Here is a 72,089-nt window from a genome sequence, read left to right as displayed (position 1 = left end):
TCCAGCATCAACACTTTTTGTTTTTAAGCTCTTTTTCATGTTTTTTTTGGGTTTTTTGGCTAGAGTTCTCATTTCAGTTTACAGTTCCTATTTGATAGTTTACATTATTTTAAGTGAACAAACTCAAACATTTGTAGCTATGACAAAGAAGAAAGGAATGTCTCGAAAAAGAGTTCAAAAGAAGATTGACATGTCACAAATTCAATGCTATTGATGTAATGAATATGGACACTTCAAGAGGAATTTTCCTAAACTCAAGAAGGACAAAAAAAATAGAAAGGAAAGGAATGAAGCCCATGTCACCAAAGAAGTAGAAGAACCCGAAAAGAATAAGACAAAGAAGAAGGAAGTAAAAGACCTCCACTATGACTAATATAACATCATATACTTAGTACTTTTTAGTTTAGATAAGGTAACAATCATGATGGAAAGCATCACAAGCATGATAAGATTCATTATAGATGGCATCATCATAGAGGCATGGTAGTAGAAGTAGTTGTCTATATGGTTGAAGCAGTCATAGCACATGATAGAAATTAAGTAGCTTATGACATCATCATTAGAAGCATAGGAGAAAAACCGAAGTGGTAGCCTACATGGTTGGAGAAAGTCATCTACCAAGATAGAAATATCATCAAACATCATTATCATAAAGGAGAATTGGCAGAATAAGGATCATCAAGATCATTCATTAGAATCCTTGTTGGAAAGGGTTCATCATTCTTTGAAGAAGAAAGTATCTTGAAGATAGCCTACATTCCACCTTGTGTGGATCCACAATTTAGAAGGATGACGATGTGATGACAAAGGAGTGCAGCATGTCAAGTTGGTTGAAGTATTTTCATCTTCAAGCATGAAAAATGAAGCTTCCCAAAGGAAGTATAGATGACCGCATGAAGGAATCACCATGCCATCATATGATTGTAGATAGAATGGATATACAATGCTATCTCATGAGCATGATGAAGAAAACTCTTCCTCTGAGAAAGATACATGAAGGCATGTAGATAATATGCCTTGAAGTTTTCTACATATTCACAAAGATGAAACCAATGTAATATGACCTCATTGAATAATATGAGGAAGTTGGAAACTGTGGTTCCTATGACAAATGAAATATATGTAGAATATCCCGAGGATATATGTGAAGAAGGTGAAGGAAGAGTTTGTGAAATATGTATCTATAGTCACGTAAGATAAAGATATGTGATCAACATATGATAACTAGAAGGATTAACTGTGACATCTCCATGAAGAAGGTATGAGGAACCTGATATGCATATTAGAAAAGGAGAAAATTGGTGATGAATGTCTTGGAGATGGATTGATACATGTGCAGGACATTGATGGTGCCAGAAGCCAAGCATCATAACGAGATAATGTTGATTTGATGTTCATTTTGATTTTTGAGAAATCATATGGTTGGGTTGAAACATGGCTACTGAGAAATAGTTGTAGAAGTTACCTACATCTATTACCCATGAGATTGGATGAAAGATCCTGAAAGAAACATGATTTGGAAGAGGTAGCTATATGAAGGATAGACAAATGTGGACTAGAAGGCTGCTTCACAATGAAGGAAAAGATTACAAGACTATTGGTTCAACATTATGGTTTGGGAAGTGATGGCGAATATGACTGATGCCCTAAAAATAAGTTCTAGAAGAAGAAGGCTCCATGATAAAGAAGTTGAAGTTCATGACATGATTCCAAAAAAAGGATCCCTACTAACAGATAATAGGATGATGATCTCCATCAAAGAAGAAGATAACTGCTGTTGATAACAAGTCCCTAGTTAAGAGGGTGCTTGGGCAAATCCCTAGGTAAGAGGGAACTTGGGCATATTCCTTTTATAGGAATGAGTAGATCCTCTCTAGTTAAGAGGGAGAGACATACACAACATTATTGTCTTCTTAATGAAGAAATAATGGAGGATTTGGTAAGCATATGGTTTTTTATACTCTTTGAGGATGTGGTAGGGCATATAATAGGCAAGAGTAGTCAAAGAGGAATTTTGTTAAGGATGTGTTAATCCAAGACAAGAATGGTCCTAGAAGGACATACGTTGTGAACATCTAGATGGGATTTGTGCATTAAGAGACAATGATGACAATGTCTATAAGTCATTGTCTCACCAACATTGTGCCCTTATCTTGCAGAGAGATAGAGCTATTAGTCAAGGCCTTGCTATGTGACAATGCTGGTTGATATGATGAGGTGCACTGATATAAGATAAATAAATAGATTATGAGATGGCTTACCAATCTGATTCTTCTTATGATAATTATTCAGTATGAGAATGTCCAAGCACCTTTTATGTATTATGAATACTTCCCTAGTTGAGGGGAGTGTTGAAATGTGTAACTAGGTCCGGTCTTCATAAATATGAAATGTATTCTTGATTCTTGTATTGTAAAAAGAAAAGAAAAATTATTATTGTTATTTTGTAGCACGAGTTTCATGCTCAAGATCATTTTATTTATGGATCAAGCACCCATTGAGTCAAAGAAATCATTGTCATATATATATACCTTATTGGGCATGTTGTATCATGTAAAATAATTTTTGTAAGTCTTAAAAGTGTCATAAGACTTCCTCCAAGACCAAGTCAAAAAGCATAAGAGAAGTCGATCTACAAGCAGTGAATTCAGCTTCAATGAAGAATGATTCCACCATCATGAAAAATAATATGTATAAGAGCTCGACCTCATGTGAAAAGGGCGTCCAATCAAGTTCGATTACCAAGAAGAATAAGCCTAATAGCCAGTGAGAAAGAGGAGAAACCAAGGAAGGAAAATAAAAGTGATAAGGGACTGTTTTAGGGATGAATCTTCACACACATGTGAGAAAATTAGGGCATACTACTGTTGTAGAAATATTGAATTAAAGCCACACCAAGGAGCTGAATCAAGTGTAAAAAATTGATCAATTTGCAAGCCGAGTTTCCAAGAGAATAGAATCAAGCCAAACAAAGAAGTGAAAGATCATAATTCTGCCCTAAAATCCTCACATGTGCGAAATTGCAGTTATTACAGGAAGGCCGAAAGGTGTAGCACTAAAGCAGTGACCGAAATCTGAAGTAAGGGCCAAAATCTAAAGTGAGGAGAAAATTAACTAGCATTGAATTTGTGAGAAGCAGGTTCATCAAAAGAAGGTTTGACTTGGTCTTGGAGGAGTCTTGGTATTGGGTCTTAGGTCTTGGAATTCGTCATTTGAATATTATATATGAAGAGAATAATTTTTGTGGGTTTTCCTCTCAAGAGGAGGGGTTTTGGCCTTGGCTAGCAACCTACATTTTGTGTCCTTTTATCTCATTGATATTCATTATTTTGATAGTCATTTGATGATTAAAGAACACAATAATAATCAAGTGAAAGAAGAAGCTAATAACAATTACATCAAGTTAAAGAACATCACAAGCAATTATCAAAGTAAGAGAAATCACCTAATCTAGTTGCCTCTAGATTTCTCAACACATGCTTCTAGGGTTTGTTAGGTATTAGGATTTATTGTCATGAGTTAAAGAATTCAACATCATGTTTATTAGACACTTTCGGGCAAAATGTAATTGGAAAAAGAATTATTTTTGAGTTTAGAAAGTCCTGGAAACTCCAAAAGTACAAGTCAACCTAAAGGAGGGAATTCGACCCATTGGAAAGGCTATATAAAGGAGCAGTTCAACCTCATTTATCACTCGCCAAGAAGTTCAATTTCAAAAGAAAAATTTGATATGTAGTTGGGAGAAGAAGAAAATAAAGAGTGAAGGTCTAGAAGGCAAGAGAAATACAAGAAGGAAGCAAAATCTATGGTTTTGGGCTCTATCTCTCTCACATGTGCAAAATCTAGGGTTGTTGCAACTTCTTAGAAGGACCAAAATTGCAGATTTGAGTTGCAGGTGAAACATCAGGTTACATGAAGAGTGAGTATTTTGTTTGAACTCATTGACCTTGGGAAGGCTTGTTTTTCTCAAGAAGGGATTATCAGAAGAACTGTCTTAGGGTTTATGAGCAATTACTATAGGGTTGAAGTTGCTGAAGAGTTGCAGTATTGAGGCTTGTAGGTCGAAGTTGTAGTGTGAAGATGGTTAGAGCAAGATCAAGAGAAGGACTTGATGGGAGGGCTGAATTAGTACTTAGAGGAGGACTTGGTCTAGGACTTGGGTCTTTGTGCCTCATTTGAAGTAGATTCTATAAGAAGAAAAGAGTTTTCCAGGTTTCCCCCTTGGAGAGGTTTCACCCTGACTAAGAGCCTAATTTTTGTGTCCTATATTGTTACTATTTCAGTTCTTGATATTTGTTTTATGAAAAGATCTAAATAAACAACACAAGAAGACTAAGTTTAGAAGCAAATATATATTTTTTTTCTCGGCAATACTAACTACTAATATATTGATATGTACAGAAAAGACTTTACATCCAAGGAAGCTGGCTGCCCAGGGCCATAAGTGGCTCCATGGGTGGCATAGACCGACTCATGAAATTGCCTCGCAGGGCGATTTTAGCAAAAAGAGCAAAATGCATGACACTGAGAGTTTTCCGAGTAACATCGTGATAACCCACGCAGGGGCACCTCAAAACAGACTTGTGACATAAACCATCTGAATGGCCTGAAGACATAGCCATGAGTAGACAAAAAACGAACAGCGACATAAACCAAGTACCAAACACACAACTTCGCGCCCACTGCGACTGTGATGTCCGCGAGCAGGACTTAGCTACATGAAGAACACCTCCCATAATAAAAAACAAGAAATTGACATTAACCAGACCCCAGAACCCGACATGAGAGGACCCAACCTGGAAAACGGAAGCAAAAGCGCGAGAGCGTCGATGGGAGCTAGTCCTCTGACTCTTCCTCCATAATTCTGCTCCCGCCCTCTCCTTCTGGAGCGCCTTCCCACGTAGCCAATGGACTCTGCGTAGGGGATGGCTGATTAGGGCCTCGAAATTGGGGGGGAGGCTGAAGACGTTCTCCTCCGGAAGTGCCCGCAACAGTAGACGGCTCCCCCATATGGAGCTTACCCTTGCCTCTCTCGGAGCTGGCCACTGAATTCGACGGCTCCCCCATTGGGAGCTTTCCCTTGCCATGCTCTGTGCTGTCCTCCGCCAGAACCAGTGACGACCCCTCATCATCCTCCGCTGGAATTTTGGTGAAAAGCACAGAGATATGTGCATTAATTCCTTCATTGTCCCCGGAGCTGCCCAGTGAGAAGATAACCGAGCCAAATGCTGGAAGCCTGGGCTCCCCCTCAACAGAACTGCCAACTTCCATGACTTGGCTTGCTGGAATTGGGTTAGCTCCCGTTCTTCTGTAACAATAAACACAACAACAGTGGTGATGAATTTCCGCTGCAGGGGGGCGGGAGGATTCGCCACGCCCAGGACCTCTCCTGCAAGGCATTCTTTCGCACACCATGATAACCACCCGTTCCTCGAACTGTACACCGGAGCACCTGTAGAGTATGCGAATCCCTCCCTCAGCTTGCTTCCTCCTAAATGAAACCAGACGGAGCTCCAAAGAGTATAGACACAAGCCAAGAGGCACATGAATGAAGCTAACCTCACCCCAGCTCTCCACCATCCAGTCGAGACATAGACAATTAACAATCCCTGAATTTCCCTCACCGCATTGTGCTTCCATCGCCAGCCAACGCTCGTTCTTATGCTCATTACCAATTCTTGTGAAGTGACCCGCATTGAATGCGTAACGCAGGCTTGCTATCATCTCCAGCGGCTCCATTAAGGATGCCCTGAAGCCTCCTCTATTCCTGCGTTTCGACGGCCTGGGGCATTAAAAGCCCATTCCTCTTCACGTGGCAGCCCGTGCTTGTCATGTGGCACTGCCTTGTCCACTCCGCAAACACCCGCATCCGGGACCATTGCCTCTGCTAGGATTAGGCTATGACACTCCTGGAGTTGCTGCCTGTTAACAATGATATTTGTGTCTCCTGATAAGAGTGAATGATCAATATCTGTTCCTATGTTAGCAAGGAGATCCGCAACTTTGTTGCCCTCCCGTTTTGTATGTGTGAAGGAGATGGCTCTAAAATTGTTGATCTTCTGTGCTACGTCATTCAACCTTGCCTCGAGTCTCCAACTGGGTGCTACTTTCCTTGCGTTCGAGCCATTTTGAAGTCGGGTGGCCATATTGATAAGAATCTGTGAGTCCCCTTCTACAATTAGGGGTTGTAGGTTGAGAGTCCCTGCTTGCACCAGGCCTTGCCATAGACCTTCCAACTCTGCTGAGTTGTTAGTGTCCCACCCTAAGTTTCCATAATACATCCGTGCGGATTTGCCTTCAGAGTCCCTAATTATTCCTCCGTAGCCTGCTGCCCCCGGGTTTCCTTTGGAGGCCCCATCAAAATTTAGCTTGAATGAATTTTTGGGAGGAGCTTCCCATTGACAGTCATTCTTGTTATTTATGATAGGAGTGTTGCTGTTGAGAGAATCAGGGGAGAGCTGCAGCTGCCAGTTGTCTAATATGTTGCGCTCGTTATCAGTGGAAGGGAGGTCTTCCTTAGTCCAACCCTGAAGCGCCATGGTCTCTTGAATGTTCTTATGTATCCTGCTCCAGATTTCCTCTGATGGTGAATGCTTGTCTTTGAAGATTCGCTGGTTACGTTCCTTCCAGATGTTCCAGAGGACGATTCCCGGAACAATGTTCCATAGATGGTTAAGGATTTTGCAGTTGAAGGGCTGCATTGGCCAGAGTCTTAAGGAATTGACGATGTCGCCCTCTCCCCTGCAGCTTTTTTGACATCGGAAACTGACCTTGTCCCATAGTAGCTTGGCCAAGGGGCAAGTGTCCAGGAGATGATTGAGAGTTTCTTCATTTTGAGAGCAATTCATACAGATCGAGGGGCCATAAAAGTTCCGCTTCCTTAGATGGTCCCAGGTGAGTATTCTTTTGTGACTTACCAGCCAAAGAAAGCAGGCGATTTTTGGCCAAGGTCCCAGCTTCCAAATCTTGCTCCACACAGGGTCAGGGGGAGAGGGAAAGTTACATAACAACCTGTAGGCTTCTGAAGTGGTATAAGCCCCTTAGGTAGGTATCCCCACCTGAGAATATCCCTGCCATTATCCTGCCTTATCCTTCTTTTTTTAAGTTCGATCATGAGCTCTTCTTGCTGCTGCGTACCTGCATGGTGGAGGATTAGGTCGCTCCTTTTCCATTTCCTAAAATTGTGCTCCATCTCTGAGGCCCAGAATTGATGAACTGTTTCTTGCTGTTGGTTTGGCTCATCAGGTATTAGCTCCGGGTGAAGAATATCTTGGAGTTTGGGCTGTTGGTTCCAGGCATCAGTCCAAAATCTCGCAGTGCGCCCGTTTCTTATTTCCCAGAAGCTGTGCTTTTGAATTAGCTGGTGGTGTTGCTTGGCCGCATTCCATATTGTGGAACCGTTTTCAGTGGGAATGAAACGGATGAGCTCCTCTTGAGGACGACCTCCGGCATACTTGGCTGTCCATATTTTCCCCCATGGCTTATCTAGACTAGTGATCCATTGCCACCAGATCTTGGCGTTCATGATGGAGTTGCTGTGTTCCGGATCCCTTAATCCAATACCACCCTTTTCTTTGGGCATGCAAACATTGGACCATTTCACCAAGGCCCATTTGCGATTTGTGGCTGCGCTACTCCATAGAAAGTTGCGCTGTAGGTTGCTTATGCATTTTAAAACCCATTTAGGCACAGCTAAAATAGAGAACAAGTATAGAGGCATAGCCTGCAAGACCGATTTGATGAGGACGATTCGGCTTGCTAAATTAAGGGATCTGTACGTCCAGTGATTGAGACGATTTTCCAATTTCTCGAGAAGGGATCGCCAAGCAGGTTGCTTGAGGGCTGAAGCCGAGAGGGGAGCACCCAGGTATTTAGAGGGTAGAGAGGCCACTGGGAACCCCAAGATGCGAGAAACGACAGTTTTGACTGTGGGCGGCGTATGGAAGAAAAAAATATGAGATTTAGCACAATTGATGTGCATGCCAGAGGCCTCCGAGAAATCTTGAAGGAGGGATTTTAGACGGTGGGCTTCTTGGGCAGAGGGATACCCAAAAAGCATCGTGTTGTCGACAAACTGATGGTGGGAGGTGGCTGGGGAGTTATGCACAGAGATGCCTTTGATCTGATGTGAGAGGAGGGCTTGCTTGATGTGCCGCCCTAACCCTTCTGCCATAAGGACGAAGAGAAAGGGGGAGAGGGGATCTCCTTGGCGAATACCTCTAGAGGGATTAAAGGGGCGGGAGGGGATGCCATTGACGAGAATAGAGAAATGAGTGGAGGTAATCATGTTCAGAATCCAACGGATCCAAGGAGAGCAGAAACCATAAGCTTTTAGCATCTCATGAATGTAATTCCAGCTTAATTTGTCGAATGCCTTGGAGAGGTCGAGTTTGAGAAGCATACCTGATTTCTTTGAATGCTTGAGGGAGTGAATAATTTCGTGAGAGAGCAGGATGCCGTCCATTATGTGCCTTCCTTCCACGTACCCTGACTGTTCCGGGGAGATGAGCCCAAGAAGAAGAGGTTTCAGATGGTTTGCTATGACTTTTGAAATTACTTTGTATATAACATTGCAAAGCGCAATGGGCCTGAATTTGTCCGGGGTAATGGAGTCCTCCTCCTTGGGGATGAGAGTTATAAAGGTAGCATTGAGAGAGGGCAAGAGCCAGCGCGTAGCCCTAGATTCTTCAACTATCTGCCAGACCTCCTCCTTTAACATGTCCCAGAAAGAGTGGAAGAAGTTGGTTGAAAAACCGTCTGGCCCCGGGGCTTTACCCTCCTTAAGCTGCTTCATTGCATCATCCACTTCCTGAGGCAGAATGGGGCGCATTAGGAGTTCGTTTTGTTCCTCCGTGATGATTTTTGGAATGTTACTCGTGATTTTTCGAATGGCCTGTCGCCGATCTTCTCTTCCATCCTGATGAATCTGCTTGAAGTGGTTTAGGAGTTCCTCTTCAATCCCCTCATGGGTTTCCACTCTTTCCCCTGACTGTTTTTGGATGAAGGGGATGTTGTTGTGGATTCTTCTTTGCACCATAGTTCTGTGGAAGAATTTTGTGTTACGCTCACCCTCCTTCAGCCATCTGAACCTTGACTTTTGTTTCCAATAAATCTCTTCCTGCTTTCTTCTGTTGTCCAGCTGGCTATGGATGAGGCGTTCTTGCTCTAAGGTGGTTTCTGAGTGCCCTTCCATAATAACCCTTTGGTGAAGAATCTCCAGGTCCTGAGTGAGCTTTTGCTGCGCTTGGAAGATGTTGCCGAAGGTTTCCTTGTTCCACCGTTTCAGGTGATTTTTAAGAAAACGAAGCTTTTGCTGGAATTGGAACATCTTAGATCCTTCAGGGGGGGTGAAGGCGGCCCAAGTGGTTCTCACAAAATTCTTGAAAGTGGAATGCGTGAGCCAAAAACCTTCAAAACGAAAGGGGCGTTTGGTTATGTTACCTGGCCGTTGCCATTGAAGTGCTATTGGCCAGTGGTCCGATCCAGAGTGAGCAAGGATGGCTGTTGAAATGTCCCCTCCTAGGTGGACTGCATTGTCTGAGAGGAGGAAGCGGTCCAACTTTGAGGCAATTTGATATTTGCCTGACCTTCGATTACTCCACGTAAAGGTGCCGTTACAGAACGGCATGTCTATGAGGGAGGTTGCCTGAATGAAGTCCCGGAAGTGACAGTCTTCATGCTCCAATCTGCGCCTGCCTCCCAGCTTCTCGTCAGTATGCGTTATCATGTTGAAGTCCCCTGCAACCATCCAAAGCGGGTATCTTCTGCTATTAGTGAGGGCTTCAATTGTATCAAGAAGTGCTGTCTTGCTTCCCGAATCTTGTGGGAAGTAGACATTTGACAAATTACCATAAACATTGGTACCCAAGATGTGAAAGGTCACCTGAATAAGGTGATGCGTTGCGTGAAAGTCGGAGAGGGATACCGCCTGTGTATTCCAAGCAATTTCCAGACCCCCAGAGGCTCCTGAGGCATCTACAGCTACCGATCTACAACCAAGCCAAGCTTTCGAAAGAATGCTACCTAGCGTTGTACTGTTACACTTTGTTTCTTGGAGAAAGCACATTTGTGGTTTTTCCTTTCTGATCATATGTTTTAACATCCTAAGTTTTCCGGGGCTGTTGAGCCCTCTTATGTTCCATGAAACCAGCTTCATCATTAACCGTTGATGGAGGGTTTGTAGTACTGTTTAGAAGCAAATATTAAGGTTAAGGAAAATTGGAATTAATAGCTGCCACATTGAATTTTCCAACATGGTATCAAAGCTAAGGTGAACAAGAAGGAAACATAAATGATTATCTTTTGGACATAAAGAAGGGTTTTCTTTTCAAGGGGAATCATTTACGAAAGAATGAAAGCAGAAGACCCATTGATCTAGAAGTAGGGTTTCTACATTGAATAAAATCAAGTATACATCAAGCTCTTATCAAATGAAGACTTGAGAGGAATATTACAAGAAGGTTGTTGATATCTATAGTAAATATATCCATTTTGAAGGTATATTTAAGCATAAAGGGATCTTGGTATCATTCATCATTCTGGAAGTTGTTGTTGGAGGAATCATAGGAACATATTTCAAGGACATTATTGAAGTTCCTTCAAAGGTCTTGAGGGAATCAATAAAGGTTGAAGACATCATTAAGGACTAGGAGAATCTTGATTATCAAGTAAATATCATATTATTATTTTATGTACGAATCCACAGGTGATATGGGTTTTTTTTCTTCTGCAAGGAGAGCAATAAAATCATTGTAGCATCAAATTAGTTAGCATGGAAGAAGAGGATTGACTTGGCACTTACAAAACATGAGGCAATGCAGTATGTTATTGGTGAAATCATTTAACCTAGCAAAGAAAAGACTCAAGATCTAGAAAAATACAAGAAAGGGGAAGTAAGGGCACAAAGGATCATCGTTAAATCTATTAAATATCCTCTTGTTCCATTTGTTGCAAATTTGAACTTCTAAGGTCCTGTATGACAATCTAGTAAACTTGTACTCTGTTAGCACCTCAAGGAAAAATATGTCTTTGTGGAATAAACTATATAAGATGAAGAAGTCAAAGTATGAGGACATGGAATCCATTTTGATGAAGATATCTCAATAGCGAGATCACTTGTAGGGACTTAGAGATACTATTTCTGATTATGAAATGACCATCTATGTAGTAAATGCATTGCCGTCATAATGGAGCATCTTTGTAACAATCATCTACTCTAAGAAATATTTAATTCCTCTTGATGAGTTGTGGGCTCAATGCATTTTGGAAGAATCAAGGATCAAGGTAGAAGTTGACATTGGATTATATGAATAGTCTCAAGCATTTCTAGCTCGAGTCAAGAAATCGAAGAAGGGAAAGTTTAGGAAGTCCAAGAAGAAAGATATGCCCAAGGTTCAATGCTTTAATTGTAATGAATATGGAAAATTTAGGAGGGATTATGCAAGCCAAAAAACAAAAAGAGAAAGGAAAGAAGCAAGGCTCACATAGCTGATGAAACAAGAGAACCTGAGAAGAAGACAAAGAAAGAAGAAATAAAGTATCTTTACTATTGAAGAAGGCATCTTGTTTGTTAGGTTCTCTTTGAAGATTGATCTTTCCTTTAAAATAATATGCATTGTGTTGGGTTGTGTTATATTCTTTCCACGACTAACCTACATAGTGAACCGGGGGGTTAGAGGGGGGGGGGGGGGGGGGGGGGGGAAGAGCCCCCCCTTCGTTGCACCGATTGCGCAGCAGGGGGCGGGTAGCCCCCCTTTATGGGGTCCGGGGCAGAGCCCTGGGAAATTTTTTTTTGGACCCTATATTAGGTTGGGTGAACCTACCTATGGTTTTCGGTCCATGGTATTGGATGCTTCGGCATGTATAAATACGTATTGTAACATTGAAAGGATATAATGAAAAATCAAGCTGGTAGTCTCGGTTTTGGGATCCAGGGGAAAATCTTTGTGTATATGTGTTTTATGTGTTATGCTCTCACATTGTTTATTTTTTTTGATTTAGAATTCATATGCAGGTAATTTTTGTACGGGGTTAAAACCTACATTTGGTATCAAAGCTGTTTTGGCTTCAAGGGGACGCCTTTGTTACTGAGGGGTTTCGCTCAGGCCTGTGGTAGACCCTGTTCAATGGGAGATCTGTGAGATTGATTTTGGTGGTGAAAGAAGATGGCGAGTAGTAGAAAGATAGAGATCGAGAAGTTCAATGGTTAGAGTTTTGAGTTGTGGAAACTCAAGATGGAGGATCTGTTGGTGGATAAAGATCAGTGGATCGCAGTAGATCCAGGTACTAAACCAACAAGAGTGACCAATGAAGAATGTAAGAAGTTGGATCAGAAGGCAAAGAGCACAATATGATTATGTGTCTCAGATTCAGTATTGCTGAATGTATCAGGGGAAGCTACGACGAAGGCTTTGTGGGGCAAGTTAGGGACTTTGTACCGATCTAAGTCTCTGGTGAATAAACTGTTCCTGCGGAAAAAGCTGTATAACCTGAGGATGAAAGATGGAGACTTGGTGACAGAGCATCTGAACGCATTTAATACTGTGGTAAGTCAGTTAGCGTTTGTTGATATTAAAATTTAAGATGAAGATAAGTACATCAGTTTGTTGTGTTCTCTACCAGATTCGTGGGATAGTTTGGTTATTGCAATAGGTAGCAATGCAACTGCTTTGCAGTTTGATGAAATAGTCTCAGCCTTGCTGACGAAGGAGATGAGATGGAAAAATATGGAGAGCCAAAATGGTGATGCCTTGTCTGTACGAGGATGGTCCCAGAATAGAAACAAAAATAAGTCATCGAGTGGGAGATCTAAATCTAGAGGGAGATCTAAATCTCCAGGAAAACTTGTAAAGGTGGTGTGCTGGAAATGTGGAAAGGAAGGGCACTTCAAAAGGGATTGTAAATCTAAAGCTCCTGATAAAGGAAAGGGATCTGATGATGCTCCTTCTACAGAGGCGAAAATCACCTCAGATGAAGGTGGGGATGTGTACTTGGCTTCTTCAAGTACACATGTAGATCATGAGGCATGGTTGATTGACTCAGGTGCATCCTTTCACTTCACTCCCCATAGAGAGTGGTTTTGCGAGTATGAGAAATACGATGGTGGTTGTAGAAATTTTGAATAATTTAACACATATTCACAGAGATTATCCTGATCATACAATTATAAGCGGAACATGTATAATACATAATCTCCTCTACGTTGATCAAGAATATAGCAGCATCAATAACAATAAAACATCAAGAGCATTCACACATTAACACAGTATGTATCACGGGGAAAGCATCTCGCTAAAAACCCCACACTATCTGTATATTAATGATTGAGTCATGTAACATTACACAGCATAATACTTCTCACAAGTATCTCCACCTCTGTTACACACAATACAGCTCAGATCTGATCTCCAAATCTCTTCCGCTGCTTGCCTGCCTCCACTGCTCAATACCTGCTCAAGAACTGATGAGAATGGCTTCCCAAACTCGATTTTCACCTGCAAAATAGTCACTCACTCTTTGTTGGACGTGAGAAAAGGCTAAAATGCGGGCCAAATACGTGAGCAAACTCATTGGCATACTCAATCCTTTGATTGTGCAAGATCTGGTGCACAACTATAGTCACAACTGATAGCAATCTGATTCTCTACCACCTGTCCCTGTTGAACTGAACATGCACTGACATGCAACTGAGTTAACTGATGTATTCTTTAGTTGTATTATGAGTTAATAATTAGTTTAACAACTCATCATTAGTCTATCTGTAGTTAGACTAACTACAACCAGTTTAACTAAGTTAAACTGAACACAACTCCATCAACTGTACCTCCAGTCCACTAAACTCAACTCACTTGAGTTCTAACTGAAGTCATGCATGCAACAACTCAACTGACTCATAAGAAAAACGAATTTCCTTCTGACAGCTGCATGTGCCACTTCCGTAGCTCAAACTGAAGTGCTCCAAGAGAATAAGATTAAGTTTATAGTCCAAATATTATTGTGAGATAATAATATTTGACTTTTCTATTTTTGACAGCCAGTCTAAAAATAGACTTGATCACTCACACTGTGATCACTCACAATTTCATCAAAAATAGAAGTCCATCTATTTTTCCCAACTTGATCAATCATCCATAAACATAGACATGATCCATATGTCTAAAAATAGACATAGTCTAAAAATAGACTTGCGCCAAAAATAGCCTGCGGGCCCACTTAGTGAAGGCGACTCTTTTCACTAAGCTCCATCATCTTGTTGCAATCTCAACACTCCCTCTCGACAAGATATGGATTATCAGCAACCCTTATCCTGCCTCGGTGGTACTCGAATTTGCTCCTGGTGAGAGCCTTCGTCAAAATATCAGCATCCTGATCCTCCGTTGGAATGTACGAAAGTAACATGATCCTCCGCTGCACACAATCTCTGATATGATGGTACCTGATGTGCTTGGACCCAAAAAACCCGACCAGGATCATCCTCATCCACACAGATCTCTGCTTCCTGCTGTACCAAGAAACTACTGTCGATCCAATACTGAAGACCCCTCCTGATGTGCTCTTTCTGTCCGTTGGGCTCCCTGCCCAATCTGCATCCGTGAAGCCACATAGCTTCACCTCATCCTCCTGTCTGTACCAAGATCCATATCCCGATGTGCCTCTCAAGTAGCGCAATACATGCTTGCCCGCCTTCCAGAAGAGCTTGTTAGGCTTAACCATAGCTTGTGAAAGCTGGTTAACTGCATAGCATATATCAGGTCGTGTATTGACCAAATACATCAGCGACCCCACCAACTGTCGATAAACAGTGGCATCCACTTCTTCTCCCGAAGTGGCATCCTCCTTCCTCCAACCTCCAGGAAGAGGAGTATCAACAGGCTTGCAGCCATGCATGTTGAACTTCTCCAGTATCTCCCGAGCATACTTGCCCTGAGAAACAAACAGTCCACCACTGCGCTGCCATATTTCCAATCCTAGGAAATAGTGAAGGAGGCCCAAGTCCTTCATCTCAAACTCTGTAGCAAGATCCTTCTTGCATGACAGTATCAACAGCTCATCACCCGTTAGAATCAAATCATCAACATACAGTACAATGATAAGCAACTTACCCTCCACCACAATCTGGTATAGGTTCGGATCCGCCTCGCTCTTGGAGAATCCAAGTCCTGTGAAATAGCTGTCTATCCGTGTGTACCAAGCACGTGGTGCTTGCTTCAACCCATACAGCGCTCTCTTGAGCCTGCACACATGCGACTCGCTGCTGAAGACTTCAAAGCCTTCGGGTTGCTCAATGTACACCTCCTCCTCAATGACTCCGTTGAGGAACGCAGTCTTCACATCCATCTGATGAATGTGCCATCCCATCTGCGCTGAGAGAGCAAGAATCGTCCGTATGGAAGAATACCTTGCGACAGGTGCAAAGGTCTCCTCATAATCGATCCCCTCAATCTGTGAAAAGCCTCGGGCAACAAATCTTGCCTTGTACTTCTCCACACTCCCGTCAACTGCCTGCTTAACTTTGTAGATCCATCTCGAACCCACCACTGATTTCCCTTCCGGTCTAGGAACAATCTCCCATGCACTGTTTCTGACAATAGAATCATACTCTTCCACCATGGCGTCTACCCATGCGGGATCCTCCACAGCTTCCTCGAAAGAGGATGGCTCAGTCACAACACACTTGCTCATAAGAGCCATGTATCCAGTGTACCGATCAGGTGACTGTCTCTGCCTGCGTTGGGCTGTAGGTGGTCCTACAACTTTCTCTGCATCTTGAGCCAGTCGCTCAGCTTCTGTCAAGCGCTTTCGCCCTCTGATGGTTGGCGCTGCATGAGTGGTCTCTTCCACTCCATGAACCTCGTCCTGTGGCTGATCCACGTCCTGAAGCTCATCCTTAGGAACTAATAGCTCCTCATCTGCATGCAAGTGTAGCTCCCTCTCAAGCGAACACTTCATGGCTTTCTCCTCCTGAAATTTTATATCCCGTCGCACAACAGTTTTACCACTGTCTGGCAAATACACACGATAGTTGTGAGGCGTATCAGTGTACCCCACAAATATCCCAACCTCTGCAGTCGGCTCCAACTTCTTTCTGGCATCCTTCATCACATGCATGTAAACGTTAGCACCAAAAATCCTCAAATGAGAAAGATCAGGCTTCTTACCAGAATAAGCCTCCTCGGGTGTACTCATGCCAAGTATCCTATGAGGACAACGGTTCTGCACATAAACTGCTGTATTGCATGCTTCCGCCCACAAGTGAAGGGGTAGGCCCTGATCATGCAACATTGCCCGTGCAGCACCCACAATCGTTCTGTTCTTCCGCTCAGCTACCCCGTTCTGCTGTGGGTTATGGGGAGCTATGAGCTCTCTACGAATCCCTTCTGCCTTGCAGAAATCCTTGAACTCGTCCGAGATGTATTCACCACCATTATCGCTCCTAAGAGCCTTCACCTTCTTCCCCGACTCCTTCTCGACCAGTGCTTTGAATTCACAGAACTTTGAATATGTCTCGCTCTTCTTCTGCATGAAGAAGATCCAGCACTTACGAGAGAAATCATCAACAAAAATCACATAATACCTGTGTTTTGCTGTCGAAGCAACTGAGAAAGGTCCACACACGTCTGTGTGAATTCTCTCAAGGATCGTCGTGGCGCGACTATCCTTCTCGTGAAAGGTGGCTTTCACAAACTTCCCCAAAGTACACCCCTTGCACTGATCTGACTGCGCAAGTGTGCCTTTAGGAAGCCCTGTAGTGATCTGCTGCAGTATCTTCAAGGCTCCATGGTGAAGGTGACCCAATCTCCTGTGCCACAACTCGCCATCATCCCGGCTCACCAATCCTTCTGCCTTGCCTGCCATTGCTGCGCATCCATCTACATGCAACTGATAAAGGTTCCTCACTCGAACCCCTATCTTCCGGGTCTCACCAGTTGTCTTGCTGCGCAGGAAGGCCTTTCCCTCGCTGAAAACAACATCATACCCCTTGTCTTCTAACATCGCCACTGAGATGAGATTCTTCTTCAATCCTGGAACATGCATGACTTCCTTCAATACAAAGGGTTTACCAGACTCCCTCTCAAAGGAAATGGTACCGATACCGGTCGCACTGTATCTACCATCATCGCCCATCTCGATGTGCACTCCAAGATCTTTGTCCTCCAGATCAGAGAACAAATCTCTATCTCCCGTCATGTGAAAAGACGCACCACTGTCCAGGAACCACACTGATCCCATCACACTTGAAACCAAGCATGCGATCAATGAAAAATCAAGCTCAAACTGAGAAGCTAAAGCCTCTCCCCCTGCAGATCCAGCAGCTTGCTTGTTCTTCTTCTTCTGCGGACAATTTGTGGCATAGTGTCCATGCTGGTGACAGTGAAAACACTTCACCTTGGACATATCCTGCTTCTTGCCTTTCGCACCAGACTGAGAAGCTTTCTTGCTCTTCCCTTTCTTTGCTTTGGCAGCCAAAGCACAATTCTCTTCATCAGCTCCCTTTGACGAAGATCCGTCCCTGGTACTCCGCCTGATCTCCTCCTGCACAAGATCTGACCATAGTCTTTCCCATCCTGGCAACTTCTCCCGACGATTGACAGAGTCCTGATAGGAATGCCAACTCTTCGGAAGACCAAGGAGAGCCAAGCTCACCAAGTCCTCATCATCGACAGTAACCCCCACACTTCCCAGCTCATCTCGACACTGAGTGAACTTCGTGAGATACTTGGGAATACTGTCTCCCTTCTCGCATTTGATGTTTCTGAGTTTATCTTTGAGCGCCAGCTTCCTCTGATCGCTCTTGCTTTGGAATAATTCTGTTAATGATTTCCACATCAAATATGGAGTAGCCTTTCCATGGAGGCTGGACACAATGTGATCCTTCACGCCCTCCAACAGAATTCTTCGACATTTTGCGATCTTCTTTTGCCAAGCATCAGCTTGAGTAGCATCAGTAGGCTTTGGGATATCCGTATCTATAAATTCCTTCAGCCCGTTATCATCCAATACTGCCTCCATCCTGTCCTTCCATGCAATATAGTTTGAGCTGCCCTCAAGAGCATACTCCAATCGCAATCCGTTGAAAGACATTGCTGCGTTGTCACCAAGAAAACACTGCTGCAAATTCGAATTCCACCAGCAACCAACTCAACTGCTTCCGATCAACCCTCGCTTGATATCCTGTAAAAATCTCTTCTACAAATCAAGCTGCTCTGATACCATGTAGAAACTTTTTCTACAAATCATCTAGCTCCGATACCATGTAGAAACTTTTTCTACAATTATCTAGCTCCGATACCATGTAGAAACTTTTTCTACAATTATCTAGCTCTGATACCATGTAGAAATTTTGAATAATTTAACACATATTCACAGAGATTATCCTGATCATACAATTATAAGCGGAACATGTATAATACATAATCTCCTCTACGTTGATCAAGAATATAGCAGCATCAATAACAATAAAACATCAAGAGCATTCACACATTAACACAGTATGTATCACGGGGAAAGCATCTCGCTAAAAACCCCACACTATCTGTATATTAATGATTGAGTCATGTAACATTACACAGCATAATACTTCTCACAAGTATCTCCACCTCTGTTACACACAATACATCTCAGATCTGATCTCCAAATCTCTTCCGCTGCTTGCCTGCCTCCACTGCTCAATACCTGCTCAAGAACTGATGAGAATGGCTTCCCAAACTCGATTTTCACCTGCAAAATAGTCACTCACTCTTTGTTGGACGTGAGAAAAGGCTAAAATGCGGGCCAAATACGTGAGCAAACTCATTGGCATACTCAATCCTTTGATTGTGCAAGATCTGGTGCACAACTATAGTCACAACTGATAGCAATCTGATTCTCTACCACCTGTCCCTGTTGAACTGAACATGCACTGACATGCAACTGAGTTAACTGATGTATTCTTTAGTTGTATTATGAGTTAATAATTAGTTTAACAACTCATCATTAGTCTATCTGCAGTTAGACTAACTACAACCAGTTTAACTAAGTTAAACTGAACACAACTCCATCAACTGTACCTCCAGTCCACTAAACTCAACTCACTTGAGTTCTAACTGAAGTCATGCATGCAACAACTCAACTGACTCATAAGAAAAACGAATTTCCTTCTGACAGCTGCATGTGCCACTTTCGTAGCTCAAACTGAAGTGCTCCAAGAGAATAAGATTAAGTTTATAGTCCAAATATTATTGTGAGATAATAATATTTGACTTTTCTATTTTTGACAGCCAGTCTAAAAATAGACTTGATCACTCACACTGTGATCACTCACACTTTCATCAAAAATAGAAGTCCATCTATTTTTCCCAACTTGATCAATCATCCATAAACATAGACATGATCCATATGTCTAAAAATAGACATAGTCTAAAAATAGACTTGCGCCAAAAATAGCCTGCGGGCCCACTTAGTGAAGGCGACTCTTTTCACTAAGCTCCATCATCTTGTTGCAATCTCAACAGTGGTGATGTATTCTTAGGAGATGATAGGAAGGCTAGAATCATTGGTCGCGGAAAAGTAAAGTTGAAGTTGTAAGGTGGAAGGGTTAGAACACTTCCGGGTGTTCTACATATTCCTGCATTGGCCAGAAATCTGATTTCTGTAAGCAAGTTGGATGATGCAGGTGTAAAAACAGTGTTCGAGAAGGATACCTACAAGATGGTTCTGGGAGCACTGGTATTGATGTGGGGAGTTCGGACTGGAACTCTGTACACGTTGCAAAGTAGCATTGTTGTTGATGGGTGCAATAGTTTTGTGGTTCCTGAAAGTGGAGCTGAAAATCTAGTGGTCTCTGGAGAGAAGACCATGTTGTGGCATCAAAGGCTTGGACATATTGGAGAGAAGGGCCTTCGAGTACTTCATGGTAAAGGTATGGTAGAAGGTATGAGTAATAGCTCTCTGGATTTTGATTTCTGTGAAAATTGTGTATATGGGAAGCAGAATCGGGTGAGTTTCCCCTCTGGTGCTAAGAGGGTGAAACAAATATTAGAGCTTGTGCACATTGATGTGTTTGGACCTGTGAAGGTTCCATCACTGGGTAAGTCTATGTACTATGTATCATTTATAGATGACTTCTCAAGAAATACATGGATATATTTCCTTAAGAAGAAATCTGAAGTCTTTGACAGGTTTAAAGAATTTAAGGCTCTGGTGGAAAATCAGACAAAGAAGAAGATAAAGGCGTTGAGGACAGATAATGGTGGAGAGTTTTACAGTAAGGAATTTGAAGAATTCTGTAAGAAGTGTGGTATAGCACGACAGAAGACTACTCCATATACACCTCAACAAAATAGAGTCACAGAAAGAACGAATAAGACGTTGATGGAAAGGGCAAGAAGCATGCTTAGTGGTGCGAGGTTAGGACAAGAATTCCGGGCAGAGGCGGTGGATACTGCATGTTACTTGGTCAACATGTCACCTTCATCAGCGTTGGAGGATAAGACTCCACAAGAAGTATGGACTGGTAAGAAACCCTCTCTTTCACATCTGAGGGTATTTGTATGTGATGCATATGTACATGTTCCAAAGGAGAAACGAACCATGTTGGATAGTAAATATGAAAAGTGCATCTTTATTGGGTATAAGGATGGTTTAAAGGGTTATAAGCTTTGGAACCCAGTCACACGGAAGGTTGTGTACAACCGAGATGTGGTGTTCAGAGAGGTAAAAGATGTTATTAAACATGAAGTCCAACCAAAGGAACCTGAGAAGTTAGAGTTTGAGCTAAAGGAGGAAGAATCAGACTCTGCAGCAGAGGAGGAATCAGAAGATGAAGAGCCACAAACTCTGGCTGTGAGAAGATCAGTTCGAGAAAGAAGGCAGCTAGAAAGGCATAGTCCTTCTACTTTCTATTCAAATTTTGCTTTGTATATTACTGATGATGATCCCAGAACTGTGAAGGAAGCAGTAGATTCAGAGGATGGAAAACTCTGGAAAGAGGCCATGGTTGATGAAATGGCATCTTTGCAAAAAAATGAGGCTTGGGAGCTGGTGGAGTTGCCAGCTAGAAGGAATCCCATTGGCAACAAATGGGTGTTCAAAAAGAAGACAAATGCAGAAAGGAAGGTGGAGAAATACAAAGCTCGGTTGGTAGCAAAAGGTTATTCCCAGGTGCTGGGAATTGATTTTGGTGATATTTTTTCTCCTGTTGCCAAGGTAACTTCTATTAGGTTACTTTTATCTGTTGTTGCTGCTTTTGATTTTGAGGTAGAACGGATGGATGTGAAGACAACATTTCTTCACGGGGATTTGGAAGAGGAAATCTACATGAAGCAAATTGAAGGCTTTGCGGTGAAGGGTAAGAAAGAAATGGTATGCAAGTTAAAGAAGTCTCTGTATGGGTTAAAACAGTGACCAAGGATGTGGTATCAGAAATTTGATGCATTTATACGGGGACTTATCTTCACCAGAAGCAAAGCAGATCACTGTGTGTATTTTAAATTAATTGGTGACCGTGTTATTTATCTGGTCTTGTATGTGGATGATATGTTGCTGGTTGGAAATGACAAAGAAATTATCCTGGATTTGAAGACCCAATTGTCCTCCAAATTCGACATGAAAGATCTTGGTGCTGCAAACTATATTTTGGGCATGGAAATTAAAAGAGATCGGGCAAGAGGAAGCTCTGGTTAAACCAGAGGAAGTATGTCGAGATAATACTGCAGAGGTTTAATATGTAGGATAGTAAACCGGTGAAGGTTCCTATTCCTGTAGGTGTGAGGTTATCTGCTGAACAGTGTCCCAAGACACAAGAAGAGAAAGAGGACATGTCCCGTGTTCCATATGTGAGTGTAGTCGGTAGCCTGATGTATGCAATGGTCTGTATTAGACCAGACATTGCACATGCAGTGGGAGTATTGAGCAGGTTTATGTCAAAACCAGGGAAGGAGCACTGGACAGAAGTGAAGCGGGTTTTCAGGTATTTGCGTTGCACTAGTGATTATGGTTTGTGCTACCAAGGAAGACCAGGATTGGACAGAGTGTTGGATATTCGTGGCTTTGTTGATGCAGACTGGGCTGGAGATTTGGATCAGAGAAGATCTACAAGTGGGTATGTGTTTAACCTATTTGGAGGTGCAGTCAGTTGGATGAGTAAGAAACAATCTGTAGTGGCACTATCAACTACAGAGGCAGAATACATGGTAGCCACTCATGCAAGCAAGGAAGCAGTTTGGTTGTAGAGATTGTGTTCAAGTATGGGGTTAGTACATGGAGCTATAAGAATAGATTGTGATAGCCAAAGTGCAATTTTCTTAGCAAAGAACCATGCTTATCATTCAAAGACAAAGCACATTGATGTTCAGTATCACTTTGTGAGGGATATGATAGAAGAGAAAAAGGTGTTACTGGTAAAGGTAGAAACTTTGAAGAATACTGCAGATGCATTGACAAAATCTATGAGCTCTGAGAAGTTCTCTTGGTGTAGAGAAACAATGGGCATTTCAGGGCTGGAAAAATGATTAAGCTCCCCTGTGGCCCCTTGTGGAAAGAAAACAACAAGTGGGAGATTGTTGGGTTGTGTTATATTCTTTCCACGACTAACCTACATAGTGAACCGGGGGGTTAGAGGGGGGGTGGAGCCCCCCTTTTTTGCGCCGATTTCGCAGTGGGGGGTGGGTAGGCCCCCTCTACGGGGTCCGGGGCAGTGCCCCGGGAATTTTTTTTTTGGACCCTATATTAGGTTGGGCGAACCTAACTATGGTTTTCGGTCCATGTTTTTGGACGTGATGGTTTTCGGTGCATGGTATTGGATGCTTCGACATGTATAAATATGTATTGTAACATTGAAAGGAATATAATGAAAAATCAAACTGGTAGTCCCGGTTTTGGGATCCAGGGGAAAATCTCTGTGTATATGTGTTTTATCTATTATGCTCTCACATTGTTTATTTTTCTGTGATTTAGAATTCGTATGCAGGTAATTTCTGTACGGGGTTAAACCCTACACATTGTTGTTTACTTAATTTTGTAAAGAGAAGCATGTGGTAGTAGCATATGTAGAGTATACTTGGTTAAATTTCTTTGTAGAAATCAACTAGTCTTTAGTAGATAGAGAGACCATTTTGCATATTGCTGATCTCTGCATTATATAACATTATGTTATTGGTATTCATCTTGCTTAGGTGGATCATCATGATCCTGGAAGAACCATCATTTTGGAAGGTTTTTGGGAGAATCACTATGACAATGTTAGTATACATTCCATGTAGTGTGGAAACAATACTGGTAAAGGTATGAAGAAATGTAATGGGTTGGGATGAAGGTTCATTATAAGACATAGCTAGATGATGGAATAAGAGGCACAAGGATGCACATTGGAAGTGACTCTTAGTTAAGATTCATGTGTGTATAATCTTGTAGCATGCTTGGTATGATTGTATGATGTTTAAAAGGAATAATTTGACTTACTTAAGTATGTATAAAATATTATGAATTCCTTTGAAATATGTAAATAATGGTTAACATTCAGTATAATCTCTGGAAGAAAAATTTCTAACTTGGTAATCAAGTTTGATCCTTGGGAACTTTGATGCATGAAGGAAGCTTCATATGGAGATGGACCATGAAGATGTAGATGGAATGAGAAGGTCATCATGTTGAGGTAAGTGATTTTGATTATTATTATTAGTTATCTGGTTCACATATTATGTTTCTACCTGTAAGAATGTTCCAAGAGTACATGATGAAAATTGAGGCAAGTTCAATTGTGTGAATGAAAATGTATGAACAATGTTGAGAGAAGCTCAACATTTGGTACATGACAACCATGAATTCAAGATGTGCCCATCTTGGGATTAAAAGGTAGCAATGCGAGAAGATAACCTAAAGGTCAAAGGATACCACTTTCATGACGAAGCTATGATTAACTGGAATTTTAGAAAGGCTCAATGCAATGCCTTCATGTCAAAGATGAAAGTGATGAGCAAGAGAGATGACTTGGATCCTGCCACATGAATTCAGAGTGGAGATGGTTCCATGTTACCTCGAAATAAATCAATCTCGATGCAATAGTTGTGAATGAAAGGGGGAGCCATATTTCTATGAAGAACAAGTAGCTGATACTCTTATAAAGACAAGCTCTAAGGATTGTGGTGTTGACATCCCATTCTAAAAGGAAGTCTGGAATCTCCTTTGGCTTTGAAGGAGTAAAGGAGTCTCCATGATAAGAGCAAGGATATATTACACAACAGAAAGGGAATATGGATATCCTCTCTAATTGAGACAATGATGTGGGACATCACATGTGCATTCTCTTATTTAGGTGATGAAGAGGGAATGGTGAAGGATTGGATAAGCATCTGTGGTTTCCTTGAGGATAAAAAATCCAAGAAATAAAAGTACCGACACTATTTGAGGATGGGAAAAGTATCCAAGAGAAGAGTGGTTGAAGAGGACCGATATTCTTTGAGGACTTAGGATTAGAGATCCAAGATGAAGCCTCCCAACATAATGCTCTTGAATGAAGTAGATCTTGTCTAGTTAGGCCTTAGAGACAGTTCTGTTCATAATAATGATGCTTATAGTTTGACTTATCAATTTGACTCTTCTTATGAGAACCTTTTAGTTTTAGAATGATGTTGTACTAATGGTACAATTATGAATACCTCCCTAGTTAAGAGATAATGTTGGAAACGTAACTAGTTTCAGTCTTCATAATTGTTGTTGTACTCATTTCAATATGTATCCTAACAAACAATAGAAGACAAAAATAAGTTATTATTATAGTGCATGGGTTTCATGCTCATTATTGATGGCATTTTAGGTAAAATCATGTTCTTCATGCTTCTATGGTGTGTTAGGTCTTAGGATTTATTGTCATGAGTCAAAGAAGTCAACATCATGTTTATAAGACCCTTATGGGAAAAATGTAATTGGAAAAATAACTATTTTTGAGTCTATAGAGTCCTGGAAACTCAAAAAGTACAAGTTGGCATTGACAAATTCAAGTAAGCATAAAGGAGGGAATTTGACCCCTTGAAAAGGCTATATAAAGGAGCAGTTCGACCTCATTTGTTGCTCACGATCCAAGAAGAAGAATTTCAATATGTAGTTGGGAGAACCAAAAAAAGGAAGAGCGAAGGTCTAGAAGGCAAGAAAAATACAAGAAGTGAATTCTCTTTTTTTGGGATCTATCTCTCTCACACATGCAAACTCTAGGGTTTTTGCAGCTTCCTAGAAGGACCAAAATTGTAGATTCGAGTTGCAGGTGCAACGTCAGGATGTAGGAAGAGCGAGTATTCTATTAGACCTCATTGACCTTAGGAATGGTTGTTTTTCTCAAGAAGGGTTTGCTGGAAGAACTGTATTAGGATTGATGCGCCACTGCTACCGGGTCAAAGTTTCTGAAGAGTTGTAGTATTGATGTTGGCAGGTCGAAGTTGTAGTGTGAAACTGGTTATAGCAATATCAAGAGAAGGACTTGCTGAAAGGGCTGACTTGGTACTTTGTGGAGGACTTGGGTATTTGTGTCTCAAGTGAGGCAGATTCTATAAGGAGAGAAGAGTTTTTTGGGTTTTCCCCTCGCTGAGAGCCTAATTTCTATATCCTATATTGTTACTGTTTCTGTAATTGATATTTTTTTGATGAAAATATCTAAATAAAGAACACAATAAGACTAACTAATTTCATAAGAAAATATTAAGGTTAAGGAAAATTTGAATTAATATATGCCACATTGAATTTTCCAACAAAACCCGCCGAAAAAGGCATAACATAGGTTACTATTAGCAATGAGTTGGTGCATGCAAATTGATGGTGCTGGGTTTCCATAGTAGTATTGCAGTGGTATGATTTATGGTTTAATATTTTAGCAAGATGCGAAGCATAACCCCTTATGTCAATTGATCATATGGATGATCCAAATGATGATCTGACAAAAATATCGATTCCACTAATTAGGGAATGTTAAATGCATTATAAACACTGGATAGATACCCATCAAAGAAGTATGACCCATGGTATTTGTCCATTTTAGTAATTATTAATCTTCATTTAATAATTGAAACTTTTAAATTATGGGATTAGCTAAACCAAACTAGATACATCTTAACTACAGATCTACCAAGCACCAAGAGGGATCAAATATCTTGTGATGTACTGCTTAACTAGATATGCCATGTAGTAGTGGAAATGCAGAGAAAAACACACAAAGACGTATTCTTTATGCACAAAACAGATATAAAACAAATACACATCAATGAATCCTTTATAAAAAACACAAAAATCATGTTGCTTCAATTGCTTCCCCTCTCCAAATTCCCCCCTAACAATGCAAATCGATTCACCTCACTTTCTTCAAAACCAATACCACCTGCCCTAGTTGGGAATATTGAGGGGGGGGGGGTGAATCAATATTTATTTTACATTTTTTATTTTATGCCTTTTAATATCACTTAAAAACATAACACAAAATGAATAACAAACACTTTTATTAATCAGAATAACGAGGAATCCAATTCTCTTTTACTATAATTCAAGTTCCAATTAGTATAATCACACTTCAATGCTCCAACCCTAGATGAAGACTTGAATCTTCAATTCAACTAGGCTCCAACCTGTATTTCACCAAGCACCAACTTAGTCAACTTGAGGACTGCAATCGTCTAGGGCGCCAACCCTCTTATCTAGATTAGGCTCCAACCTGGTCTTTTTGAGGACTCCTATCCTCTAGGGATCCAACCCTTTTCTTCAATTCTTCATGATAGGTACCAATAGCACTTCAAGGCTTCCAATATAGTCTTCAACAAGTCTTGATAATGTCTTGAAGATCGGCTTCAACAATGCCCTCAATTAATCTCCAAAAGCACTTAGTTCATCAATGACAACTTTGGAAAATACATAAGGTGTCTCCAAGACTCTTCATGACACCAAAGCTATATTTTCAATCAATATTTCTCTTACAATTGTTATTTTATGTCGGTTAATATAATTTTATTAAGATAAAACATAACACAAACTCAATAACAAATAATTTTATGAATTAGAATAATGAAGGACTCCAATCCTCTTTTACAATAATTCAAGTTAGAATCAGTTCAATCACACTTTAGGACACCAACCCTAGATGAATATTTCAATATTAAATTCAATCAGGCTCCAACCTATACTTTACCAAGGACCAACTTGGTCAACTTCAAGACTCCAATCCTCTGGGGCTCCAAGCCTCTTATCTAGCTTAGGCTCCAACATAGTCTTCTTGAGGACTCCTATCCTCAAGAGCTCCAACTCTCTGCTTCAATTCTTCAATATAGGTACAAGTAGTGCTTCAGGGCTTTCAATACAATCTTCAACAAGTCTTGATAATCTCCTCAAGATCTCCTTCAACAATGCCCTCATCCAAAAACACTTATTTCATCAATGAAAGATTGGCAACTACAAAAGGTGTCTCCGAGAATCTTCATGATACCCAAGCGATCTTTTTAATATCACTCCATAAGGGCTTCAGTTGTGTATCATGTCACAATCTATCTTGGTCAACTTGAGGACTCTAATTCTCTGGGGCTCCAATCGTCTTATCTAGCTTAGGATCCAACTTGGTCTCCTTGAGGACTCCTATCCTATAGGGTTCCAACCCTCTGCTTCAATGCTTCAAGATACATACAAGTAGTGCTTCAGGGTTTCCAATATAGTCTTCAACAAGAACTGATAATGTCTTCAAGATTGCCTTCAATAATGCCCTCAATTAATCTCCAAAAATGCTTAGTTCATCAACGAAAACTTTGGTGACTACAAAAGGTGTCTCCAAGACTCTTCATGATACCCAAGCTATATTTTCAATACCACTCCATGAGGGATTTAATTGTGCATCATGTCACCTCACAAACTTCTCCAATGTTCCAGCTATTAATATTTCTCTAAAACTACCAACCACTGTACTCAATAGATCTGCATAATCCCAACAAAGATCTGCAATAATTCCAATACTGTATCTTCAACAAAGACAATAAAAACTTCACTATAAAATGATTCCAATATAGTGCCTCCAATGAATTATTGCAACTTTTGAAGTATTCAAGGGGTATCTCTGTAACTCCACCATAAAACTTGCTCCGAAATGATCCAAAATCTGCTAGAGGTTATTTCAATCTTGTTCCAGCAAATATACAAAAGTATGCTAAAGATGTGCCACAAATTTGTGCTCCTCTGCCACAGAGAAGGATTGATAACCTTCTCCAAATATATTCCCAACTATATCACAAGGTTGTTCCAACCATGCCCAAAAACCTGCCCTTAATCAATGCCCAAAATTGTTAATGAAGTTTCATAAGTATATGTCTGATCCTAAACTGAACAACCTTAGGTCTGAACTTGATAAGTGTGACATATTTTAGAATTTCTCCGGATGTTACAAAACCAAATTTGGTACCTAGTGCAAGTCCAATTCATAGGTCCGAGGTTCAACCCAAATCGTGTTATAGTGCAAAATTTTCCCACATGTCTGAAAAAATTCAAGATTCGAGCCATAGAGAGATGTTATAGGTACGAGAATTTCCAAGGGTCTGCGAGAATTGCTCAAGTTCCAGGGTATTTTGATATGTGATTTTGGAGATGTGTTGTGGAAGATTTTGATCAACAAATTTAGTTCCTTTCATAAAGGGTTGATCCAGGTGGATGTTGGTGGCCACCCACCTATCCCATTTGGACCCCCACAACTGTCTCTTTTAGCTTTTTCAGTTTCCTAAATTGTAGCACAGTTTACTATTTTTAGCAGTTTTTTGGGTCCTGAACTTCGGGAGCCGTTTTGAGGCCCTAAACGACGTTTTTTTTCGGAATCTGGGGCAACATGAGTCCATGGACCATGTTGCCTCCCAAAGTGGTAGTACTCGGATAGATCTTTCTAACGAGCTATCGTACGCGTCAAACGAAGATCGTATACCAAAGTTACGACCCCGGGAAATTGATGTACCAATTTACCCAAATGGGGCCCACAATTTGGCGTTTCATCTTCTAGGGTTAGGTTTCAGGATGTGAAGGGTTTTCCATTGTTTCTCAACAATAAATAGGCCTTCGAGCCTCATTGTAACACAGTTCAGAACAGTTCAGAGGCATGTAGCCACCACATCTCTTCTCAGAGATAAGCTACCATCGCCCTAGCTGGTTTCTTTCCATTTCTGTTAGTAAGCACATGTCAGTATTTTTACAGTAATGAAATGAAGTATTATTTCCGCTTCATCTCAGTATTTATGGTTATCTCATCTCTGTATTTATGGTTATCTCTGTAATTTTTTGCGTTCCTGTCTAAATCCAGATCAGTGGTATCAGAGCGGTCTGCTTTTTCTCTATTTTTCTTTGCATGTCCCCAACAAGGTCGGGATATAAGGAGTTAGGGCTTGAACTGGTCGAACCTTTGCAAGACCAGCCTCGCAAATCCTAACGACCTCCCATGGCAAATGAGAAGAAAGACGAGGGGGCAGGAGATCCTATCAAAATCTTGCTCGAAGAAGCCCTCGAGCGGCAAAGGAACGCGATGATGAATAGCTTTGCGCAGATCCTTCAGCGGCTACCCAGAGGCGATGCATCGGCTTCCAACAGCGACTCTGGAAACGCCACGCCATTTAAGGTACAAGTTAATTTTGAAATCCCCATCTTCGTGTGTCAAATAGACGCAGATGCTGTAGATAAATGGTTAAAACTGCTAGATGGGTATTTTTTGTTCATGAATTTTCAAATCGGGAAAAGATTGTTTTCGCTCTTCTCAAAGCAGCCCCCCACGTCAAGGACTAGTGGGAAACCTACTGCGAGCAGAAGGATGAAAGTACAGGCTCACTATTTTCAGCCGCACCCACTTGGAATGACTTCCAGGATGCCATCAAAGAGCAGTACTACCTTGTCGGAAGCTATGAGGACAAATACATCAAATGGACCACACTGCGGTAGGGACGAGACCAAGATGTGCTGGAGTTCATAAACATTTTTCATACCCTTTGCACACAGTTGGGTATCAAATATTCTAAGCTGCATCTGGTACTCAAATACCATGGCTGCCTGCACAAGTACATCCAGGAAGAGATGGTGTTCTTGAACATCTCCTCACTTGGCATAGCATACCGATACGCTGTCAAAATAGCGCAAAAGTTCAAACAGAAGAAGCGAGACTTTGGATCTGCAAATCCGAAGCCCAAAGGACAAAGCCAAGGCGGGGTGACCCAAGACAACCCGTCGAAGCCGCAAGAAAAGAACAACACCACGAAGCTGAAGAAGGACACAGGAAAGTGGTGTGAGTTCCACAAGAGTCCCACTCATAACACAAGTGAGTGTTGGACCAAGCAGTCGCTTGTGGCCGAGTTGAAGGCTTCCGAATTAGATGCATGTTCTGACCCTGAGCCAGAACCCGACAAGGGGAAAGGCAAAGGGAAGTAAATCATTGATGCGGATCCCAGCGCCACTGTTGCCACCGCCAAGATCCAGAAATATGAGCCCGAAAATCCGGAGGAAGGGGAGCGTCTTTTCCACTCACAGATGTGGGTGAAGGGTTCGCCACTACAATTCATTGTCGACAGTGGCAGCCAAAAGAACCTCATTTCAGCAGAGGTCGTGAAGCGGTTGGGCCTACCGACTACACCACACCCGCAGCCGTACAGTATCGGGTGGCTTCATGAAGGACGAGATCTAAAAGTTCGCCAGCAGTGCCGCCTTCCGTATAGCATCAAGCCCTTCACAGATGAGGTATTGTGTGATGTTACACCTCTGGATGTTTGTGATGTATTATTAGGCCAACCATACTTGTGGAGGCGACATGCTGTGTATGAGTCAAGGCCTCGTGCTGTCATTATTTCTTTAAATAATTCATTATATAGGATACCGGAGGTAGCCCCACCTACGGCCACATCTTTGAGCACTGCTAAGAAAGGTAGCAAGCTCATCTCCCAGACCAGGAAATTCATCTGTCTGGTTCACTCCCAAAGTAAGAGGAAGATTGCCATCACATCCATGACCCCCGCAAAGGGTTCCTCCATGCAGCAGCAACAACAAAGGGATACAGTCATGACAAGATACAGGAAAAACTTCTCCTCACCCACAGGGGTACCACACAAGTTTCAGGTGGGCGACAAAGTTTGGTTACATCTGCAGAGAGAACGCCTTACCAAAACCCATCAGAAACTCAAGCGACTCCGACATGGTCCTTACATCAGTACCAAGGCTACGGGCAACAATGCTTTGAAGCACAACATTCCTCCATTCCTTCGCTTGCACCAAGTGTTCAATGTGGACCATCGCCGACCATGCTTCCCACCATTTCGGGTCACAGCAGAGACTGCAGAACAGCTCACCAGAGACCCAGTTCAACAGAAGCTTCCTCATCTCAGGGATGAACTCAACGCAATGGGGACCATTGCTTCCTAAGGGGGGAGGAATGATCCAGGTGGATGTTGGTGGCCACCCAACTATCCCATTTGGACCCCCACAACTGTCTCTTTTAGCTTTTTCAGTTTCCTAAATTGTAGCACAGTTTACTATTTTTAGCAGTTTTTTCGGGTCCTGAACTTCGGGAGCCGTTTTGAGGCCCTAAACGACATTTTTTTTCGGAATCTGGGGCAACATGGGTCCATGGACCGATGTTGCCTCCCAAAGTGGTAGTACTCGGATAGATCTTTCTAACGAGCTATCGTACACGTCAAACAGAGATCGTATGCCAAAGTTACGACCCCGGGAAATTGATGTACCAATTTACCCAAACGGGGCCCACAATTTGGCGTTTCATCTTCTAGGGTTAGGTTTCGGGATGTGAAGGGTTTTCCATTGTTTCTCAACAATAAATAGGCCTTCGAGCCTCATTGTAACACAGTTCAGAGGCATGTAGCCGCCACATCTCTTATCAAAGATAAGCTACCATCGCCCTAGATGGTTTCTTTCCATTTCTGTTTGTAAGCACATGTCAGTATTTTTACAGTAATGAAATGAAGTATTATTTCCGCTTCATCTCAGTATTTATGGTTATCTCATCTCTGTATTTATGGTTATCTCTGTAATTTGTTGCGTTCCTGTCTAAATCCGGATCAGTGGTATCAGAGCGGTCTGCTTTTTCTCTGTTTTTCTTTGCATGTCCCCAACGAGGTCGGGATATAAGGAGTTAGGGCTTGAACTGGTCGAACCTTTGCAAGACCAGCCTCGCAAATCCTGACGGCCTCCCATGGCGGATGAGAAGAAAGACGAGGGGGCAGGAGATCCTATCAAAATCTTGCTCGAAGAAGCCCTCGAGCGGCAAGGAACGCGATGATGGATAGCTTTGCGCAGATCCTTCAGCGGCTACCTAGAGGCGATGCATCGGCTTCCAACAGCGACTCTGGAAACGCCACGCCATTTAAGGTACAAGTTAATTTTGAAATCCGCATCTTCGTGGGTCAAATAGACGCAGATGCTGTAGATAAATGGTTAAATCTGCTAGATGGGTATTTTTCTGTTCATGAATTTTCAAATCGGGAAAAGATTGCTTTCGCTCTTCTCAAAGCAGCCCCCCACGTCAAGGACTGGTGGGAAACCTACTGCGAGCAGAAGGATGAAAGTACAGGCTCACTATTTTCAGCCGCACCCACTTGGAATGACTTCCGGGATGCCATCAAAGAGCAGTACTACCCTGTCGGAAGCTATGAGGACAAATATATCAAATGGACCACACTGCGGCAGGGACGAGACCAAGATGTGCCGGAGTTTACAAACATTTTTCATACCCTTCGCACACAGTTGGGTATCAAAGATTCTGAGCTGCATCTGGTACTCAAATACCGTGGCTGCCTGCACAAGTACATCCAGGAAGAGATGGTGTTCTTGAACATCTCCTCACTTGGCACAGCATACCGATACGCTGTCAAAATCGAGCAAAAGTTCAAACAGAAGAAGCGAGACTTTGGATTTGCAAATCCGAAGCCCAAAGGACAAAGCCAAGGCGGGGTGACCCAAGACAACCCGTCGAAGCCGCAAGAAAAGAACAACACCACGAAGCTGAAGAAGGACACAGGAAATTGGTGTGAGTTCCACAAGGGTCCCACTCATAACACAAGTGAGTGTCGGACCAAGCAGTCTCTTGTGGCTGAGTTGAAGGCTTCCAAATTAGATGCATGTTCTGACCCTGAGCCAGAACCCGACAAGGGGAAAGGCAAAGGGAAGAAAATCATTGATGCAGATCCCACCGCCACTGTTGCCATCGCCAAGATCCAGAAAGATGAGCCCGAAAATCCAGAGGAAGGGGAGCGTCTTTTCCACTCACAGATGTGGGTGAAGGGTTCGCCACTACAATTCATTGTCGACAGTGGCAACCAAAAGAACCTCATTTCAGCAGAGTTCGTGAAGCGGTTGGGCCTACCGACTACACCACACCCGCAGCCGTACAGTATCGGGTGGCTTCACGAAGGACGAGATCTAAAAGTTCGCTAGCAGTGCCGCCTTCCGTATAGCATCAAGCCCTTCACAGATGAGGTATTGTGTGATGTTACACCTCTGGATGTTTGTGATGTATTATTAGGCCAACCATACTTGTGGAGGCGACATGCTGTGTATGAGTCAAGGCCTCGTGCTGTCATTATTTCTTTAAATAATTCATTATATAGGATACCGGAGGTAGCCCCACCTACGGCCACATCTTTGATGACTGCTAAGAAAGGTAGCAAGCTCATCTCCCAGACCAGGAAATTCATCTGTTTGGTTCACTCCCAAAGTAAGGGGAAGATTGCCATCACATCCATGACCCCCGCAAAGGGTTCCTCCATGCATCAACAACAACAAAGGGATACAGTCATGACAAGACACAGGAACAACTTCTCCTCACCCACAGGGGTACCACACAAGTTTCAGGTGGGCGACAAAGTTTGGTTACATCTGCAGAGAGAACGCCTTACCAAAACCCATCAGAAACTCAAGCGACTCCGACATGGTCCTTACATCAGTACCAAGGCTACGGGCAACAATGCTTTGAAGCACATCATTCCTCCATTCCTTCGCTTGCACCAAGTGTTCAATGTGGACCATCACCGACCATGCTTCCCACCATTTCTGGTCACAGCAGAGACTGCATAACAGCTCACCAGAGACCCAGTTTAGCAGAAGCTTCCTCATCTCAGGGATGAACTCAACGCAATGGGGACCATTGCTTCCTAAGGGGGGAGGAATGATCCAGGTGGATGTTGGTGGCCACCCACCTATCCCATTTGGACCCTCACAACTGTCTCTTTTAGCTTTTTCAGTTTCCTAAATTGTAGCAAAGTTTACTATTTTTAACAGTTTTTCGGGTCCTGAACTTCGGGAGCCGTTTTGAGGCCCTAAATGACGTTTTTTTCGGAATCTGGGGTAACATGGGTCCATGGACCGATGTTGTCTCCCAAAGTGGTAGTACTCGGATAGATCTTTCTAACGAGCTATCGTACGCGTCAAACGGAGATCGTATGCCAAAGTTACGACCCCGGGAAATTGATGTACCAATTTACCCAAACGGGGCCCACAATTTGGCGTTTCATCTTCTAGGGTTAGGTTTCAGGATGTGAAGGGTTTTCCATTGTTTCTCAACAATAAATAGGCCTTCGAGCCTCATTGTAACACAGTTCAGAACAGTTCAGAGGCATGTAGCCACCACATCTCTTCTCAGAGATAAGCTACCATCGCCCTAGCTGGTTTCTTTCATTTCTGTTTGTAAGCACATGTCAGTATTTTTACAATAATGAAATGAAGTATTATTTCCGCTTCATCTCAGTATTTATGGTTATCTCATCTATGTATTTATGGTTGTCTCTGTAATTTGTTGCGTTCCTGTCTAAATCCGGATCAAGGGTTCGTTCGTTTGTCACAAATAATTCACTCCTCTTCTTTACCTCAGATACCATGCGCCATTATTTCTTCTGTTCGTGCTATTTTGTACGTTTTTCTTATGTAAACTTCGTGATCTACATAGAGGTCTTCACTTCTTCGCATTGTATATCCTTATAATATGGTTTTTCATGATGTTTTCCAATGAATTGCGTTCACTTCAATATATATACATGTCTGCAAATTTTTACAAGGAATACAACATAATGGATGAATAGTCACGTCCTTTGATGGGATCTAACTTAACATAACTGACCTGTACGATGTGTTTGCTTTAATTTTATTGATTGATTTGTGAGTAGTCACATATTTACAGGGAGCCGACATGAATATTTTAAGAGTCAACTGTTTTCTCCTACAAAACATTTGTTCACAAAGATTGACCTTGGAGTTGATATTCTTAATCCAAGGAAGAAGTGTAGTGTGACATGAAGTCTACACCATTTACATAAACTACTACTAGCTAGGGGTTTTTAACGGTGAATGTCTAGCCATTCCCAACTATAAAATGGAGGAAAAATTAATGAATCTCAATAGAGTCGGAAACAAATGAATTGACCTTGTAGGATGTAAGCTTTGAGAATTTTTTTAATGATATATGATGCTATTACTCAGATCATGGGGAATTATAAGGCTTTGATTTAATTTCTATCATTTAATTGGGGTTACATATGCTTAGGGTTTCACTTGCCAACCAAGACAACTAACCTTCTATAGTTTCATGTAGTCATCGTCTTCAACAATGGCATCATCATATTAACATCAATGGAAACTTTATGCATCAATTTCCCCCTTTTTCATTGATGGCAATACTCTCTTGATTTTAGCATTCTCTCCCTTTTTGACATCAATGGAAACTTCTTCATATGGTGCTCCCCCTGTCATTATGCTACTTCCTCTTGTATTCATACTTATCTTACTCTCTTTTTTCTTTTGAAGTATAATGGGTTCTATTGACATCATTCCCACCAAATCCATTTTAGTGGATTATCAATTTAGCGAGCTAGCACCATTGTCTTAAGGAGGGTTCTACTTCATATATATTTTCTCAAAATAAGGTTTCCTTATTCTATGTGCTCTAGGTAAATTATCAATTGTTCTTGTTGCTATGCCTCTAGGAGCAATCTATTCTAGGAAAATAGTTGACCATCTATGGACATCATCAATATAGTTTGATCCGCTTTTTTCATGAAGAATCCTTCAAAATTTCCTTATAGTTGATATCAATTTGATTGGCCCTTCTACTTTGGTTGCACATCATTTATCCCTTATATTTCCTTTGCCTTCACGCCTCCACTCATTTTGCATTTGGGTGAAATTTTCATTTTTTCTGACAACATTTCTTTCTTTTTGCCTTGTTGAGAAGGTTGGCTTTTGTCTTTATTCCTCTTTGGCTATGTTTTTTGTATACAAATATTGTAGCCTTAACTTATTCAAAATTTTCTATCTCTTAATATCTCTTGGACTTATCTTTCTTTATGCCTTCATGAGGCAATTACACACCCTTTCTGTAATATTAAAGAAAGAAAGCTTGGGATTTTCTAGCCAATCTAGGCTAGCAACCCTAATTCTTCATCAAAATTTATTATCACTCCTTTTTTTTCTACTTGTTTGTATTTATGATCCAATTCTACTCATTTTAAATTCTTTATTTGTCATATTTGTGCTTTAATTACTGCACAATCACTTCTGTCATTGTGCTCTATTTCAACTACCTTTGTTGCTTCTATTGCTGATATTATGACTGCTACTACCTTTCTATTTGTCTATCAGTATTTGTAGATAAGAATTCTTGACTTGATCTCCTCCTATGAGTGTGTATATTTTCCACTTCCTGAAAGGAAAAAATTTGTTGGTCTCTTCCTATGGTTGAATATATATTTGTTCAGAAACATAAATTGATGCCTTGATCGTTCATGGCACACTCAGGTTCTTCCTTCTATGGTTCAACATGTTTCTTCCTCCAAACTTTTGTGAATTTTTTCTATGTTGAACCTAAGATTCTTCAAATTGTATAGATGCCCAATTTAAATTACATTTTTGAGCCATATGTCTAATATTATGACACTTAAAGAATTAAATCTCAAACATGGAAGAGGGGGAATAGTTTTTGTTGGTAAATTCTTGGAGTATCTTTATGTATTTCTTCTAGGGAACTAATTGGAGTCCTCATAGATATATTTTTTATATGCCTTGCAATCCTTTGCCATATGCCCAAAATTTGTACAAGAGTAACAATATCCATAAAACAATGTTTGATACTTGCGATATGATGATTGCTTTGGTGCACCTCTGAAGATTTTCTCCCTGGAATATAATTGATGGAGTTTATTGCTATTTGTGGTATTGTACCTTCTTTGAATATAGGTCTTTTAATTGTAATTATGACTCCTTTCCTTGCTGATGCCGGGGTTGGGTATATTTGGAGTATTCGCACCACTTTCAAACCACTTATTGTTCTTTCCTTTTGATGCTTCAGGGGCTACATTATTTTGGTTAGAAGACTCACTTGTATATAAAAGACCTAATTTGTCCAAAGGTGATCTCTAATGGTTGAGCATGTTATCCAAAAATGGAGAACTCTTCAAGTTTTTGCTTAGCAGATCAACTTTTTTTATTAGTGAGACAATCATATCTTTCATATTCTCACAGTATTCATCTTTATTTTCCAATTGAGTCTCCATTTATTTCTTCATCATGATTGCTTCACATGTTTGGATTTTAAGAGATATGACATCTTATTTCAATTTGAAGATATCTTCATCCTTTTACTTTAGTTGGTATGACATGATATTTCTTTCCTTTCCTGCTTCATCAGTTTGTCCTTTGAGGAGGATTAATTTTTCCTTTAAATCTTGTCTTCAACTCGAATTTGTTTCTTTGTTTTCTCTATCTGAGATCTTAGGGAGGCGTATTCTTCTCTACATTGACCAATTTATGTTACATATTTACTCAATTCCTCAAATCTCTGGTTGAGACAATTTTCCAAAATATATTCCATTCTTTTTTCTTTTTCTAATTGGGTTGATGGAAATGACTTCTTCATGATGTTTCTTTTGTTTTGATACAATTCCTCCTTAAGTTTTTTGAGATACTTATCTCTTTCTTGTACTTGAAGCTTGAAAAGTTCAATTTCTTCCTTTGCTTTGTCAAGGTCACGATCGACAAATTGTACCTACTTTTTGAGTTCCTCATTTTCTCTTTTCAAACTTATTATTTCTTCTAGGGAAGTTGTAAGCTTTGTCTTGAGGTCTATTTCAATTTCAACTTTAGAGATTTGTTCATCATTGTCTTCCTTTATGCAATTGGTCCCTTCATATTTGCTTTCAATTGTCTTCTTTAGTTCATCTTTTTGTTTTTTTCCATTATATTCTTGATCAAAGATCATGACCAACAATTCTTTTGAGTGAAGATCTTGGGGATTCTCCCAAAGCTCTTTTGCTGATGAAAATTTCTCCACTTTGACCTTTATGAGATTTGGTAGACCACTCATGATTGATTTTATAATTTTTGATGATTTTGTATCAAACTCTTTCGACTCATCTAAGTTTCATGTAGTCATTGGATTCCATATCTCAAATCCTTGAGCCATTAAAAATTATTTCATCCTTTGTCTCCATGACTCATGGTTTGTCCCATTGAACAACGAAGCTTTCCCAACTTTATTTTCTTCTATTTTCACAATTGAGGAGGAGACATATTTAGAGGGTTTGGATAATTTATTCCTTGTATTTTCCATTTGTGTTATAAGGATCCACCTTCCAATTGTTAGGTTGTGGCTGAAGGTACTAGACCTAATGCCAATTGTTGGAAACACTGAGACGAGGGGGGGGGTAGTGAATCATTATTTCTTTTACAATTGTTATTTTATTCCAGTTAAGATCACTTAAAAACAAAACAAAAAATGAATACTGCAAACCAATTCACCTCACCTTCTGCAAAACCAATAAAATACCCCCTCTCAATGATGAGCACCATCATGTAATTTCCTCTCCAAATTGAGGGCTTACAGAGGATGTAATAGCCTATCTGACGTCGTAGGCTATAAGCTTATTAAAGGGGTAAACACCAAAATTTTCCTATGTTGGGGCAATATTGGGCAAAAATTGGGTTGGTTGGGGCTCAATTAGGGGTTACACACAAAACTCCTCACTTTGTTGGAGCCCATGGAAAATCTATAAATAGAATAGGGTTGATATCAAATGATGCATCATCATCTTGTGGATCAATTAATCTCTCTTATTGAGCTTAGATACAAGGGATTTAATACCCCTTCTTCCCTATCAATTTCGGTAGTGCAAGATCCCACCCTATTTAATAAATCTCTTTGAATTTTCCTATATGTCTACTTGTTCTAGCACAAGACTTTATTTTTAGTTGGGAGTAACGAAGTTTTCTTCATATTAAAGCAATTCAAGTTTGTCTATGATTTTAGAAGCCACACAAGTTGTTGAACTCTAGGGTAGGATGTTAACCCTATGTTAGACATATTTTATATGGGAATACGTGGTATAGAGTTTGAGGTCATGCGAGTTATAAAAAATGAGGAATTGCGCATTACAGTACTTGAGATTTCATGAATTAAGGAAGAGACATGTTCTAAAGTGAGGGTTCAAACTCCAAGTGATTTGTGACAATTGAATCTTTGTAGCCACTTGTGACAGAAAGGTTTTGACTAATTTAGATAAACTCAGTTTCCCATAACAACTAGTTCGAGCTCTTGTAACGATTGGTCCGTTGTCCTGTAACAAATTTGAGTCTTACAACACGTGCGATTCTGGTACCAGATGAGACAAACTCTCGAGAGGGGAAAGTGCGTGTTGGTTGGGTAAATTTGTGGCTGGAGTTTTATGTGGACTTGAAGAAAATTGAGGTGTTTTTGTAGTAGATAGGGTACGTAGAGGGTTTAGTAATTAATATAGAAGAAATTTGGTTAAATATGGACTATATTATTATTGTCTTAGATTTGTGTCAATACATCGAATTGTCGAATCTTTATTATTTGGTTGACTAAAGGATTAGGTCACTAAATACTTTTCTATGTTCAGTAATTGTGTTTGTTCCGTGAGGAAGTATTCAGTTGTATTGAATTAACTGTTTTGGAAAAAGGAAAAAAGTTATTGACATCCTACAGAAACCTAGTGCTAAAGTTTCCCTAGGCCATTACAGTGGTATCAAAGCAGAAGCATACTGCTAGCTTGTGAGTCAATAAGTATTGTATGCTTCTAGCAGATACCAACAACATCACAGTGAGGAAGAAAAGGAAAACACAATCTTAAACCATGGGGGAAACAACAGGGCGTAGAGAAGAGGTTATTGGCATCTTTCTAAAGGAAATACTACAGGGACAATGTGACACCCCCTAGATAACAATTTTGTGGTTGGGGAGGGGACTGTGATATCCCATGGTTAATATTTCTCTCATTGTAAATAATTGTAATGATTAAATGGCTGAGAGAGGGAAAAAAATTCCATTGCTTGAGTGAAAGGTTGTTTAAATACTAATCATTGGTTGGATGAGTGGCTTTAAATGGGGTTAACTGTGCCATAAATTGAGATGAAAGAAAAAGGATAGGCCCAAGTGTCTTTTTATCTCCAACCGAAATAAAGAAAGGAAAAAATTTAAGGAGAAGCATGGATTGTGCTGTTCAAGGGTTGATGACATGGAGCTTTGGGAAAGGAAGGAGGAGGTTGGTCTGTTAAGGCAACAAAAACAAGTTCATGGGCACGATACACTCTCTCTTGGGGGAAATTAACAAGAAAATGCTTTAGTGTGGTTGCATTCGGGAAACACACACACACCAGTGGGATCATTAGAGAAGTTTTGAGGTAAAAAATGGGCCTCAAAAAAAAATGTAAACAATGGCAGATGGGCGATTCACCACTTTGGAATAAAAAGGTAAAAAGATAAAAAAATATAAAAAAACTACCTTTTCAACTCAAATTTTCAACTTATATCCCTATGATTTTACTAAAATTTCAAATGAGAGCATTTGTTGCATGCAAAATTTAATTTTGAATCCAAGGAGTACCCATGTTGCAACTTTTGATGGACCCTACTACACGGAAAATGTCAAATATATGAAAAAACGTGATTGCAATCATGTTTTTTCATGTATTTCACACTTTTCATCTAGTAGGGTCCATCAAAAGTATGCAACATGGTTACTCCTTGGATGCAAAATTAAATTCCACATCCAATGAGTGCTGCCACTTGAAATTGAGTAAAAGAATACTTAGATAAGTTGAAAATAGAGTTGAAAAAGTAGTTTTTTAATTTTTTCCCTCCAGAAATTGATAAGGTAATCTAATCTTATTTGATTATTTCCACTATTATTTTATAATATTCCTTAGGAGGCCCATTTTAGACCTCAAAATTTCTCTAATTGATATGTAGAGAGAACAAGTTCTTTGAGAGCACAAGGAAATATTAAGAAGGAACCGTAGATAACTTTGTTATGGGAAAGGAAGAATTTCTCCAGGGGTGGAGGTGAGAATGCATATAGGAAGACCGGTTTGGGAAGGAGGTATGCACTCAGGAATTACAGAGAAAGAGAAAGGAGAAGTATTGTTGATTCATTCTGTGTTTCTAACTGTTGAGTAGTTAGTGGGTGGAGGCGGCGTGGCCTTGGGACACCATGTCACAGCTATTAACATTAGTTTAAAATCCTCTGAAAGCACTCTTCCTCAAGCTTTGAAATCTAGCCCGGGGGTGACGACTGCAAGCAAGCTTGGCTGAAAATTATCTAAGGTTGGGTGGAGATTTAGAGTCTCAATCTCAGTTGCAAGGCTTTAACATCGCCAGATAAGTACACATGTAACTCTGTGTGCATGAAAATTTTATATGATTCATTATTGAACTGTCTATGTGCCATCATAAGTGGGCCTTGTTGTTTCCTAAGATGTACAAATAAATCTGGGAAAAATTTTCAACCCCACAAGGTATAGTATTTAAGGCATAATGCTCAGAGAAGGGGTTGTCACTTTTTCCCAACTCTCTCTGTTTAAGCTCTCTCCTAGGTAAGATATCGAGGGTAGTCCCTAAATATGATTCTAAAATGAAAACTTGTTGAAGACAAGTTATAGGAGACAAAGGGAAAGGGAATTGCCATTCAATATAACTTGAATTAGGGATTAATTAGCAAGAATAATTATTAATGAGCAATATTAATGTGATAGATTCTATCAGATCAATATGTAAACCAATGAGATAAAATGATGAGAGACCAATGTCTTATAAATAATGCTAATATGAAATTACAATACTTTCAAGATAAATAATGCTTCAAGTGACAAGATAGACAATGTTGCAAGACAAACATTAGTGCATTATTGAAACATGAGTAATAAGATAGAGCTTGCAAGATAAATGAAACTTGTACTTTAAAGAGATGCAAAAAAAGATAGAATAATATCAAAGAACAATGAACAAGTAATTCAAAATACAAGTACAAGAGAAATACAATGCAATGTTGCAAGTAAGATGAAATTTTCACAAATCAACAAATGTAAGATGAAATAATGCTATATGAATGAATGCAATATTAGACTATGTGTGAGGCAAGGATACTATTTTATTTTAAATTATATGCCTAATCTATGGTGAAGCTTCCCCTCAATTTCTCAAAACTTGGTAAGTACTAGCGGGTAGTTGAAAATAAGGCTAGGAAGAGGAGACACTTAGTCCATCATTAACAATACCCGCCTAGGCTCCTTAACAACCCATGCGCGTTCGTTCTTATAAGGGCTCGACCATGTGTTTTAACATTTGATCCAAACTAAAATTTATCAAATTGAATGAAAGTTAGGTAAGGTTGTCCTAAAATTTATATCAACCAAGCTTATGCTTAGAAGTAAATTGTAGAAATGCAAGCCTAGATAGAATATGAAAATGAAGTGAAAATGGAATGCTGCAATGAGATACAATTATAAAAGGGTGCTTCAAAGAGAGAAATACTAACCCACTTATGATTATGATAAACACTTTGAGCACAAAATTATAATTAGATTAGCTTATAAAAAATTATTAATGAAGTATGTCAACATTCACTCAATGAAACAAAGCGTTAGGGAAATAACACAAGTGCCTAAATATAAAATTATCTTAATGTGAGGTTGAATTATTGATTAGATTTAGGAATGCCACTTCACTTATAATGTGTTTTAAATTTTCTAAGAGCAACAGAGAAAGTGTGAATAATAGAGCACAAGTAGATATTTAAATGTTGGTAGATGAGATTGCCAATTAGTGAATTGAAGATATACTACTTTAATCTAAAACATAAGAGAGATAAAGACAATAATTAATCAAATTTAAATTAGACCAAATAATTAGCAATGAAGTCTAGATCTAACGATAGCTAAATAAAACAACTCAAGAGATTAGAATTAAAATTCAATGAACATGCAAAGGAAACTAATATAATGAGAGTAAGAGAACATGCTAGGGAGCTCTAAAAATTTGAAGGCAGTTTCCAACAAAAAATTAAGACATGAAATTTTCGGAGCCCAAGTGATGATTTTCCCAAATCGAACTTGAAATTTTTCCTGATTGTTTTTGAATTTTTTACCAAAGCTTTCAAGAATCTCACTTAAGATGCAAGGAGGAGCTTCCTAGGTCCACTGTTGAAGAATGTAACTAGTGTCGGTCGTCACAATTGTATTTGTCAAAAGAAAAAAATATTGTAAAATAAAAATATTTTTGAAGCATGGGTTTCATTCTCTTCTATTTATTTTCTAGGTTATAGCCTCCATTGAAGCCTTATAGCTTTTGTCATGAGTCAAAATAGTCTTTGTCACATTTATTAGACCCTTCGGGAATTTGTATCATGTAAAGAAATTTATTTTTGAGTCAAAAGTGTCATCTGTCACCTCCTCACCAAGTCGTCCCAAAAAGAGGGAATTCAAACCAGAAAAATCAATATAAATAGAGGGAGCTTGTATCATTTGGAAGCACACGCTCACACGCTCGATCTACAAGAGAAGGAGGACGAAAAAGATAACGAATTGAAGGAGAATAAGACCTAATTGAAGGAAGAAAAAAAATCAAATTTTTAGGCATCTATCTCTCACACATGCAAAGTCTTATGTGGTTTTTGGATGAGTAGTTGGGGGGATGAAATTATGAAGTAGTTGCAATTCTGAAATTCTATAGGTGGGGGGATGAAATTATGGATTTAAGCTGCATCTAGGGAGATGACACTTGGAGACTTTGGTAGAATACAACAACATGAAGTAAGAGCTGATTTAGTGTTTAGAGTAGCTATCTGTCTAGTTCAAAAGGGTCTTGGATTGTCTCATCTTGATTTGAATCTACTAGTGGAAGAGTTGGACTAGGTTTTCCCCTAGATAGGGGTTTATGTTGGTCAAAGTTGTCATTGATGTAAATATTAGCATTGTTAAAGATGCCAAAAGCCTAACCCTAAATGTAAAATGAAATATGCTTGAGACCCTAAGTGAAAGACCTAGGTTTAGCATTTATTAAAAACCCTATGCATGATGACCTAAATATAGCTTGTAAGAAGCTTGGAAAACCTAAGTTTGGCGTACCCTAATCACAAAAATCCCTATTCTAAATGTATACCCTGTTAAAAACCCTATCTATATTAAACCCTAGTGCCTATATTCCTAAATGTATACCCTATTCAAAACCTAGTTCTATCAATCCCATATTTCCTAATTCCTATTCATTCTACCTTATTTTTATTACCCTATTCCTTGTAGAAATTCCCATTGTAGATCAACAGATTATGCAATATACTAAAGCAAAATACAAGATCTACTTCTACAACAAACTTTGTGGAAGCTTAATTTAATTGAGCAAGATCAATGAGAACACATATAACTGAGAATGAGAAATCAATCGCACATAACACAGAAGAAATAACCCGGGGAAAGACTCAGCCTAAAACCCCAATCTCTGTATCATCATACAAGAGCAAATATGTTTGAGTTACAAAAAGAATCAGCTCACAAGATATCTTGCTCTCTCTACAATCAAACAATACAACTCATAGACCGAGTAGACACAAGATATGCCTTCCTTCAGCCCTCCAAGCCTCCTATTTCCTTGCGCAGTTTTTCTTGGGGTCCAATGATGTCACATGTGTGAATTGGCCTCATCACACTCACTAAACTGAAAGTAACTACACAATCTCCAAGGAATGAATTCCTTCTGCATGAAAGAGATTGTCACAATGGAATATTCCTGCAACTGATAGTACACTGTCCCTCCATCTGATCTCAACTGGGTCTCTGTTTGAACTGACATGCATGAGTTATTTATGAGAGAATATTCAGTTATTTGAAGTGCAACAGTTACATGCATGCATGCATTAACTGTATTATTAGGCCAACCATACTTGTGGAGGCGACATGCTGTGTATGAGTCAAGGCCTCGTGTTGTCATTATTTCTTTAAATAATTCATTATACAGGATACCGGAGGTAGCCCCACCTACGGCCACATCTTTGATCACTGCTAAGAAAGGTAGCAAGCTCATCTCCCAGACCAGGAAATTCATCTGTCTGGTTCACTCCCAAAGTAAGAGGAAGATTGCCATCACATCCATGACCCCCGTAAAGGGTTCCTCCATGCAGCAGCAGCAACAAAGGGATACAGTCATGACAAGATACAGGAAAAACTTCTCCTCACCCACAGGGGTACCACACAAGTTTCAGGTGGGCGACAAAGTTTGGTTACATCTGCAGAGAGAACGCCTTACCAAAACCCATCAGAAACTCAAGCGACTCCGACATGGTCCTTACATCAGTACCAAGGCTACGGGCAACAATGATTTGAAGCACAACATTCCTCCATTCCTTCGTTTGCACCAAGTGTTCAATGTGGACCATCGCCGACCATGCTTCCCACCATTTCGGGTCACAGTAGAGACTACAGAACAGCTCACCAGAGACCCAGTTCAGCAGAAGCTTCCTCATCTCAGGGATGAACTCAACGCAATGGGGACCATTGATTCCTAAGGGGGGAGGAATGATCCAGGTGGATGTTGGTGGCCACCCAACTATCCCATTTGGACCCCCACAACTGTCTCTTTTAGCTTTTTCAGTTTCCTAAATTGTAGCAAAGTTTACTATTTTTAGCAGTTTTTCGGGTCCTGAACTTCGGGAGCCGTTTTGAGGCCCTAAACGACGTTTTTTTTTCGGAATCTGGGGCAACATGGGTCCATGGATTGATGTTGCCTCCCAAAGTGGTAGTACTCGGATAGATCTTTCTAACGAGCTATCGTACACGTCAAACAGAGATCGTATGCCAAAGTTACGACCCCGGGAAATTGATGTACCAATTTACCCAAACGGGGCCCACAATTTGGCGTTTCATCTTCTAGGGTTAGGTTTCGGGATGTGAAGGGTTTTCCATTGTTTCTCAACAATAAATAGGCCTTCGAGCCTCATTGTAACACAGTTCAGAGGCATGTAGCCGCCACATCTCTTATCAGAGATAAGCTACCATCGCCCTAGCTGGTTTCTTTCCATTTCTGTTTGTAAGCACATGTCAGTATTTTTACAGTAATGAAATGAAGTATTATTTCCGCTTCATCTCAGTATTAATGGTTATCTCATCTTTGTATTTATGGCTATCTCTGTAATTTGTTGCGTTCCTGTCTAAATCCGGATCAGTGGTATCAAAGCGGTCTGCTTTTTCTCTGTTTTTCTTTGCATGTCCCCAACGAGGTCGGGATATAAGGAGTTAGGGCTTGAACTGGTCGAACCTTTGCAAGACCAGCCTCGCAAATCCTGACGGCCTCCCATGGCGGATGAGAAGAAAGACGAGGGGGCAGGAGATCCTATCAAAATCTTGCTCGAAGAAGCCCTCGAGCGACAAAGGAACGCGATGATGGATAGCTTTGCGCAGATCCTTCAGCGGCTACCTAGAGGCGATGCATCGGCTTCCAACAACGACTCTGGAAACGCCACGCCATTTAAGGTACAAGTTAATTTTGAAATCCGCATCTTCGTGGGTCAAATAGACGCAGATGCTGTAGATAAATGGTTAAATCTGCTAGATGGGTATTTTTCTGTTCATGAATTTTCAAATCGGGAAAAGATTGTTTTCGCTCTTCTCAAAGCAGCCCCCCACGTCAAGGACTGGTGGGAAACCTACTGCGAGCAGAAGGATGAAAGTACAGGCTCACTATTTTCAGCCGCACCCACTTGGAATGACTTCCGGGATGCCATCAAAGAGCAGTTCTACCCTGTCGGAAGCTATGAGGACAAATATATCAAATGGACCACACTGCGGCAGGGACGAGACCAAGATGTGCCGGAGTTTACAAACATTTTTCATACCCTTCGCACACAGTTGGGTATCAAAGATTCTGAGCTGCATCTGGTACTCAAATACCGTGGCTGCCTGCACAAGTACATCCAGGAAGAGATGGTGTTCTTGAACATCTCCTCACTTGGCACAGCATACCGATACGTTGTCAAAATCGAGCAAAAGTTCAAACAGAAGAAGCGAGACTTTGGATTTCCAAATCCGAAGCCCAAAGGACAAAGCCAAGGCGGGGTGACCCAAGACAACCCGTCGAAGCCGCAAGAAAAGAACAACACCACGAAGCTGAAGAAGGACACAGGAAATTGGTGTGAGTTCCACAAGGGTCCCACTCATAACACAAGTGAGTGTCAGACCAAGCAGTCTCTTGTGGCTGAGTTGAAGGCTTCCAAATTAGATGCATGTTCTGACCCTGAGCCAGAACCCGACAAGGGGAAAGGCAAAGGGAAGAAAATCATTGATGCGGATCCCAGCGCCACTGTTGCCATCGCCAAGATCCAGAAAGATGAGCCCGAAAATCCAGAGGAAGGGGAGCGTCTTTTCCACTCACAGATGTGGGTGAAGGGTTCGCCACTACAATTCATTGTCGACAGTGGCAACCAAAAGAACCTCATTTCAGCAGAGTTCGTGAAGCGGTTGGGCTTACCGACTACACCACACCTGCAGCCGTACAGTATCGGGTGGCTTCACGAAGGACGAGATCTAAAAGTTCGCCAGCAGTGCCGCCTTCCGTATAGCATCAAGCCCTTCACAGATGAGGTATTGTGTGATGTTACACCTCTGGATGTTTGTGATGTATTATTAGGCCAACCATACTTGTGGAGGCGACATGCTGTGTATGAGTCAAGGCCTCGTGCTGTCATTATTTCTTTAAATAATTCATTATACAGGATACCGGAGGTAGCCCCACCTACGACCACATCTTTGATGACTGCTAAGAAAGGTAGCAAGCTCATCTCCCAGACCAGGAAATTCATCTTTTTGGTTCACTCCCAAAGTAAGGGGAAGATTTCCATCACATCCATGACCCCCGCAAAGGGTTCCTCCATGCATCAACAGCAGCAAAGGGATACAGTCATGACAAGACATAGGAACAACTTCTCCTCACCCACAGGGGTACCACACAAGTTTCAGGTGGGCGACAAAGTTTGGTTACATCTGCAGAGAGAACGCCTACCAAAACCCATCAGAAACTCAAGCGACTTCGACATGGTCCTTACATCAGTACCAAGGCTACGGGCAACAATGCTTTGAAGCACAACATTCCTCCATTCCTTCGCTTGCACCAAGTGTTCGATGTGGACCATCATCGACCATGCTTCCCACCATTTCTGGTCACAGCAGAGACTGCAGAACAGCTCACCAGAGACCCAGTTCAGCAGAAGCTTCGTCATCTCAGGGATGAACTCAACGCAATGGGGACCATTGCTTCCTAAGGGGGGAGGAATGATCCAGGTGGATGTTGGTGGCCACCCACCTATCCCATTTGGACCCTCACAACTGTCTCTTTTAGCTTTTTCAGTTTCCTAAATTGTAGCAAAGTTTACTATTTTTAGCAGTTTTTCGGGTCCTGAACTTCGGGAGCCGTTTTGAGGCCCTAAATGACGTTTTTTTTCGGAATCTAGGGAAACATGGGTCCATGGACCGATGTTGCCTCCCAAAGTGGTAGTACTCGGATAGATCTTTCTAACGAGCTATCGTATGCGTCAAACGGAGATCGTATGCCAAAGTTACGACCCCGGGAAATTGATGTACCAATTTACCCAAACGGGGCCCACAATTTGGCGTTTCATCTTCTAGGGTTAGGTTTCGGGATGTGAAGGGTTTTCCATTGTTTCTCAACAATAAATAGGCCTTCGAGCCTCATTGTAACACAATTCAGAACAGTTCAGAGGCATGTAGCCACCACATCTCTTATCAGAGATAAGCTACCATCGCCCTAGCTGGTTTCTTTCCATTTCTGTTTGTAAGCACATGTCAGTAGACTCGGAAGTGTCTCACATTTGATCACTTCCCGAAAAAGGCCTCCATAGGTGTCTTCATTCCCAGTATACGGTGCAGGCTTATGTTCTACAAGTATACTGTTGTATTGCATGCTTCATCCCACAAATGCAGTGGTAGGCTTTGGTCATGCAACATCACTCGTGCTGCTCCCACAATCGATCTGTTCTTTCTTTTGGCCACCCCATTCTGTTGTGGGTTATGGGGTGCCATCAATTCCCGTTTAATTCCTTCTGCAGCGCAGAAGTCTTTAAATTGTTGGGAGACATACTCTCCACCATTGTCGCTACGCAAGGCTTTTATTTTGTTTCCAGATTCTTTCTCTACAAAGGCTTTAAACTCACAAAACCTCAAGAAGGTCTGATCCTTCTTTGCATAAAGTAGATCCAGCATCTACGAGGAAAATCATCAGTAAAATTAACATAGTACCTTTGTTTAGCGGAGGAGGCTGTAGAGAAAGGTCCAAAAACATTTGAGTGAACTCTCTCTGGGATTGCTCCATCTCTATTGTCTCGATCCAGAAAGGAATATATTGCATACTTACTCAAGGTACAACCTTTGCATGTATTCTTCTGCTCCAGTTTTCCCTTGGGAAGCCCGGTAGAAATCTGCTGCATGATTTTCAGGGCTCCATGGTGCAAGTGGCCCAGTCTTTTATGCCATAGCTTGCCAACATCTTGGTTCTGCACCATCTCATCTTTGGAACTCAATGCAACACAGTCGTCTACCTCCAGCTTGTAGAGATTCTTTACTCGAATCCCGATTCGCTTGGTCTGTCCAGTACTGATATGCCTTAGGAATACCTTTCCTTTACTAAGGACTGCATCATAGCCTTTATCTTCTAGCATAGCGATAGGCACAAGATTATTCTTCAGACCTGTTACATACTTAACATCAGTCAGGGTGAGGGGAGCTCCATGCTCCCTCTGAAACACAACTGTACCTTCACCTGAAACACGGTACTTTCCATCATCACCCATCTCGATCCACATTTGGAGATTCTTCTCCTCCAAGGTACTGAAAAGATTCTTGTCACCTGACATGTGGAATGAAGCTCCACTGTCCAGGTACCACACACATCCAACCATGGATGAAATCATGCATGCGATAAGTGAGAAATCCAACTCAAACTATGAGGCCAGTGCCTCACCATCAGATCCCTTCGAGGATCCCTTCTTCGATTTCTTCTGTGGACAATTTGTAGCATAATGGCCCACTTCATGACAATGAAAGCATCACACTTTCGATTTGCCAAACTTCTTCCCACCATGGGAAGAAATAGATTTGGGATGGGATGCCTTCCCTTTCCCTTTCCTTGTCTTACTTGCTAAGGCTAGACTTTCCTCATCATCTTGCTTCGATGAGGATCCATCTATGGTGCTTCTTCTTATCTCCTCTTGCATCAGATCCGACTAAAGTCGTTCCCAATCTGGAAATTTTCCTCTTCCATTAATCGAGTCTTGGTAGCTATGCCATCTCTTAGGAAGACTGAGGAGTGCAAGACTCACCATGTCATCATTGGCTGTCATGATCCCTACACTTCCAAGCTCATCCCTGCAGGTGGTGAGCTTGTTTAGATATGTAGAGATCATGTCGCCCTTTTCACACTTGATTTTCTGAAGCTTGTCTTTCAGCGCCAGCTTCCTTTGATCGCTGCTGTTTTGATATAGATCTTTCAATGTTTTCCACATCGAAAATGGTGTCTCATTCCCATGGAGACTTGAGACTATGTGGTCTCGAACTCCCTCCAGAAGGATTCTCCTTGCTCTAGCCACACATTTCTTCCATTCCACCAATTCTGTAGCATTGGCCGCTGCCGGCTTGGGGACTTCTTGATCAATGAAGTCCTTTAGACCATTATCCTCTAATACTGCTTCTAGGTGATCCTTCTAGGCTATATAATTCGAGCTGCCATCAAGGGAATACTCGAGTCTTAAACCGTTGAACACCACTGGTGAAATTGAGATGCATTAAGAACTCGATTTCTATATTCAGGAACCTCAAACTTCAAACTTCTCCCTTCTTGTATACTGTTCTTCACTTTGATCACCTTTGCTCTGATAGCATGTAGAAATTCCCACTGTAGATCAATAGATTATGCAATATACTAAAGAAAGTACAAGATCTACTTCTACAACAAACTTTGCGGAAGCTTAATAGAATTGAGCAAGATCAATGAGAACACATGTAACTGAGAATGAGAAATCAATCACAAATAACACAAAAATAACCCGAGGAAAGCCTCAGCCTAAAACCCCAATCTCTGTATTATCATACAAGTGGAAATATGTTCGAGTTACAAAAAGAATTAGGTCACATGCTATCCTGCTCTCTCTGCAATCAAACAATATAGCTCACAGACTGAGTAGACGCAAGATATGCCTTCCCTCAGCCCTCCATGCCTCCTATTTCCTTGCGCAATTTTTCTTGGGGTCCAATGATGTCACATGTGTGAATTGGCCTCATCACACTCACTAAACTGAAGAAGTAACTATGCAATCTCCAAGGAATGAATTCCTTCTGCATGAAAGAGATAGTCACAATGGAATATTACTGCAACTGATAGTACACTATCCCTCCATCTCATCTCAACTGGGTCTCTGTCTGAACTGACATGCATGAGTTATTTATGAGATAATATTCAGTTATCTGAAGTGAAGCAGTTACATGCATGCATGCATTAACTAACTGAACTCACAATTAATTCAACAAACTGTTTGAATTAATCTAACTGGACTTGACTTAGTTAACTGAGCCAACTAATTACAACTCAATATTACAACTCATCCTTATCTCTTTAACTGATGGATAAATTCCTCAATCAATGGAGAAACTGTTGCATGTCCCTGCATAGACTTCATGTTTGATTTTCTACAACTAATTAACTCAAGATGAATTAATTAATTATTTTACAAACAGCTGCTAAGATCAAATTCGAATTTTGATTCTCTATTTTAGTTCAGGGACTAACTAAAATAGGAAGGTATCCCAAAATGCTATTTATAGCAGTACTAAATTTAGCACTTCTATATTTAGAATTTCTTGCTATTTTCAACATTCCTATCCCTATTTCAATTAAAATCTTAATAGAAAATCTTACTAATTTTTTTTCCTAGCTCCTATACATTATTTACCTCACTTTTGTTGACAAGCCAAAACATAAAAATATATATAAATTACTCCACTATCTATGTAGGACTCATCAACTACACGTCAAATCCTCCAAATGATGATGTCTTTCCTCATCAAATTTTTATATATGCTTGAATATCCAACTCATTTCCAACAATGAACTAGGTCCATCATCAACATAAGGAGAAGTAAATATAAAGTTCACATCTCATGAAATTTAGAGGTAGAGATAAGAAGAAGCGAAGGAACTTAAGATAAATTCAGATTTGTTGGAAAAATTATAGTGGACTGTGGTTCTATTTTTCATCTCTATTGGTGACTAAGGAGTGCAACAAATTGGAAATACATGTTCTGATATTTGATCAAAATTTTGGACAAACGTTGAAATACCTCATACAAAGAATTCAGATCTATTGCATAATACAAAATTATAGTGCGATAGTGACCTGTCCTATTTGTGGATCTTTGTATATTTATAAGCCTTAGTATAACATAGATCTGTGGGAAGCCTTCGATACTCATACGTGTAGTAAGTAAGAATATTTCATACCTATAGGTGACTAAAATTGGATCAGTAAACAATAACAAGACCTATGGAGAATTATTTTGGCTACAAACCTTATCAGTTCTTTTGAAAAGGAAAAAACTTGTTTGGACATAATTATTGAAGAACATCCCTTAAAACATTATTGGTCTTTGTTAAATAACTTGAGGCTATCATTAAATCAAGGCTTGGTGAAGAAAGTGATCTGGATAGAGGAGAATTTTGAAGCAGATTTGAAAGGAATTAATGAGCAGATTTAGAGTAGTAGATAATTATATCTTGCAGACATAACTAATAAAGAGATTTAGAAGCAAGCCTTTTATGAGGTGACTGTGGAGATATTTTCATAAGAGTCAACTTGAAGCAAACTTAGACCAGACTCTTTGAGCATACTTATTAGATTCAGTACCTTCACTCTCATCCTAACAGATGCAAGGTAGATCCTTAGAACACACATGACAAGGTCAAGGAAGAAAGGCTCTGTTGACAGTGTTGGATACCACCAACATACAGGGGATCTCCCCGATATAAGGTCCCAACTAGACCTCACACTGTTTGGTGTAGGAGTCCCATCCTGAATACGACCTGAATGTCATTTACTTAAAGATATGCCTTGGCTTTAGCTATCAACATGAGAGAGAAGAGCGAATGTCCTTTTGAATGAGAAAGTGAGTGCACCTTGTTAATGTTCAATTCGAAATGTATGAAGGTTCTCTTACTACAAAGGCTAAAATGAAGCGAGACTCTAAGAAATAAGTAATAGTAATACCCTAATGGAGACACACATGAAAGATAAAGGCTCATCTAACATCAAATGAAATACTTCACAAAGATGTGATGATCATTATAAACATAACATCATATTTCCAATAATTAAGAACTGAAGCCACCGAAATAGTTCAATTACTCCAATACTTATGAAATCAAACATGAACCATAAACATTCAAATAATAGTCTTAGAAACATTCACAATCCATGTGTAAAAATGTGTTGGACTGGAAGGCTTTGATATTAAGAAAAAATCCCATGATACAAAAATACAATGACCACCACTAACTCCAATAGTGGAGCGTTAGAGCCACTACTTTCTCCCCAAAAGTAATAACTCTATCTCTCTAATCACCTCTGGGAGAAGCCAAGGTTAAAAGTACTTTACATGAGAAATGAGGATCCTTTTATAACTTGAGGCATGGCCTTTCACATCCTCATGAATCTTGACTTTTCAATTTCTAATAACCTTTGGACTTCTACAACCTTTGGAATTGAAAATGACTTTTGGAATTACATATGACTTTTGGTATTACATGTCTTTTGGAGTTCCATGAATCTTTAGTTCATACATGACTCTTGGACTTCCACTTATTTGTCTTTACAATGCTTAGAAGAATACATCATGACTTCCACATCATCATGTGATAAGGCTTGACATGTCACTATATTTGGTGACTAGGACTAATAGTGACCGATGACATGAACTTCTTTAGTGGTGCATGGATGCCACTTGTATCTTCATTCTTCTAGTGGCTTTGATTATTGATGTCTCCACCCTCCAAATGGTATTTGATCTAATGGAGTCTTTGAGGTGCTTTGATCATCATGATTCAAGTGTGTTATTTGTTCTTTCAATGATTCCTTTGTTTGTTATATTTGCTCGTTATTCCTCATGTACACTTGCCACAATGTTCTTGAAATATCTGTTGCTGTAATCATTCATGAAAAACAACCATCAACATGAAAATCTCCTATTATACCATGTTTTATGCCATTTTTCTTTTCATTCCTTTTCAATGTGCTCAAAAGGGACAAAAGTAGCTTCTAGGTGCACTTTGAAGGGTTGAAGGGTTGAGAGAAGGAGGCTTCAGGTCTTCTACATGTGCTCATGCTTTCAAGATAGAGAGAGGCAGTCAAGGCATGCAACATGTTGATATTATGAAGGATGAAGGGGAAGGCGTCGAGATTCCCAAGTGAATTGTACGCTCAAGGGAGATATGGAGGGCACAAGGCACATTTGCGAAGGCTGAAGGATGAAGGCTTCCAGCCTTCAAGGTATGCTTATGTGCTCAAGAGGCCCATGAGAGAGCATGGCGCAAGTCAGAAGGCCGAAGGGAAAATATTCACTCCTTCAAATTGCTCACATATGATCAAAGGGTATGGAGGGAACATGTAACATTTTGGAAGGCTGAAGGGTGAAACTTAAGGCCTTCTTGGTGCGCTCATGCTCTCTTGGGGGGTGCACTTCTTCAAGTCGAAGGAGTACACTCAAAGGAAGACTTAGTCTCTTGAAGAGAGTAGTTCGAAACAAGGAAGGGGAAATATACTTAAGGAGTGTGCTTAACACCCTTGGAGGGTGCATATCGCACTTATGAATGAAGAAGGGTTCCCAATCGAGGCTTTATAGTGTGCTCATGTACTCTTGGCATTAATTGGTTTTCTTTGAAACCAAAGATTTGTGTAAGTCTAGGATATAGGGCGAGGGGTGAACATGATGAGTTTAAACATAAAACCATGTGTGACTCATACCAAATCATCAAGAAAACTTAGAAAATATTGAACATTGATAAATATACATCAAAATTCCATTTTGTACACATTCCCCAAGTACAACGAGTGAATTGTGTGCAATTGTGACCCACAAATGTTGTTTTACAACAACAAAGATGTTACAACCATGAAATGCACCCAAAGATGTTTTAATCAATGTGAAGACACTTGATACCATTCAAGGAAACTTGAAAAACATAGAATAACATGAGGTGACACTTGATGATCAAGGCGACACTAGATACAATGGCGATAGTAGGCTCTAAAAATCGAATGTAATGAAATTTTGGAGGGTGTTGTAGCAATGAAAACAATTGGCAACATATTGGGTGGAATTAAACTTCTTTGTCTAGGAATATATTGGGTGGACTTCAACTTCTTCATCTAGGAATACCTTCAAGAAGTATTTATTGCCTCAATTTACCCTTTTTGACCCAGTTCTATACATAACATTCCACTTCCTCTACTTGGTTGGACATACAAAAAAGGTAAACCATATCACAATTATATCAATCCAGGAAAGGGAAATGTGTGCGGCGAGTTTATGATAGTCAGAGTATGAGTTTTCATCTCTAGTGTTGCTCCACTACCAGCGGGACTAGATAGTACCCCGATGGAGTCAATTCAGGAGCACAAATGTTGCTTCCCTGCCAATGAGCCTGGACGGTACCACAACAAAGTCACTTGCTTCACCTCCCTACATAGGAAGCCTTTCTATTCTTTCACCCTTTATTTTTTATTTAATAGAACTCTGCATCAACACTTATTATTTTCAACGAGTGGAAGAGGGATACTAAAACATTGAGAGCATAGGAGGTTTCCCTTTCATATAAGTATTTTAATACCTTTGATATTGGTTTTATCGCTTTTATATTTTTCCCTTATCCCTTCTCTCCTATATTGGACAAGCATTGACACAAAAGTAGATTTACACCAAGTGGAGTAGTTTATATACTAACATAGGCATGGATCTAATGTGCTTCTTCAAGGTTATCCTATTGGAAAAATCATATTTTCTTTCTAGACTTAGCTCATCCTATGGCATTTTCCAACATAAAGCCAAGCATTGTGGTTGTCACACTTGTCTTTCATTACACCACAAAGTCTTTTGAGTCATTCACTTTTACACAAGGGTCTTATTTATGTACAATGACCAAAAAACCGACATGACAAGATACGACTTAACATAATAAATATACGATTGACATAAAAAAAGGAGAGGAAAAAAAACACACTATACAAGAAGTGCAACTTGTAGTTTCTATTAAAAATAATGTTTCAAATCTCGGGCATTTATGGGAAGGGGGTCAATCCTCCCATCTAAATATCTCAGTTTGAAAGTATTGTGACTGAGATTTTCATTGATGGTAAAAGGTCCAATGCACAAAGGTTATAACTTTGTGTGTTTACCTTTTCCTTCATGGGGTTTATCCCACTACAATTCTAGGTCACCCGCATCAAATCTCTTTGCCCCTGCAGACTTCTTATTGAACCAACACTTTACATGATTTTGATGCACAAAAAATATTTCCTTGGATTTGAGCCTTTATTCCTCGAGTTTGAGTAAAGTGTCTATCTTGCTATGAACCAGAAGAAAATGTCTACCTTGTGGCTCTTGGGAGAGTTGCAAGGCTAGAAGATATAGGTTCGGGGGAAATATAGCTTCTTTACCGTAAACTAGAAAGTACGACGAGGTTTAAGGGAAGGCTTAGGGGTAACATGGTCGACACAAAGTGCATTGGTCAAAGTGTTATTCCAGTTCCTTTGGTCAGAGAATATATTTTTATTAATTATGCGAATAAGATTCTTATTTGTTTATTCAGAAAAACCATTTCCATGTAGATAATAATTATATGCATGTTTCAATACGATCCCATTTTCTAATGCGAATTCATAAAATTTTGATGATGAAAAGTAAGTTACATGATCAAATACAAGTGACGTAGGAATGCCAAACTTGGTTATAATATTCTGTAGCAAGAAGTGGATGATTACTTGGTCATTTACTTGTTTGAGACGAATTGCTTTTGACCATTGAGTGAAGTAATCCATCTCCATTAGAATATATCGGTGTTTCTTTGATGAATGGAAAAAATATCTCCAATAAAATATAGGCCCAAATGTTGGAATGGTTCCTCAAATGCTACTACTAGTAGTGGGGCATCTGACCTCTGATCGAGACCGACGCATCTCTAAAAATGTTGGCACTTGCAGACATAGGCATGATAATTTTTGAATAGAGTAGGCAAATAATAATTAGTGTTCATAACTTTATGTGTTGTAGTGTCACCCGCATAGTGACCACCTATTGGTACATCATGAAAATCTCTAAGTACTTTCTCCGTATCTTGCGGCTCAAGGAATCTTAGCAAGACATCATTGTGGTGCTTTCTAAAAAGCACTCCTTGAACTAGTTGGTAGGGTAGAGATTTCAAACGGATCACCTTGTTCTGTTTATTCGATTAGTGTGTGGGCAGGGTGTTATTCTCTATAAATTGTTGTAAATATGAATACCATGGCACTATAGACATGGATTGGGGAACATGTTCAATATTGTACATTTATATCTCATGCCCTGAGACTGAAATATCTTTATCAGGAGCATCTCTTGCTTTGGATGCTAGCTTACAGAGGCCACAACCCTTTATTGTATGAACTGGTTTGAACTATAGATCATAGTCTTGTAGATATCTCATCCAGTTAGCCCTCTTCTCACCTGGCTCTTGCTACAGGAATACTATTCTTACTACTGGATGAAGTACAAAAATGATCATGTGAGATTTCAACAGATAGGGCCTGAAGTACTTAACTACCTTGTATACAATATATCCTTGTTTTTCAATGACAAATAATTTAATTATGGCCCTTCTAGACTACTGCTTATAAAGGAGATAGGTCGCTCATTTCCTTCAACATCCTTCTGAGTCAAAAAAGCCACAATCAATGAATCTGAAGAAAAATTATAGAGCAATAAATATTTTCCATAGTATATAATAAATAATGTAGGTGCATCTGCAATAACATTCTTGATCTGAGCGAAATCGTCCTTCTCCCATTTATCCCATTTGTATACTGCATATTTCTTAATCATCTCATATATAGGCTTGACCATTTGAGCATAATCATAGATGATTTTTCTCAGGAAATTAATTTTCCCTAAGAAATATTGCATGGAATTCTTATTCATTGGAAACATGATCCGTGTGATGGATTTGACCCTCTCGGGATCAATTTTAATTCTTGTTTTCGCAATTGATGTGCCTTAAGAGGATCCCTTCAAGTACACCAAATACGCTCTTCTTGGGATTAAGAGAAATCCCATAATTTTGACACCTCTTGAATATCTGTTTCAGATGACATACATGATTTGATATTTTCTTGGAAAACATAGTGACATCATACAAATAAACAACGATGCTCTAACCAATAAGGCCACAAAAGGTGATGTCCATCGCTCTTTATAAAGTTTCCCCATTGTTGATAAGCTCAAATGGAATCCTCTTCAAGGCGAAGTTCCACATTTGGTCCTAAATGTGGTCTTCAATCTATCTAATTTATGTTACTAATAGTTAATTATAACCAGAGAAACTACCTAATAGTGAAAACATCTCATACCTAGATACTGTCTGAAGGATTTGTTCCATGGATGGCACTGGGAAATTATATTTATCAAAAGTCTGGTGGAGATTTCAGAAATCAACACATAGACTTATTTCACCATACTTCTTTCTAACTGGTACCAAGTTGGAAATCCAAGTGGAATGTCTAACTTTAAAGATGATCTGAGCATCCAACAAATTTCTCAATTCCTTTTGGATAAGGGGTTCCAGTGTTAGATGAAATTTTCATAATTTCTGCTAGAAAGGTTTTTCCTCTTCTTTTATAGGAATGATGTGATGGATAATATGAATATCATATGCCTTTAAATCATCATATGTCCATGCAAATACATCACAGTAATGTTTGAATAAGCGGATAAATACCTGTTGCTCCTATGAAGAACAACACATACCAAGGTTTACATACTTCGAATATTCTTGTGTTCCCAGATTGAATTTTTTAGATGATAACTTTGAGCTCTGAGTCTTCATGTTGGATGGTCCTCTAAATTGGTTCTACAGGTCATATAAATTCTCCAGGGACACCAAACCCTTAGGCATAATGTTTCCTTTCATTGCATTGGATGCATCCTGCAAAGCCTAATTGTGATCATCCTCATCTATGGAAGCATCTTTGAATACATCCGCATTATCCATAAAGTGATGTATCTGTTGTTCATCATTAAAAAAAGTAAATTAGTGACGTTATCAAGCACATATGGTTTGCATATAATTTCAATAGAAAAACCATTTTTTAATGGCGATATCCTAGTGGATGCATTTTCTAATGCATCTGCTGCAACATTTTTAAGTCTAGGAAAAAAATAATATTGAAAGCTTTAAAACGATTAATCAAACACCATACCTCTTGCTGGTAGTTTTTAAGATGTAGTGAGACACATTGGATAGTATCTCATACCTGACGAGTGACCACCTATGAGTCACCAATTACCTTGAGAATCTCTACCTTCAAATCAATGGTTTTTTTAAATCTAAATACAAGTGCATCATATTCGATAGTATTATTAGTGCACTCGAACTCTAAATGACATGAAACGATATGGTTCTTGTTGCATGGGTTTGAAAGTACACAACCAACACCAGATCCATCCTACGTCCTTGAACCATCAAAATATAAAGTCCAAAAATCATGATCTACTAAGTTTCTTCCTATACGACTATAATTATTATCATGTACATCTATATTACATGATTCATTTACACCAACTAGAGAGTAAGGAAGGAGTTCCATCTGCGTATCTGGTGGAAGGGATGATGGCTGTGCCTGGTAACACCCGAGGTCAATTTCAAGGAAACAATTCCAAAAAATTAGATCGACAAAAGAAACATGCTCATTGTGGTCCTCAAGTGGTTTCATAGTGTGTTTCATATATGGCTCACTTTCCAAAAATGTGATTATTCCTGCCCTTGTATGGAAGCCATAAATGTGACCAAAATGTTGCAAAATACCCTTGTCATTTTCTAGACCAGTCTCTGCTAAGGAGTACACCATAGGATTCTGGATGTCCAAAATTAAAATATTTATACATTTATGAACTCAATCGTCTTTTGATAATCTAATAAGCACATTCTTGAGTTCACCAATAGATTTGACAAGAGATCTATCCAGCTGAATAATTTGTGCATTGGTTTTGTTCCATTTAGCATTTATTTTATTTGCAACATATAATGGCATTACATTTACAGTTGCACTAGAATTGACGAAACAATTATGGACATATAATTAAAAATTAAAAAGTTAATAAAAATGGGGGGTAGAGAGTGTTAACTTCTAGTGTTACAACATTAACTACAAATTCAAGGGAACCAAAAGACTTTCCAGAAACCTTTTGAGAAGAAGAATATTTATCACCCGACAAAGTTTGTCAAAATGATTGGACAATTAGTTCACGATGACCTACAATATTTTCAAGCTCATAGATATAGATATTGGCTCGCGTTTTCTTCAAATATTCAACTATGTTATAATCAATCATTTCACCTCTAGTAGATAATGCTGAAGTTTCTGGAGGAGTGGCTTTATTTGACACTTATAGAGCGATGGAGTTACCCTTATTGCTGGAAGAAGTGCTCTTAGAATTTGTTGCATTTCCAAACTTACATTGTGCATTATTAGTAGGGTTGACGAGTGGTGAGATTCTTCTTATCAACTGCTCCTTTAACTTTTGTCTCGTCAAATCTTGTTGAGATATGGTCTCTTTAATCCTTCAACTATATCGAGCATTTTTCTTCTTGGGGGGGACCTCACTTGGTGGTGGCTCTTCAACATTCTTATTGTCAGCGTTAAAAACATAATCGAAAGTTTTCAATGCATGTCTAATACCTTTGTTTTCTTCAATCGCTTTAGGTTTTTCTATTTCTTCTGTCTATTCTACTTGCTCATCTTCTAAAAGGGAATCCACAATGTGTGCAGCCAGAGTGTTCATGTTTTGGTTCCACTATGGGCATGTATTTTCTGAATGATATTCATGATGGAAAGAACAATAGTTTTCTATGTTGATATTCTCTATATTCAACACAACATTCGAACTATGCGTAGATTTGGCAGGCTGATTGCCGCTACTACTACTATTATTATTCCTTTGAAAAGGGAAGGACACTCGAGGCTTGCTGCTAGTAAAAGTCTCGCTTGACCTTTTCTTTAGTTCTAAAAATTCATTGGTAAGTGTTTTCACCATCCCGGTCAAGCATTCAATATCTGACGATTCCTTATCCTTAACATTACTTGAATAAGGATGAGATCTCCGACTAGTTTCCTTGGAGTCTTTTGATTCATGATCATTTGTAATAACTCAAATAGTACTTAAGTCCTTCTCGATGGCGATTTCTTGTGTAACGTTTTGTGCCAATGTTTTCTTTGGAGCTATTTTAATGAATTGGGAAATGTTAGTGTGCAAGGCAGTTGTGTAATAACTAATAGTTATCAAATCATGTGGTTCTTTGCGTTGGGGAAACTTGTTCAATAACGATTGAACTTTTGATTGTAGTCTTTCACTTTCTCTTTTTCTCCCATCTTACTATTTTTGAGCTCTTTTAGTAACATGGTGGGAGTCTTATCATCAATTTTTTTTTCTAGAAATAACTTCTTAAACTCCCTCCAACTGTGGACTGAATTGACAGGAAGACTATTGTACCATGTCGCTGCTCTACCTTCTAATTTATAAGGGAAAATTCTACAAGAAACATCATCACACCTTACTTACAAAATTCGTAGATGCATGTATAAATCGTCAATGTGATCTTCTGCCATTGTCTTCTTGTCTAGATCAAATTTGATAACAAATTTTCTAGATGTCTAGGCATCTTATGAAGATTGTCCAGAAGAGTGAGAGGCCCTCGGGAAATCCAATCCAATTCCTGGTCAGCCATGTCTTTTGCTCTTGGTTCATCCTCGTTTTGAGAATATGAGGAGTCCTCTCCTTCACTGTTTAATCTATCAAAAATGTCGCCAGAAAGAACAACATCTTCCTCGTACCCTTTGTTCAGAGGTGGAATTTGATCTTGATGCACTGCATCGTCTGTGGCTTCTGCTAAATCTTCAAGAGTATAAAATACCAAATATTCCACTATAGAGACTAATATACAAGTTGTTGGCAGAAAAATAATGGATGGGTTGAGACCCTAGGTTCAGGAACATGGGCCAACAAAGGCTCCATTGTATTCTACCGCAATGACAACATTTTCACCTTATTCAGGGTGAATAATGCGTCTCACCCGAGGCATGCCGCGACCTTAGTTAGTTAAGGGGTTGGAATAGGGTGTAGGAATGAACCACATAGAGGTTATGAATACCCAATAAAATCTGAACTATAATAGTTAGAGACCCAACCATAAAAGATCAAGCGCACATAGAGAAATAATATCACATAGGAACAAGCATATTAAAATTTTGAAAAATCCACATAAGACCATACACAAAGGTACACATATTGTTGAGAATTCAATAGGGCAATGAATATGTTAATTCTATTCAACTTGATAATTGTTTTTGTTTCCTTTTTACGTATTAGCTTTTTTCCTTATTATTATAATGTGAGAAATATTAAACAAATACCAAAACAATAAGAACGGTGACACAATATATAGGCTGCAAGCCAGGGCCAAAACCCCTCCTCTTGAGGGGAAAAGCCTTAAATCTCTTCTTCTCTTATATATCTTTAAATTGACGAATACCAAGACCTTATGACTCAGACCAATACCCTCCATGATCAATATCAACCACTTGAGATAATGTGAAAACCTTGTACTATCCTAATCTAGTTAAATCTCTTCCATTTGCACCAACTCGGCCTCCTGCTTCAAGAACTTTGACCTCCTACTGCAGATCTCAAATTTTGAATTCCTTGCAACTGTTGCTGCCACACGTGGGAACTTTGATCTTCTTCCTAGAGCCTTCTTCTTTCCTTCACTTACCTTTCCTTATGACTTAGGGCTTGAGAGATACCCTTAGTAGCCTTGACTTGCCTTCTTTCTTTCCTTCCTTCCAATATCGAAATAGATGAAACCCTTACACAAAAATCCTAGCTTTATCTAACATATGAGAGAGAGAGAACTAGCCCAAAAAGCTCCTTCCTTATTTGACCTCTTCTTCATCCTTCTTTTCGTCCTCTTCTTCACAGAGAATGAGATATGAGTGAGTGTTATTTTGGAGGACGAGTTCCTCTCCTTATATAGACTTCTTCAAGGGGGTAGACATGACTCTTCAATTAGGGCGACTTGAAAGCTTCTAGGCTGACTTGATATTGGAGGGTATTCTGACTCTTCAAAGACAAAAATAATTTTCCTTTACATGTTACAATGTGCCCATCGGGGTCTTCAATATATGACAATGACTCTTTTGACTTGTAGACCTAGGAAAAACCATAGAAGCAATCAATGGGTGCTTGAACTATAAAATGAAATAACTTGAGCATGGAACCCATGCTCCAATAATAATAATAATAATAATAATAATAATAATTTCTTTTCATTTTATAATTTACAAAAATACATTTTATACTTATGAAGACCGAACCTAGTTACACATTTTTCAACACTCCCTCTTATATAGGGAGGTATTCATAAGAGGTACATGTTCATTCTATATTTGAAGAGATCTCATAAAAAGAGTTAGATTGGTAACCCATCTGTCTAGCATCATGTTAACCAACATTTTCACATAGCAAGGCCTTGAATAACAACTCTATCTCTCCACAAGATCAGAGCACAATGCTAGCGAGACCAACGATTTATAGACACCATCATCATTGTCTCTCAAGGTACATACTCCACCTGGGTGTTTACCAAGTATGACCTTCTTTGGAATATTTTTATCTTGGATAGCCATTCCTCTAAAGAATATCGGTCCACGATTGCTCTTGTCTTGGATGCCCTACCACATCCTCAAAGAGTATCGAATGCCAGATGGTTACCCAATACTCCATTCTTTCTTCCCAAGTGAAGAAAATAATGTAGTGTTTATCTCTCCCTCATAGTTAGGGAGGATACATCAACAAAACCAATCTTGTCTCTCAAGTACATAAGATTCTTGTTTGGAAGAGATTTTGTCAGCTACCTACTCATCAGTGGAGATATACTATGGTTGCAGCACACCATTTTGTACTATCTCTTGAATATAATGATACTTGTTTTTTATATGCTTTCTATTTCCATGAAATAATGGACCTTTAGACAAATGTATACAATTGGTGTTATCAAAAACTATCACTGTAGGGTTCATTAGTGCTTCAAACAAGTCAGATAACAACTTCCTCAACTAGATCGCTTCTCTGCTTACTTCACAGGTGTCATAGATATATTTGGGCACTTCAACCCCAAATTTATATGTTGATAAACTAGGGCTCATCAACCCCTAAAAGAGTTGTTTCATACCCTAAAAGAACATGGTAATATGATTACATCATTCCCCAAAAGTTCCACCTGAGAAACCATCTAGAAATGGCCTAAACTGAACCATACTGACTGCTACACTGGCCAAGTGCGATGCATACTGAGTTGTACATTGCTCAGGTGCGATGCATACTGAGTGGTACATTGCTCAGGTGTGATGCATATTGAGTGGTACAATGCTCAGGTGCGATGCATACTGATTAGGCCTTCTATAGGGTGCGATGGCCGAGGATGTACAAATGTCTGAGACAGTTTGCTAGGTGGTTGCTCATGGAACCTTCTAGAAACTTCTCATATGACACTTGCCTCTTTGAATTCACCTAGGGATGAGTAAGAGATCCGAGAAATCTCCAAGTGGAACCAATTGTAACAAGTGGGATGACACTAATCAAAACCCCAGAGATGACTCACACCCTTGCACACATCTATAAATGGATCCCTCATCTAAGAGATCTAGGGGCTGGAATATTGTGAATTGTAAGGAAGTGCTGATAGTTTGTATTTGAGGAAAGAGCATTGTATTGTTGGTGTGATATTGCTATCTCATGAGGTGAAGAGGGATTGATGCTGGGAGGATGATGGTGGATCAGAAAACTGGGTTGTAATTATCCCTTCTATTTAATAAAGTTCTTCAAGTTTTCTTCCATATGATTGTGCAATTGTGAATGTTATCATTTGTGAATGCTATCTTTTATTCATTATATATCTAATTCTGTAATGTTTATGTTGTAATAGATCAAGATGCTTTGATGGTTCTTTGTTACTGTGTTTCTACAGGTACTCTCCAAGAGGCTTAAGTACGGGGAGGAGTTGCAAGCTCTATCAAGGGAGAGAGAGATCAAGCAAGGGATTAAGCGAAAGTTCCAGGTTGGTTCCATTATTTTTCTCTTATTTGTTACACATAGAAGAAATTGTTGAAATGCTTTAAACTGTTTTTTCTAGGGTAGCTGCCAAACCTAGAGGGCTAGTCATTCGACAAGACACTAGTTTTCCCAGAAACAAATTGACGAATCTGCTGGGGAATGAATAGATGTTTGTTTGTTGTTATTGTTTGTTTTATAAACTATAGATAGAGCCTAAAGTCAGCCAGGTAGTCTTCAAACTGCTCTTGCTCTGCAATTGCATAGTAGATGAATACTGCTTCAGTCAATCTCTGGTTTAGTTTATGAATTAAACATTTGACTTACAAGCATTCGAGATGCCCTTTTGGTAGCTCAGTAACCTCTCAAGACATTCCTCTGCACTTTTCTCTTTACTATCCATCATAGCTCAGCTTAACTCACTGAAAACAACGTCTCATCTGAACCAAAACCCAGTTCAGTTGCGCTCCTTGGTCCATCACACTGTCTGTCACTATAACCCAGTATGCATCGCACCTCCCGAGTGTGTAAAGTACGATGCATCCCTGTTTCTGTGAAGCCTAGGTGCAATGACTGACTGAACCTATTTCCATTCTAGAAATTGGGGGGTTTTGACCTTGTTTTCAGTCTTATTCAGTTGTTTTGCTGCTCATGAACAATACTTACTTACTGAAGCCTACTTGCATCACATAGATCAACCTCCATTAGATTAGGATTAGTAAATGTTTTTGTGTATTGGTTCATCATTTACAATCCTTTGTCAAAAAGTTGCTTAGATTGATCTATCGCTTTGGTACAAAAAGTGTCGTAACTATCGTTTTGTGTCAAAAAGAGAAGTGTCGTGGATTCTTCCTTCCCTGGATAGTCGATTGAACTTTTCATCATGTATTTGGTTTGATTTGCTTATATTCAAAGTGTCAAAAGCATTTTTTATTCAAAATTGAAAAGTGTCGTCTAGTCTTCCTTTCTCTTTTGAAGAAGAAATTCTCGAAAATGCCATTTTGAAAGAAATATTTTAGATCTTTGCTGCATTTAGTTTTCCTTTTTGGCATTTTTTACATTAAGGAGAACGAAAAAAAATACATGCATTTGCATTTGCATTTAGTTTGTGTGCGAAAAATGATTTAGGAAAATGTACTAGTGTGTACTCTTTTCTCTTTGTTTGAAAGAATTGTAATCTTCTTTCCCTAGTAGCAAGGATTTTCATTGCTCAAAATAAACAACGGTTGTTTATCATTGTAGATCACATTCTAGGAATTTCAAATGAACATCACACGGTGAACCATTGAAAGGCAAACTCTAAATAAGATCAACTCTAAAATAAATTTCAATGAACCTAACAATTCTTTGGAACTTAATGCAACACATCTAGAGGTCTAGGCTAGAGACGTGTTCCGGCGTCGTAAAAACTAGTAACTATCATTTTCATTGAAGGTTGGGTGATTCCTCCTCATTGATACAACAAGTGCTAGCACGGACTTGTGCTCCCCGTACTGTCGTGTATATATTGGGAGACCACAATAGGCTTATATCCTTTATCCATAGGAAGCTGAGTCTGCCGCCTTATTGATCGCAATGCACTGAACACAACATTCGGGATTGACTGCCATACATAAGTCCTTGGTAATTTCTCTTTAATTTATCACCAAGGTGTATATTGCAGTTTTGCGATTGGTTTGGTAATCCCTCTGTCTAGATTTTCTAGAGTAGTCACTTTCGTTTGTTTTCGACTCTTTAAAAGAAAAGGCCCATCGGAGCACTCGTCACTTTAGGCTCATTAAAAATTGAAGGCGACTAGAGTCATCTTTAGCTTTTTCTCGACTCTTAAAAACTGAAAAAGAAAAGTTGTGTCAAAGCGTCAGTAAAATTAATTGAATTCAGAATAACATCATTTCCCCCCCTAATTTTGAGTTGAGCAAGTAATCCGCAATCGTGGAAGAAAGTCAATCAAAACCCCGTCGTTCGCAGAGACTAGCGAGTCAACTGTCTTTGACATTGGAAGCAAAGCCAATCCGGGCAAAATGGTCTCGTTTAACTGAGTCAAATTCATCTAGTTTATTTGAAACTTTTGTTTCAACATCAATAGAGACTACAGTTACTCTGATCATTTCTAATACATACACCTTTAGAGAAGAAGTTCCGCAGTTACAAGAGGACATTAGAACTGATCCTAGTGTAACAGTAGACACTTCTATACCTGAAACAACTCCATCTAGAGTTGATCCAGAACCCATCTCAGTTCAAACCAAGGCTACATTCGAACTAGTAGTTGTTCAAGAACCTCCCTTTGAGACTGAAGTTCACTTACCTGAACATCTGGAAGTTGAGTTTCTGAGTTTAGAAGGTGTCGCCCCTCTAGTATCTGTCACTGTAGAAGCTATACCTTCTTCGGCTCCAGAAATATTTTACGGACTTGATGGTCTACCTCTTCCACCTGGTCTGATTGCTATAGAGGAGATAGTAAAGGATCCTCCATCTAGTACCCCGTTACATTTTGGAATTGGGATTCATTTGTATCCTTCTACTCCTGAGTTTGGTTCTTTTAATCATCCTTCTTCGCAAGTTCCTGTCGAATCGCTAGGAAATTTTTTGGATAGACTAAACATGTATGAGCAACCATCAACATCTAGGACTGTGTCATCTGATGCAGCTACGACAGAATTTCTGGCTGCCATTCCTACAATGTTTGATGGTATACCATCTATTCTAGGTAGTTATCAATCACTAGCTGGAGTCCACTTAGGGGTTGCTTTGGCAACATGGTCTGCTCCTATTTATTCATCCGGAGTCCCATATGGTATTTCTTATGTTGAAAATCAATAATTTGATCCTGCATGCCAGTATCAATTTGGGAAAACTAGTCTTCAAAGACTGATATATCCTTTGAATACTGGACTGCCACCATATGGAGGGCAGTATTCTTTTTCATTGTTCCCTCCTGGGAACAACTATGTGAGAGTTTCCAACAAAATTCAGGTCAAACTGGGATTACATCCAGTGGTTGGGTACCAATACTGCCACAACAACCAAGGGTTGTATATTCAATGCGACCGATCCAACCTGTGTCGAATATTCCCACTACACCTGCTATTATGACTATGTTGCAAGTACAAGCACTGCCTATTGTGTCTCAACCTCAAGTCTCTCAAGTTGCGATACAACAACCACTTGTCTCTAAGGCTCAATCAAAACCCCAAGTTAGTGCTTCCTTATCTGGAAAGACTCAGGCACAAACGGGTATTGTCAATCCACATCTTGGTCAATCTTCCAGTATTGGGCAACAACAAATGGTCCAACAAGCATGGTTGGTACAATACCAACAACTGTAATTCCAGCAAACCCAACCTTAGTTTGGGCTTGGTTCATAAACTCAAACTGGATTTGGTCAATATCAGACCTACCAAGGACCTGAGCAATAAGGCTTTGTAGGTAATGGACAACCGCATTTTCAAAACAGTTATGAACAACCACACTATACTGGTTATGTCCAACAACCGTATCAAAGTTACCAACATCAAATACATTATGCCGGTATGCAAAGACCTACTGCTCAGGCGATTCCATCTTATCCTGGGTATGCTTCACCTAACCTGAATCAACAGTTGCCTTTTGTAGCAACTCTAGAATTACCAGATTTGAACCGACTAACGAATGATCCAATTGCATATGCCCCTTGGTGGCCAATGATTCCTCATAAACTTCCCTCTGATATTCCAAAATTCAATGGAAATCTAGGTGAAGATCCATCGAATCATGTAATGACTTTTCATTTGTGGTGCTCATCTAACACCCTGAATGATGATTCGATTAGGCTTCACCTTTTTCAGAGAACGCTCACTGGTCCAGCAAAAAAATGGTATATTGAATTTCCTAGAGCTTCGTTTGATAACTTTAGCACCCTTGCCACTACTTTTCTAACCCACTTTCAATTACCCATCAGGTATGAAACGGGAACAGAATTCCTTACTAACTTTAAACAGACCACAACCACTCACATATCTGATCATATACATGAATGGCGACGTTGTCGTTGAATGGTAAAGATGTATGTTCCTGATCAGCTGTTAGCTGAGTGGTTTGTTAAGTCCTTATTGCCATCTATCACTGAGGACGTGGTGAAAGGAGGAGTTGTCACTAAAGAGCAAGTCATTGCTCGTGCCCAATATTAGACTTGATCTGTTCTCAGTCTGGCACACTCTACAAAAAAATTCTTGACGCTCCTAGACAAAATTTTTCTGTTCCACCTCCTCCTAAATTGAATAAGGACTCTCATGCCGGTGACGGTGTAGTTAGTGCTTCAAGCACACAAACCGCAAAGAGTCCATCTGGTAAAGCTCTTTCTGTTTCTAGTCAGAATTCAAATGAAAAACCTCTTGCCTTAGAGATTAATGTCGTGTCATCTGACAAAGGCAAAAATCCAAAGCAACCAGGGGGCAAGAAGAAAGGGAAAAATAATAAGAAGAAATAGGAGAATTCAACTCCTGAAAAATATTCTGAGAACCCTGCTGGGCCAAAGAAACCTCCTTGTTTTCCATGTTTCATATGTAATGAGGAGAATTATACAAGATATTGTCCACATCAAGCTGAGGTTGCGAAATTTTTAAAGGCTTCAAGTACCTCATCAGTGTTGACTGATCCGTTTCCGAACCCAAAAACTAATCTGGTTGCTATCGATCATGCTTCCACATCCCAAGTGCTTATGCTATCCATCTCAAAAAAGCAAAATGATGCTTTGATATCGACAAGGAATAAAGATTATGGGAATCCATCGTCGTCAAACAACCAGGCTACAGATCAACCTAGTGGTTTGACAACGACTTCGCCAGAAGTTGTTCCACCCATTATTCCTAAATTAACTATAAAGCCACCAAAGGGAGTCGTACATAAATTGACATTTAATCCTCGTGCTCGAGCTACTCAAAATTATAATATAGTGGAGGATCTGGCTCAATCGCCATCCACTATGTCGACACTTGAGGTATTGCAAAATTGTCCCTCCCAAAAGCAGGCTTTGTTATCAATAATAGGTGGGATTGATCCAACGGATTCCAATCTTGTGGCCTTTAATCATAAAGGATATACACCTCAGTTACCAGCCCAACTTTCTTTCCTTATATAGGTAAAATCCCTCAATAAAAATTTTCATCGACCAATCATTGATGAGGGGGCATCTACCTATATTATGTCAATGAGTTGCTGGAAAACTCTTGGTTCACCACCCTTGTCACGATCATCAACAACATTAAAAGCGTTCGATGGAAGAACATACACTCCATATGGGACTTTAAGTAACTTACAAGTTGAACTGGGGGGAAAAATAGTAGAAATTAAAGTCGAGGTCATTGATGGAAACCTTGATTACAATATCTTACTGGGAAGGCCCTGGATTTATGCTATGGCTGCCGTTGTGTCTACATATTTTAGAAAGATTGCATTTCCCTTCCAAGGTGGAATTACAATCATTGACCAACTAGCCTTTTTTCCTAACAGTTCACAAGCTACTGGAAGCATTCCATTGATCCATGGAAGGTCTCAATCACTTCAAAATGTTGGAGTAGGTCTCCTAAAAGACCTGTCCTTAATGGGTACTTTTTCCCTGCCGCCTCCATCTGGTTTAGCGGAAGTGGCCACAGTGGAAACCTGTCATATGATCTCTTCTACATCATCTGAATTTAAGAAGAGTTTCAACAATTTTGATAGTGAGGATCAACGCGAGGTGTTGCCACCTAGCCCCATTGAATCTTTGTAGCAATCAATATTCTGGGCTTGGGCAACAAACCCGAATCAACACTCGATGAGTGTTTGGGTAGATAGGTCTTTAGAATATGTTACCTCTTCTGATACTTGGTCTCTTATACATTATACAGATGAAGGAATCATCAAATCAATGATGATAGGAGAGACACCATGGGAATATTACCACCATTGTTCCCACCTTCGAGATGACAATGAAGATTATTCAAACGACATCAATCATCCTTCAGTTTTTGATTTTTTATTAAATACTGTAAACAGAGTAGATTCCGAGCGAAATCTGTCCAACATTAAAGAAACTATCGCCATTAATATTTCGACCAAACCTAATGGTTTTAGTGCAAGAAGATAATGGAATTGAACATCCCTGTTCCCTAGTTGACATTAGGTTGAGATATATGGAGACAAATCCAGGATCCACCAATCAAGGAATCCATTTTGAGGGGAATCCTAGTCCTTTTTCTTCTTGGGGAAATATTGGTGCTTTGCATATGGCTACATTTTCCCTTCCGGGTATTACCATTGGCCTGCCAGTATGGCTATTTTCAACCTCTGTGGTTCAAAATGCCGTGATGCCTCTGCAATCGAATCAACCCCCAGTTCAGACTGAAGTTGACCCTTCGCCTTCTTCT

The sequence above is a fragment of the Pinus tabuliformis genome, chromosome 8, assembly GCF_031772625.1.
Source record: "Pinus tabuliformis cultivar Carrire ecotype Pingquan chromosome 8, CPIR1, whole genome shotgun sequence".
Lineage (NCBI taxonomy): Eukaryota > Viridiplantae > Streptophyta > Pinopsida > Pinales > Pinaceae > Pinus > Pinus tabuliformis.
This window is presented reverse-complemented; position numbering follows the sequence as displayed.